The sequence below is a fragment of the Marmota monax genome, unplaced genomic scaffold (genome assembly GCF_021218885.2).
Source record: "Marmota monax isolate L192 unplaced genomic scaffold, Marmota_monax_Labrador192_F-V1.1 WCK01_AAM20220418_F8-fsc00001, whole genome shotgun sequence".
Classification (NCBI taxonomy): Eukaryota; Metazoa; Chordata; class Mammalia; order Rodentia; family Sciuridae; genus Marmota; species Marmota monax.
This window is the reverse complement of record NW_026693777.1, coordinates 51,841,227-51,913,315: the sequence shown is the minus strand read 5'-3', so window position 1 is coordinate 51,913,315 and position 72,089 is coordinate 51,841,227. Positions and strand designations below refer to the sequence as shown.

At 35.1% G+C, this 72,089-nt stretch overlaps 1 protein-coding gene across 2 annotated transcripts; it reads left to right on the top strand.

Moving 5' to 3' along the window:
* Positions 1–21,870: 21,870 nt before the first annotated feature.
* On the top strand, positions 21,871–68,001 carry Sppl2a (signal peptide peptidase like 2A). Of its 2 annotated transcripts, XM_046461007.2 has the most exons (16): positions 21,871–22,047; positions 36,473–36,592; positions 37,015–37,197; positions 37,664–37,753; positions 38,211–38,344; positions 42,249–42,400; positions 45,556–45,652; positions 46,101–46,202; positions 47,343–47,424; positions 47,967–48,041; positions 51,562–51,618; positions 51,811–51,864; positions 52,459–52,561; positions 56,899–56,976; positions 58,757–58,917; positions 65,008–68,001. In XM_046461007.2, exons 1-16 carry the CDS (start codon positions 21,982–21,984, stop codon positions 65,080–65,082), a joined length of 1,629 nt encoding a protein of 542 aa, XP_046316963.1. In that variant the 5' UTR covers positions 21,871–21,981; the 3' UTR covers positions 65,083–68,001. The 2 variants fall into 2 exon arrangements, with proteins under 2 accessions (XP_046316963.1, XP_046316964.1); XM_046461008.2 differs by lacking the exon at positions 51,811–51,864.
* Positions 68,002–72,089: the final 4,088 nt, after the last annotated feature.

The window sequence follows — 72,089 nt, the reverse complement described above, 5'->3', positions numbered from 1 at the left end:
TTTTGACCGGTAATTTACATCAACCCCATCCTTGGTTTGTACAACAACAGGTTGCATAAGCAAGGTAATAGCCAGGGACCACTCACTTTTTATGAATGTATAAGTAAACTGGAGGCTTCTCTGGAGAAGATTACAGGTTTTATGTAAAGCTACTTTCAGAAATAAGATCCTAGAATAGAAACTTACAATCTGAGCAGAAATCAGATGGTTCCAGGATTCCTGTGCCAAGGTATCCTTGTCCAAAGGTCTGCTAGGGCAAATGTACCATGCACAAAAAGATTAAGAATGAGGACCCAGCCTGTGTTAACCCCAGCAAGGTTTTCTTTCTAAAGCCTTCTGCAATGATGAAAATGTACTGTATTTGTGCTGTCCAACATGGTAGCTATTAGCCAAGTGTGGCTACTGATTACAAGCAACAGAGAAACTGAATTCTTGATTTTATTTTGCTTAATTAATTTAAATTCAAATAGTCACAACTGACTAATGGCTACCTGATTGAACAACTCAAGTCTAAATGTTAAACCAATCTAAAGAAAACAATTCAAGCCAGGCACATTGGGACACGACTGTAATCCCAGTGGCTCGGGAAGCTGAGGCAAGAAGATTGAGAGTTCAAAGCCAGCCTCAGCAACAGCTAAGCATTAAGCAACTCAGTGAGATTCTGTCTCTAAATAAAATATAAAATAGGGCTAGGGATGTGGCCCAGTGGTCAAGTGCCCCTGAGTTTAATCCTCAGTACTCCCCCCCATAAAAAAGTAAGCAATTCAGAAGTCACCTTTGAATCCAGCAAGGAATCTAACATATTTGATAACTTTATAAAAAACTAAGTTCTCTCAAACGTTCAAATTGGCCTTCTAGATCCTTCATGATCTGGTGTCCTAACCCTCCCCATCTTCAACCATTACTTATGGGATCTCTGCTCCTACCACTATACCCTCACTTAGTTCTAGTTCATTGCAGTATTTCTGCCTCAGAGCCTTTACATTTGCTGTTGTTGTTGTTGTTGTTGTTGTTATTGTTATTGTTTTGTTTTGTTTTTGCCTACACCTCTTCTTCTAGCTATTTGCATGGATTGCTCCCTCACTTTCTTCAAATTAATGCTCAAATATTATGTCTCAGTGAGGTCTTTCCTGACAACTGTATTTAGAATCATAATGCCCCCACCACCTGTACTCCTTAACTCTTTCCCCAACTTTATCTTTCTCTCTAGTTTTTATCCCTTTCTAATATACTTCTAAGAAAAGTCATTTACTTATTTTGTCTATTTCTCCCTCTAGAATGGGGCAAGGATTTTTATTTGGTTTACTTCTGTAGTCAGCAGTGTATGCATAAATATTTAACAGCCAGCTTTTTGTGGGGTGGGGAAACACTCTGATTTGTAGCATTTGCCTAATTTTATGGTATAAATATTCCTACTATGGTCAATTTCAAGCTACCAACAAGAAGTCATTGAACATAGAGTTAGGCAGTTATGTGCACAGTCAGTAGTTCAAGACAGCTCCTGCACACCCCTAGCTAAAGCACTTCTAAGAGGAACAGCATAAATATTGATTAAAAGAATGATTTCCTAAAGAATTACTCATTTAAGCAGGTCATCTGCTCATATTTTTGGCATACATGAGGAAAGTTCTAAATTTCCCTGTTTGTCCTTGGCATAATGGAAAAAAACAAGTCAAATGGCCGGTACAGGGGGCAAAAGGGATATCTGTTCATTTTGTGACTCATAGAGTGTATAGACAGCTCTTTCAAGTTTTCTTTTGTTTTGTTTTGTTTTCTCTTGAGGGCCCTAAATTTATAGTGACTTAATTGGGTTTTATTCAGGAGAAAAAAAAAAGGAGATTGGGGATAAAGGAGAGTATTCTATAAGGATAAAAATTTAGATGGTCTCAGCTCTGTTCTGGTATCAGTCCAATAGCATTACAGACTAAGTCAATCAGTAACTAAGGAGGAAATGTAGTCAAAAGGTCCCCTATCCTCTAGTTACCTGCAGATGAGCCAAGTGCTCGACCTTTGAGTATATTTCTTCACCTTTTTTTTAACCATGTCAATTTCCAAGAATAAAAAAATCCCATCAGTAACAATTGCATTTTGGAACATTGATCCTTAAAGGGAAGGAGAATTGTTTGAGAAAGTCCTTTATGTGGTTTGTATATGCTCTGATATCTTTTTTATTTTTATTTTTTTGTGCTAGGAGTTTAATTTCAGATCTTGCACTTATAAGCGCTCCATCATTGAGCTGCATCCATTCTTTGCTGTCAAAACCTAGCTGGATAACAGCTAAGGGGGTAATATGGGTTAGTAATTGGAGGGGTTCCTTGAGGATTCCGATTAAGAGGATCTTTGATGGGGACTGAAAATTTATATTTATAGCTAATACCCTAAAAGTTTCTTTCAGTCAACTCGAACCAGTCTTTTCCCACCCACCAACTAGGTTGAGTCCCTCCAAATCCAGGATTGAACCCAGGGCCTCCTGCATGCAAGGCGAGTGCTCTAACACAGCTACATCTCAGCCCTGCCACAGATAGATCTGTTTTCTCTTGCTCTTGTCATTCCCCCTGATCTCATTGAATGTTCCAATTAAACTGAATTTCTGTAGTAGAATCCAGATAGGGAAGAGCTTTGAACATTCTATTCTCTCTCCCTAGAATTCCTGTTTTCTACTACCCATTTCTTAACCTAGATAATTCCCACTCTTCCTTTAGGTCTCAATTCAGATGTTTCTTTCTCCAGTAAGCACCCACTACTACCACCAACAACCATTCCTCTGCACTCCCTGTGTACTTGTATGTGTTTTAGTTTTACTTTTTATATGTGGGCTTGATATTGAGAATTGAACCCCGAGCCTCCTGCATGCAAGGCAAATGCTCTAACACTGAGCTACACCCCCATCCCTGATGCAGATCTGTTTTTAATCTGGCTTTAAAATAGTCCCAGTTATCTAACCCAACTACATAAGGCTGCTTTTCAAGAATGATGGTTTAAAAAAAAAAAAAAGCATATTTTCTGCAATGGCTCAAACCTCTAATTCTAGCTACTTGTGAGGCTAAGGCAGGAGCATCTCTTGGACCCAGGAGTTTACAGCCAGCCTGGGCAACTTGGTTAGACACTCTCTCTCTCTCTCTCTCTCTCTCTCTCTCTCTCTCTGTACTGGGGATTGAATCCAGGGGTGCACAACCACTGAGGCACATTAACTGATATAATAATCATCCAAATGCTCATAAGCAAACAATGGACAATAAATTATAGGATATTCATAAAATGTAATACTATATGGCAATGAAAATGGCCAATATGAATGAATTTCACAAACATATAATATTGAGTGAGAAGCAAGATGAAGAGAGTAAAAACTGTACAATTCTATTAACCTGAAGTATAAGAAGAGACAAAAGTAATACATGTCGATAGAAGTCAGAAAACAGGACTTCTTGGGAGTAAATACTAGCTTGTTGTGAATACAAGAAAGACTTCTGAGGAGCTAGTTATGTAGTTTATTGTTATTTTGGCTTGGTTTGGTTTTTTTGGTACTGGAAATCGAACCCAGTCCCTCAAACACACTAAACACATGCTCTCCCACTGAGCTAACTCCAGACTCATAATGCTATTTCTTGAGCAGGTGCTGGTCACTCAGATGTGTTCATTTTTGAAAATTCATCAAAATGTACACTTACGCAGGCACACTTTCTTGTCTGTACATTATACTTCAAGAAAAAGTAAATTGAAAGAATATATTCTGCTGCTTTATCCTCATAAGTTGTAAAATACTTCTCTCATACCTCCCTACTTCCTGAGCTCCACCCTTTTGTTGTTGAATTTTAAACTCATGGCTTTAAGTCTATATCTCGTGATAGTGGGTCACCTCCCTAAATACAGTTTTATTTAAACCTATATTCCCATCTCAGCTGATCCAAGAGGCTGGAAATGACCGGCTGCACTTATTGACCAGGTCATACACTAATGCCTGAACTAGGCTGGTGATATCACGTGGCCCTATCATCAAGATCTCTGGCATGTACACCTGACACAGAATGCCAGTTGTAGGTTAATGATAAACAAAAAAAAAGGAGGGGATGGCTAATAATGGCAAGGCTTGTTAATGAGAAAATATAATTATATACTTTACATTTTCAGCAAATAACTCAGGGGGGGAGGTCACATGCTGTTGTAAATATAACATTCCTGCCAAATCAGACAGTTGACAAAATATTAGTTGAAGATATTAATTAATTTTTAAGAACTGGTATCATTATGGATCTGTTGGGGAAGGGAAGAGCCCTGTTTTATCGTCAAAATATTCTGTAACTGCTAATAGGAGCTATTATTTAAACTACACTGTTAGTCAAAAATTCTGATTCTGATTCAATTTGAGCAGGCAATAGTTCATAGAACCATAGTAGAATATAGCCAGAAAGTTCATGTGAAAATGAACTTAACAAATGGCTCCTGAGAAATCTAAAACTATCCTTGTCCATCAAAAAGTACCTGTCTGTATTTACTTGCTTTGGGTATAGACTGTTAATTTGGAGACTCCTATAATTATGCAACTTTGGTTTTAAAAGCCCAAAGTATTCTCCACATACCAATAGATAAGACTGTGGTGCTCACTCAAGAAAAATATGTCAATTTATCTGGATCCAGAGGGGGATTGGGGTAATATGTGAGTCAATCTACTATGTCTGAGAACTTTAGAAACAGACTAAGTTTTTCCTTTCTCAGCAACATCTTCAATCAACCAGTGCACACTGATTGATACAAACAATAGCACTATGTTTATGCCTCAACATCAAGAACAATATAACTCTAGTTTACAATAGGTTATCTCTTTTTCCATAACAATTCATTCATACAAAAGAATATACATGTACCTACATAAAATTTCTATAAGATTATTTAATGTAGGTATCAGGTTATATTTATTCATATCTACTATAGCAATGTTTCCTAAAGGGAAAAAAATCCAAGTTATTATCAAGGACTCACTTGGTAGCTTAAAATTGTCTCAGAAAGTTGCATAACTTTAAAATGTGTGTGTGTGTGTGTGTGTGGGTGGGTGGGTGTGTTTAATAATCTTTTTTTTTGGTGGGGGGAATACAGGGGATTGAATCCATGTGTGTTTAACCCCTAAACCACATCCCCAGCCCTTTTTATTATTATTTTGAGACAGGGTTTTGCTAAGTTGTTTAGAGCCTCACTAATTGCTGAAGCTAATCTTGAACTTTCAATCTTCCTGCCTCAGCCTCCTACATTGCTGGGATTGTAGGCACTCACAATTGTGCCCTGCTACTAATCTTTATGACCCACCCGCCCCCTGAAAAAAAAAAAAACAATTTAATGTTGAATCTGCAAATCAAGTTTCTATTTCCTCATTATCAATGAAGAGCTCTTGGATTTGTGTGTGTGTGTGTGTGTGTGTGTGTGTGGTGCTAGGGATTGAATCCAGAAATGCTCTACCACTGAGCTACACCCCCAGCCCTTTAATTAATTTACTTATTTATGTGTATATTTATTTTTTATGAAACACCACTGACCTTTTTTAAATTTTGTGATAGGCTCTCACTGAGTTCCTGAGGCTGATCTCAATCTTGAGATCCTCTGGTCTCAGCCTTGGGTATTACTGGGATTACAGGCAATTCGCCACCACACCCAACTACTTCTGTAGAATTTTAAGCAAGTTAAAATCCAAATTATGGGTGAGGAAGGAGTGTGAAAAAAATAATACAAACTGATTTTGTTTGAAAGTAGATCCTAGACTTATTTATGCTTTTAGATACTTCAAAGGTAATTTAGTCGAACTCAAAAATATTCAAAACCACAACATAAGCTTCTTAAAATTATTAATAAATTTTCTTAATTTAGTAAATATTGACTAAGTATGTACCATGATACAAATAGTAATCCAAATGACGGTTTAAATTCCTGCCCCAAATTTTGCTGGGAGATTTCATATGCATCAGTTCTTCCTCTAAATTTTCTCATCTGAAAAATAGGAGAAAAAGTCATAAAATTGGTTCAAATGAATTAAATTAGACAATGTATACAATGTATTTAACAAAGCAATGAATGCCAACTTTAAAAAAATGGGCTGGGGATGTAGCTCAGTGGTAGAGTGCTTGTCTAGCTGGCACGAAGCCCTCAGTGTGATTCCCACCACCACAAAAGAAAACAAAATGAAGAATACAATAGACACTAGTATGGCTGTATATATAAATGTGACTGTAAAACCAATGTGATCCTGCAATCTGTACACGTGGAAAAATAAGAATTCATACCCCATTTGAATCAAACGTATGATATGTCAAGATCATTGTAATGTTTTGAGCAACTAATAAAAAAATTTTTTAAAAATGAAACAAAAAAAAAAAACAGTTTATGAGACATCGTTAAAAGCTTTCATGGCTTTGCATTGAAGAAGTTCCCTTGTTAAGAGTTTATAAAGATTTTCTTTCTGAGAGAAGAAAGACCAAAACCTGAATTCTGGTCTATTAACTTGGGTTACGGGTTATCCCCTCACTTGTGAGATATGTGAAATCCTTTCTCCTAATACTACCATTTATTATAAGACCTCTCTGTGATTCAAGTTAACATTTTAATCCACCTCTTATGTAGGAAGTATCTAGGATGTTTCACTGATTGATGTAATTCCAAAGAGGAGGCACTCTGTCAAAAATAGCAATAAATATATGTGACAAGGTAAATAGAAGGTACAGTGATGAAACCACAGCCTACGGCTCACATTTCTGCTCCTAGTCACGTCTGTGAACCAGGAGGCATTTATAAGTAATTCATTCCACTCAAGGAGAAATACTTTATAAAAGGCGTCAGAGGGGAAAAGCATTTAACCAAATCCAGATAGTCTCTGAGGAAAAAATACTACCAGGAAACTCTGAGCAGCTATTTCATCTGAGGGCAAGATAATTACCAAGACTGAGATGGTAACGTTGATTATAGTCACTAAAAGAGCAATAAGCACATTGTTTCCTAGAAGTTGGGTTCAAAGATAGATAGGGATCCTTGTACCCAATTCCAACTACACAATCATTTAACTAAAACTGGGGAGATCCAGCAATCCCATTTCTGGGCATATATCAAAAGGAAATAAAGTCAATATGTCAGAAAGAGGACTATACTTCCATATTTATTGAAGCATTATACATAATAACCAAGATATGAAAACAACTAAAGTGCCCATAACAGGAGAATAGATTTTAAAATACAGTGTATACACACAATGGAATACTATTCAGCCTTTACAAAGGAGGAGATTCTGTCATTTGTGACCATATGGATGACCTTAGGGGACATTATGCTAAGTGAAATAAGCCAGATAGAGAAAGACAAATACCACATAATTTCATTTATATATAGAACATTAAAAACTCAATCTCAGGCTGAGGCTGTGGCTCAGTGGTAGAGCACTTGCCTAGCATGTGTGAGACACTGGGTTCAATCCTCAACACCACATAAAAATAAATTAATAAAATAAAGGTATTGTGTCCACCTACAATTAAAAATATTTTTTAAAAAATAAGTCAATCTCAGAATCTTAAAAGCCACAAGAGAGAGGAAGCAGATTACATTTAGGGGTAAACCAATCAGGATAACAGCTGATATTTCAACACAGACTCTGAAAGCTAGAAGATCCTGGAACAACATATTTCAAACGCTGAAAGAAAAAGGGTTCCAACCAAGAATCATGTATCCAGCAAAATTAAGCTTCAGGATTGAAGATGAAATAAAAATCTTCCACGATAAACAAAAGTTAAAAGAATTTGCAGCTAGAAAACCAGCTCTTCAAAACATCCTTGGCAAAACATTACAGGAAGAGGAAATGAAAAATAACAATGAAAACCAACAGCAGGAGGTAGTACAGTAAAGGAAAAACTAATCAAAGAGGAAAAACAAATCATGTTAAGTAACATAAATAACCAAATATGGCTGGAAGTACAAACCATATCTCAATAGTAACCCTAAATGTTAATGGCTTAAATGCACTAATCAAAAGACATAGGCTAGTAGACTGGATTTAAAAAAAAGATCCAACAATATGCTGCCTACAGGAGACTCATCTGATAGGAAAAGACATACACAGACTGAAGGTGAAAGGTTGGGAAAAATCATACTACTCATATGGACCTCGGAAGCAAGCAGGGGTGTCCATACTTGTATCAAATAAAATAGACTTCAAGCCAAAGTTAATCAAAAGGAATAAACAAGGACACTACATACTGCTCAAGGGAACAATACACCAACAAGACTTAACAATCATTAATATATATGCCTCAAACAATGGCGCAGCTACGTTCATCAAACAAACTCTTCTCAAGTTCAAGAGTCAAATAGACCACAACACAATAATCATGGGAGATTTTAACACACCTCTCTCACCACTGGACAGATCTTCCAAACAAAAGTTGAATAAATAAATCATAGAGCTCAATAATACAATTAATAACTAAGACTTAATTGACATATACAGAATATACCACCCAACATCAAGCAGATACACTTTCTTCTCAGCAGCACATGGATCCTTCTCAAAAATAGACCATATATTATGTCACAGGGCAAATCTTAGCAATTACAAAGGAGTAGAGATACTACCATGCATTTTATCTGATCATAATGGAATGAAATTGGAAATCAATAATAAAATAAGAAAGAAAAAATCCTACATCACATGAAGAATAAACAATATGCTACTGAATGAACAAAGGGTTACAGAAGACATCAAAGAGGAAATTAAAAAATTCTTAGAGGTAAATGAAAATTCAGACACAACATATCGAAATCTCTGGGACACCATGAAAGCAGTACTAAGAGGAAAATTCATTTCATGGAGTTCATTCCTTAAAAGAAGGAAAAGCCAACAAATAAATGACCTCACACTACACCTCGAAGCCTTAGAAAAAGAAAAACAAGTCAGCAGCAAATACAGTAGAAGGCAAGAAATAATTAAAATCAGAGATGAAATCGAAACAAAAGAAACAATCAAAAAAACTGACAAAACTAAAAGTTGGTTCTTTGAAAAAATAAATAAGATTGATAGACCACTAGCCACTCTAACAAAGAGAAGAAGAGAGAGAACCCAAATTACTAGCTTACGGGTTGAAAAAGGCAACATCACAACAGACACTTCAGAAATACAGAAGATAATTAGAAATTATTTTGAAACCCTATACTCTAATAAAATAGAGGATAGTGAAGGCATCGATAAATTCCTTAAGGCATATGAGCTACCCAGATTGAGTCAGGATGATATAAACAACCTAAACAGACCAATATCAAGTGAGGAAATAGAAGAAGCCATCAAAAGATTACCAACCAAGAAAAGCCCAGGACCGGATGGATATACAGCAGAGTTTTACAAGAACTTTAAAGAAGAACTAATACCAATACTCTACAATCTATTTCAGGAGATAGAAAAAGAGGGAGTACTTCCAAATTCATTCTATGAGGCCAACATCACCCTGATTCCAAAACCAGATAAAGACACTTCAAAGAAAGAAAACTTCAGACCAATATCCCTAATGAATTTAGATGCAAAAATCCTCAATAAAATTCTGGCAAATCGAATACAAAAACATATCAAAAAGATCGTGCACCATGACCAAGTGGGATTCATCCCTGGGATGCAAGGCTGGTTCAATATACGGAAATCAATAAATGTAATTCACCACATCAATAGACTTAAAGATAAGAAACATATGACCATCTCGATAGATGCTGAAAAAGCATTCGACAAAACACAGCATCCCTTTATGTTCAAAACTCTAGAAAAATTAGGGATAACAGGAAATTACCTCAACATGGTAAAAGCTATATACGCTAAGCCTCAGGCCAGCATCATTCTAAGTGGAGAAAAATTGAAGGCATTCCCTTTAAAATCTGGAACAAGACAGGGATGCCCCCTCTCACCACTTTTATTCAACATAGTTCTTGAAACACTAGCCAGAGCAATTAGACAGATGAAAGAAATAAAGGCATAAATATAGGAAAAGAAGAACTTAAATTAGCACTATTTGCCGATGACATGATCCTATACCTAGCAGACCCAAAAAATTCAACCAAGAAACTTCTAGAACTAGTAAATGAATTCAGCAAAGTGGCAGGATATAAAATCAATACCAATAAATCAAAGGCATTCCTGTATATCAGTGACAAATTCTCTGAAATGGAAATGAGGACAACTACTCCATTCACAATATCCTCAAAAAAAAATAAAATACCTGGGAATCAACTTAACAAAAGAAATGAAAACTACAGAACCCTGAAGAAAGAAATAGAAGACCTTAGAAGATGGAAGGATTTACCTTGCTCATGGATTGGTAGGATTAATATTATTAAGATGGCCATATTACCAAAAGCACTTTACAGATTCAATACAATTCCCATCAAAATCCCAATGACATTCCTTGCAGAAATAGAAAAAGCAATCATGAAATTCATCTGGAAAAATAAGAGACCCAGAATAGCTAAAGTAATTCTAAGCAGGAAGAGTGAAATTAATGGTATTGCGATTCCAGATTTTAAACTATACTATAGAGCAATAGTAAAAAAAACAGCATGGTACTGGCACCAAAACAGGCTAGTAGGCCAATGGTACAAAATAGAGGACACAGAGAAAAATCCACAAAATTACAACTACCTTATATTAGACAAAGGTGCTAAAACCATGCAATGGAGAAAGGATAGCATCTTCAACAAATGGTGCTGGGAAAACTGGAAATCCATATGTAACAAAATGAAATTGAATCCCTTTCTCTCACAATGCACAAAAGTCAACTCAAAATGGATCAAGGAGCTAGGAATCAGACCAGAGATTCTGCGTCTAATAGAAGATAAAGTTGGCCCTAATCTTCATCACGTGGGGGCAGGCCCCAAATTTCTTAATAAGACACCTATAGCACAAGAGTTAAAACCAAGAATCAACAAATGGAACAAATTCAAACTAAAAAGTTTTTTCTCAGCAAGAGAAATAATATGTGAGGTGAATAGGGAGCCTACATCCTGAGAACAAATTTTTACCCCTCAAACATCAGATAGAGCTCTAATCTCTAGAGTATACAAAGAACTCAAAAAGTTAAACAACAAAAAAGCAAATAACCCAATCAACAAATGGGCCAAGGACTTGAACAGAAACTTCTCAGAAAAGGATATACAATCAATCAACAAATACATGAAAAAATGCTCACCATCTCTAGCAGTCAGAGAAATGCAAATTAAAACTACTCTAAGATACCGTCTCACTCCAATAAGAACGGCAGACATTATGAAGTCAAACAACAATAAGTGCTGGCGAGGATGCAGGGAAAAAGGTACACTCATACATTGCTGGTGGGACTGCAAATTGGTGCAGCCAATTTGGAAAGCAGTATGGAGATTCCTTGGAAAGCTGGGAATGGAACCACCATTTGACCCAGCTATTCCCCTTCTTGGACTATACCCAAAAGACCTAAAAAGAGCATACTACAGGGACACAGCCACATCAATGTTTATAGCAGCACAATTCATAATAGCTAGAATATGGAACCAACCTAGATGCCCTTCAATGGATGAATGGATTTTTAAAAAGTGGCATTTATACCCAATGGTATATTACTCAGCACTAAAAAATAACAAGATCATGGCATTTGCAGGTGAACGATGGCATTAGAGCAGATTATGCGAAATGAAGTTAGCCAATCCCTAAAAAACAAATGCCTAATGTCTTCTCTGATATAAGGGGGGTGACTCAAAATGGGATAGGGAGGAAGAGCATGACAAGAAGACTACCACTAAATAGGGAAGAGAGGTGGGAGGTAAAAAGAGGGAGAAGGGGAGTTGCACGGAAGATGGAAGGAGAACCTCGTTGTTATACAGAATACATATATGATGTTGTGATGAGAAAAAGAAAAAAAAAGTGTGTCACATTAGATTGGATAGAGAGAAAGGATGGGAGAGGAGGGAAGGAGTAGGGAGGATAGGAAGGGCAGCAGAATAGAATAGACAATATGATTGATGTATGTACATTCCATGTATGTATTATATGTCAAAATACATTCTGCTGTCATGTATGACTAAAAAAATAAAAACAAATCGTATGGTAAAAAAAATAATAAGTCAATCTCAAACTCATAGAAGTTGAAAGAGTTCAGGGAGTAGTGGGGGAAAGGGGAGATGTTGCTCAAAGTTTCAGTTAGACAGTAAGTTAGTAAGTTCTGGTGATCTGTTGCATAGCCTAGTGACTACAGTTTAATAATAATGTATTGTATGGTGGTGCACACCTGTAATCCCAGCTACTTGGAAGGCCAGGGCAGGAGGATTGCAAGTTTAAGGGCAGCCTGAGCAACCTAGCAATACCCTGTCTTAAAATAAAAAAATAAAAAGGTCTAGAGACATAGTTTAATAGTAGGGTATCCCTGGGTTTAATCTCCAGTACTGCAAATGATGATGATGATGGTGATAATAAAAATGATAATGTATATTTCAAAATAGCTCAAAAAATAGATCTTTAAAATTCTTACCATAAAAATGATAAGTATTTAAGTTGATGGGGATATTAATTAGCCTGATTTGATTATTCCACTGTGTGTGTGTGTGTGTATGTGTGTATTATTTATTTATTTATTTATTTATGTGTGTATTGAAACATTGTATCCCATAAATATGTACAATTATTATTTGTTAATTAAAATTTTTAAAAAAGAAAAGAAGATGGGATGCTTTTTCCCACTTTGAGAGAAGAACAAAGAAATGAGATCTGATTCATTGCCTTCTTGGCTGAAAACTCCTAGAAATTCTTTGAGTTCCCAACTCTGGACGTATAGTAGTGAGCTTTTAAAATATACTGAAAGATGGGCACATTGGCATGCACCTATAGTCCCAAACACCAGGGAAACTGAGGCAAGAGGTTGGCTCAAGCCCCAATTCTTTTGAGGCCAGACTGGCTAATATAGAAAACCCCAGCTTTTAAAAAAAATTTCAAGTGTGTGTATGTGTGTGTTTCCTGGCCTTACTCCGAATCAAATTGGAAACTTTTGGTGATGAAGTCTGGGCAAAATATCATTTATTCTTTTATTGTTTTTTACAGCTTTGTTGAGGTATGATTAGCCTACAGTAAACTGCACATGCTTAAATCCTACAATTTCGTGATTTTTATGTAAGCATATATTTGTGCAAGCATCACTCTGATCAAGATAAAAATTTTTCCAAGATGTATCCCATCTTTCCTTTCATACCCATTCCTAGGGAAATACTAATATTCTGGTTACTATAGATAAGACTGCAATTTCTAGAATTTAACATAAATGAAATCACAAAGTATACACTATCTTTTTGGTTTGCTTTTGTTTACTCAGATTAATGAGATTAACTACATTGTTATATGCATCAATGATTCATTCATCTTTATTGCTGAGTAGTATTCCTTGTATGTATAGACTAAATTTTCATTCATCAGTGGTGCACTCGTAGTGATTTTGCATTACTATAATTAAATACCCAAGGTTGAGTGTCAACCTCAGTTCTGGAGGTTCAAGGGTATGGTGCTGGCATCTGCTCAGTTTTGATAAGAACCTCATGACAGATGGCATCATGGCAGGAACTCCTGTGCAAGGAAGAGATCACATCATCAACAGAAAGGCAAAGGGGCTGGGAAGTGGCCACGATTGTTCTTTTATTAAAACTTTCTAGGGAAAACTTAACTCCTGAGTCCCACAAGACCTATGTGAATCTTTTCTGAGGGCATGCCCCCAGTGACCTAAGGACCAGCCCCCCCATTAAAGTTCCTGCCACCTCAACACCACTACACTAAGGACCAAACCTCCAACACAGGAACCCTTGGAGCAAACCACACCTAAACCATAGCAGATTGTTTACAGTTTTGGATTACTAAAATAGAACAGGTTTAGATCATCATGTACAGGTCTTTATATGGACATATAATTCTATTTCATATATTCTCACTTCTTTTGAGAAAAGATCTAGAAATTAAACAGGTGGATCATATAATAGGTATCTGTTTAACTATAAGAAATTGCCAGTTTTCCAAAATAGTGATACTGTCTTACATTTCCATGAGCAGTGTATGAAAATTTTGATTCCTCCATCTCATTGTTAATACTTGGTGAAGTAAATCTCCTCATTGTAGTCATTCTTTCAGGTATATGATATCTGTGTATTTAGTTAGTGACTAATAATGTTGAACATCTTTTCATGGGCTTACATGTCCTTCATACACATTCTTTGATGAATTACATATTCAAATATTTTCTTCTTTTTTTGTCTTTTTACTGAGTTATAAGCATTCTTTATATATTCTGGATTCAAGTTTTTTGTTAAATACATGTTTTGTAAATATTTTCTCCCAGTCTAGGGGCGCTTTCATTCTCTTAACAGTATCTTCCAAAGAGCCAAAATTTTTATTTTGGTGAAGTTTAATATATTGATTTTTATTCATTCTTTTATAGTATTTTCTTTTTGTGTCCTACTAAAGAAATCTTAAGGTAACTAAGATTATTTATTCTCCTTTATTTTCCCTTAGAAAATTTTGAATGTTAGCTCTTACATTTATGTCTCTGATCTATTTTGGATTAAGTTTAGAATATGACATACAGGTGAGGATTGAGTTTCATTTTTTTGAATGAAGGTATCCAGTTGTTCCAACAGCAGTTGTTTGTTGAAAAATTATCCTTTTTCCATTGAATTTCCTTGATACCTTTCTTGAAAAAAATCAATTGGCTATATGTGTGTAAGTCTAATTATGGACTCCCTTTTCTGTTTTGGTAGTCTATATTTATACCAATACTCCTCTGTCTCTATTACTGTAGTTTTAAGAAAATATTGAAATCAGGTGATTAAATCCTCAAATTTGATTCTTTTTTTTTCCCCCAAAATTGTTTTGATTATTCTAGTTCCTTTGTATTTCTGTATAAATTTTGGAATTGGCTTGCCAGTTCCTACCAAAAAAGCTAGCAGTTGTTTTTATTGAGATTGTTATTTTGAAAAATCTATTTAGAAAGAATGATACTGAATCTCTCAATCCATAATCATAGGATACTTCCATATTTATTTAGGTCTCCTTTAATTACTCAAAGCAATGTTTTGTGGTTTTCATTGTCTTGATCTTGCACATCTTTTACCAAAATATTATTGAGTATTAGATATTTTTTTATGTACTGGTAAATATTTGGTATTTCAATTTCCTATTGTTTGTTGCTACTATATAGAAATATATACTATATATGTATATTGATCTTGTAGTATTGATATGGTGAGCTACATAACCTAATTTACAAATGTTGAACTAATCTTGAATTTTATTTATTTATTTTTTAGTTTTCAGCGGACACAACATCTTTGTTTGTATGTGGTGCTGAGGATCGAACCCGGGCCGCACGCATGCTGGGCAAGCGCGCTACCGTTTGAGCCACATCCCCAGCCCATAATCTTGAATTTTAAGGATGAACTCTAACTGGAATTGACATGTTTTTATTTTTATATTTTGCTGGGTTCAGTTTGCTAAAACTGTTAAGGATATTTGCATCTATGCTAATTAACAATTTTGGTCTGTAGTTTTTTTTTTTTATCTGGTTTTAGTATTAGGGTAATGCAGTTTTCATAAAATGATTTGGAAACATTCCTCCCTCTTAAGTTCTGAAAGTATATAGAGTTGTTGTTTTTTCTTTCCTTCCTTATATATTTGATAAAATTCATTATTGAGGTTAAATGGGCCTAGGGTCTTCATTGTGGGAAAGTTTGTTGCTGATTTCTTGTTTCTTTCTTTCTGTACTAGGTATTGAACTCAGGGGTGCTTTAAGTTGGCCTTGAACTTGGATCCTACTGCCTCAGCCTCTGGATTACCTGAGATCACAGGCATGTACCACCACAGCAGGCTTTTGTTTTTTTAAGAGATAGGGATTGCTGTTTTGCTGAAGGCTGGCCCCAAACCCCTATGATCAAGCAATCTTCCTTCCTCAGTGTCCTAGGTAGCTAGGTACAGGTGCATGCCACAGCACTTGACTACAAATTTTATTTTTTATAGATAATATATAGATAATATGACTATCACTAATATCTATTTCTTGTACATTAGTTTTTATATACCTTTATTTTATTTATCTTTATGTGGTGCTGAAGATCAAACCCGGCGCCTTACACGTACTAGGCAAGAATTCTACCTTTGAGCTACAACCCCAACCCCTAAACAATAGTTTTTGTCTTTCAAGAATATCTTCATTTCACTTAAGTCAAATTTATTGGCACAAAGTTGTTCATGATATTTGTTATTCTTTTAAAAATACCTTTAGGATCTTTAGTACTATCCCTTCTCTTGTTACTGATATTAGTAATATGTATATTATCCCTTTCTTTTCTCTGATCAGTTTGGGTAGAGTTTCTTCAATTTCATCAGTTTTCTTAAAAAGCTGGTCTTTTGGCTTCACTGATTTTTTTTCTACCTTTTTTTTCTATTTCATTTATTTCTGTTCATATATTTTTATTTACTTTTTCTGCTCATTTTGAATTCAATTTTCTCTTTTTTTACAGTTTCTTTTTTTCTTATTGTTGGTTGTTCAAAACATTACATAGTTATTGATATAGCATATTTCACATTTTGATTCAAGTGGGTTATGAACTCCCATTTTTACCCCGTATACGGATTGCAGAATCACATCGGTTACACATCCATTGATTTACATATTGCCATACTAGTGTCTGTTGTATTCTGCTGCCTTTCCTATCCTCTACTATCCCCCCTCCTCTCCCCTCCCCTCTTCTCTCTCTACCCCATCTACTATAATTCATTTCTCCCCCTTGTTTTTTCACAGTTTCTTAAGGTGAAAGTTTAGGTCATTGATTTTAAAGGTTTATATATCTATTAAAAGTGTTAAGTGCTACACATTTCTTTTTAAGCACTTTTTAACTTTAGTTGTTTCCTATAGTTTTTGATATGTCATGTTTACATTTTCTTCAAAATATTTTCTTAAATCCCTGTGATTTCTTCTTTGACCCATGGGTTATTTAGAAATGTGTGTATACTTTCTAATTAATTGAAGATTTTCCAGTTACTTTTCTGTTATTGATTTCTAATTTAATTCTGTTGTAGTTAAGAAACATATTTTGTATTATTTGAACCCTCTTAAATTAATCAAGATTTGTTTTATGGCTAAATAATTTACTTAGTAAAGGTCCTTCCTATACACACCAAACAAAACATTTTTTTTAAATAAAGGTCCTGCATACACTCAAAATTATGTGTTTTTGGGCTGGGATTGTAGCTCAGTGGTAGAGTGCTTGCCTGGCACATGTGAGGCACTAAGTTTTATCTTCAGCACCACATAAAAAGAAATAAATAAGATAAAGATATTGTGTCCATCTACAACTAAGAAGTAAAAAATAAAATAATTATGCAGTTGTTGAGTGAAATGTTTTGTAAATGCCAATTAGATCAAGTCTTCTGTATCCTTAATGATTTTCTGCCTATTTTAGAGAGATGTTGAATCCTTTAACTATAATTATATAGTTATATATATAATTATAACTATAATTATGAATTCATCTATTTTGACTTCCAGTTTCATTAATGTTGGAGCATAGGGTTTGTTTTTATCTTAATTTTTCAGATTATTCTAATATGTAGCCAGACTTATAGGGAAATGCTGTAAACCAAAGGTTCTCAAATTTTAGGGCACATTAAAATTACTTAGGGCTTGTTAAAACAGATTGCTAGGCTCTAATCCCAGTGATCTGGGAGTCTGGGATCCAGCCCAAGAATTTGTGTTTCTTATAGTTCCCAGGTGATGTTGACACCATTATCAGGGACCTGGTCCAGAGGTCATACTTTAAAAATTCTTGGCTAAAAGACGGTTTCTCTTAGAATGTTGCGTGTTAGAATGATCAAAGAAAGCTTTGAAATAATCCTGATGTATAGGCCACATCCAGACCAATTAAATTCAGGATCTGAATCTGGGGGTGGGAGGTGGGTAGCAGGACTAAACCTGAGTATCAGTATCCTTTTAAGTTCCCTATATGATTCTAATAAGTAGCCAAGATTGAGAATCACTGTTCTATACTAAAGTAATTATCCATTTGCCCAGGAAATTATTTGGGGCTTACTACCACTCTTCTTTAGTGTTCCTTGTGTAAAAAACACTATTCGGGGACTGGGGCTGCAGCTCAGTGGCAGAATACTTGCTTAGTGCATGAGAGGCACTGGGTTTAATCCCTAACACCACATAAAAATAATATAATAAAGGCATGCTGTCCATCTACAACTACAAAAAAATTTAAAAATACAACACTGTTCAGTGCTAGCAAACAACAGTTTGTATGAATGATCTAGTGTGAAGAGCAGGGTACTAGGTTTCAGCTCCTTCTCCTTGGCTGTCAACCTGGCAGTTTCCTCTTTTGTAAAATGAAGCCAATATTTCTTATTCATTTCCTAGAAAATAGAAATTTTCTGACAACAAATAACATCCTTTTTTATCATTGGAAAAAGAAATTCTATTAACTAAGTATATTTAAAAATCAAACTAATTTTTTGTGGGGCTGAGGTTGTGGCTCAGTGGCCGATTCGATCCTCAGCACCACATAAAAATAAATAAATAAAATGAAGATATTGTGTCCATCCACTACTAAAAAAAAGGGGGGGGGCTAGGGATATGGCTCAGTGGTTAGGCTCCCCCTGGGTTCAATCCCCAATACCAAAAATTAAAAAAAAAAAAAACTAATTTTTGTTTTTTGGAGGTACTGGGGATTGAACCCAGGGGTGCTCTATCACTGAGCTACATCGTTACCCTTTTTTTTTAAGAGGAAATCATTTTTATTTATTTATTTTTAGTTGTACACAATACCTTTATTTTGTTTATTTATTTTTTATGTGGTGCTGAGGATCGAACCCAGGGACTTGCAAGTGCTAGGCGAGCGCTCTACAGCTGAGCCACAACCCCAGCCCACCCTTTTCATTTATTTATTTTTGAGACAATGTCTTACTAAATTGCTGAGGCTGGCCTCAAACTTGTGATCTACCTACCTCAGCCTCCTGAGTAGCTGGGATTACAGGTGTACACCACCATGTTGGCTCAAAATGATCTTTAATCTAATGATATTATTTTACTCTATAGTTTCTGAAGAGAAGAAAAATATTTACTAGAAAAATCCAGTTACTCTTCATCCTCTCTAATATTTGCAGGGAAATTGATGTGTAACAGATGTGTACTACAAAGAAACCTTAGTAGCCTTTCCAGAAGTTAAATCATTGAATGAGGACATTTTAGTGTTCCATTAACTCTTTCATTCTTCACTTCATCCTTCACAGGGACTTTGACCAAGGAGAAAGCATTCTGATAACAAGAATTATGACAACAGTGCTAACACTTTTGAGCACAGCCTTCTATTTTTCTTCTCCTTCTCTATCTCATTCCTCCTTTTTCTTTTAATTTTCAGAGTAACTTTATTCACATTTTATAATTCATGAATTTTTTTACTTATTTATTTATTCATACTGGGGATTGAACTCAGGGATGCATAGCCATTGGGCTACATCCCCAGCTCTTTTTAATTTTATTATTTATTTCTATTTTGAGACAGGGTCTTGCTGAGTGGCTGGGATTATAAGCATGCACCACTCACTGTGCCTGGCATCATGACATTTTTACAACTAATGAGGTAGGTAGGACAGATATTGGTGTCAACATTTTTCAAATGAAAAAACCTATGTAAAGAGAGACTGCACATGGAACTAGCCTGTAACACAGGCAAGTTCAAAATTTTTACTAATAAAGGTGAAGGAAAATGTAAGCAGAAAAACCAGAAATCTTCAGATAGCTCCAGGAGTCATGTTAGAGACTTACTAAGCAATGGGCTACAAGAATAAACATTTCAAGGGAATATTTAGAGGTGAAGTCATCCAGTTCATCAAAACCATTTTATAAAAGGGGAATTTGGTTTTACATTGGAAGTCAGAACATATGAAGAGTCCAGATTGACAGGCAGGATTCCCAAGTTCTTGGCTTTACCATGACACTAAGATTCAAACCAACCCAAGTAGCCATCAACCTACATACATTTGCACTTCAATATTACACAAGTATTTCAAACTCACATCCAGAAGTATTTTGCCTCCTTCAGCTATTCCCTCCCTTTTTGTGCCAATCCATCTCAATAGATAGCCCAGGGAAGAATCCTGGGAATCATCCCTCTTTCTTATCCCACCTCCTCTCAGTTACCAAAATCTGCTCCAGATCTTTCAGATCCATCTTCTCCTCCCCATTTCTTCTGCCATACTCTTGTATCAGATCCTCACTCTGTGCTGCCTTGGTTAAGTTTCTACAGTTGTCTAACAGGTCTCCCAGCTTCTACTTCTTGCCTTGTTTTAATCCATTTGCCACCCTGACAATCACAGAGAGCTTCCAAAACAGAAATTGTGTGTCATTGCTCTATTTACTATTCATTTTCTCTCTACCACTCATAGGATGAATCCTAAGGTCCCAAGCAGTCCCAGTCTACTGTGATTTGGCTTTTGCCCTCTTCTCACATTTCATCTTTCATCTGTCACAGCTTCAGCCAAGCTTAAATTTTGTAGTTCCTCCAATGCCACTTTTGGCTTTAACCCTAGCGCTTCACTGTTCCTGGAAGTGCCCCCCTTCCTCTACCCTTTGCTTTGCTAAAATTATCTCGCCCTTCTAGACTCAGCTCAGGCTGGAATCTTTCCTGGCACCCCATTTATACCTCCTTTTAATACTTCTTAGCACCTTGTGCAAACAAAAGAGTCACTATGAAGTGTGTTGGCTCACACATCTGTGTCCTTCATGCTGGGAGATGGCAGTGTTTGGTATGAAATAGTCATCCAACAAATATTTGAGGATATACTATTTGCCAGATTTTGTAGGTGTAAGGCATACAGCAGCAAAGTAAGGACACTCGTTGCTATCAAGTGGTGTGCAACATAATAAATAAATACATGGATGGATAAACAAAGATATGTAAGAGAATGAAAAGTACTATGCAGAGAATTAAAATAAATCATGATATGAACGCAACTAAAGGCTTCTTTAGATTGGGTATGTCAGGAAGTTTCCTCTGGGGAAGTGACATTTAAGCTAAGTGAATACCAACAAGTCATACATTGTGAGTTTTAGAGAGAAGGGCATTCTAGCAGAAAGGACTACTAGCGATAGGGCCAGAAGGATCAAGGAAGGAAGGAAAGACCAAAGAAGGACCATGCTTCTTAATGCACAGGAAAATAGTGAAGATGGTAACGGAGAGGAAGGCCAGGGCCAAATTATTTAGACTTTCTAGGCTTCTTCTTCTTTTTTTTTTTTTTTTTTTTTTTTGAGATGAGGACTCACTATGTTGTGGGCTCAAGTGATCCTCCTCCCTCAATCTTTTGAATAGCTGGGAGATTAGTATGTATGGACTGCAGGTGCAAGCCACCATGCCCAAACTAGAGTTTGTATTTTATGCAAGCTGATGAAGAATGACATGATCTGATTTATATTTTTAAAAAGATCACTCTGGGACCACGGGGTAAGGAGCTGTCTGGAGGCTGGCTGAGACCAGTTTGGAAAAAGACAAACGTTGGTGGCTTGGATAAGGTGGTCGCAACATTTGGGAGTGAGTGAACGTTTGGGAGGTATGTGTGTGAGTTAGAATGGCCAGAAACTACTGATGGGCTAATGAATTAAGGATGACCCGTAGATTTGTGGCTCCAGGACCTGGGCAGTTACTTCCAGGAGAAAGGGCTTGAGAAGGTCCCTTGGCCTGCCCGGGGTCTGGCGGGAGTGATGGTCAGACAGCTGGACACTGGCACGCCCAGACCCGCAGAGCGAGGCCGGCCGGCGCTGGGACTCAGAGCCCCACGCGGGGCTTTCCGCGTCTCCCGGGCGGGGCCGGAAGAGGAAGTCCGCGCTGCTGTAGCGGCCCCGGCACCAGCCGCGGTCCGGGCAGAACACTGCCACTGAGGCACCCGCAGAGCGACGCGGAGGCTGCGCGCCCACCAGTACGATGGGCCCGCAGTGGAGATTGCCCGCTTCCGCCGCCGCCTTGATGTGGGGCTTCCTGCTGCCGCTGGTAAGTGGGGCGGGCGGGCGGGCGGGCGTCCGGCCTCACCGGGGCGGGGCGGGGCCCGGAGGGCAGGGGCGCCTTCCCAGCCCCCTCCGCCCGCCCCACGGCCCCGCCGGGCCTCGCTCCGCGCGTCGCGGCCTGCTTTCATTCTTGGCTCCCCTCACCTGCTGCCGCTCACTCCGTCCTTTCAGCCTCCTTTTTATCCCTGTTTCTTCCATCACCCTGTTCCCTCCCGACCCATCAAAGATATCCGCGCAATCCCTTACACGACGTTGACCTGGGTGCCTCTTTAATTTTTCATTGTGTAGGCATTTTTTTTTTTCAATTGGCATGTGGGTTGTATTGTCCGGCCCATTTTACCTCCTATTAACCTCTTTCCCCTGTGAATAAAGGCCCCTGAGTGTTTAGCGGTTCAAGGACTGCGCTTTTAATTTAATTGCACTAATTCAGCTTATTTGGTTATTATTATTATTATTTTAGTTTTTCCTTACCCCTCTTAGTTCCTTCTTCGTCTTTGGGGGCCTATGTGATTCCTTTGTCAGGGTTTGTTTAGTTTTGTGTTGTAATAGTAATGATTTAAAATAACAAAGTAATGCCTTTAGTGGTTTTTCAGTTGTCTGTTTTAAAGGCGTGAAATATCAGCTAAGAGAAGGAAAAAACACACAATAAGTGCTCCCGAGTTTGTTTTCATAATTACAGAAAATAATGTTTTAAAATTAATTATCAAGTAATATGAGGTTCAGTGGGTGATTAGGAGGTCATTGTTCAGTGTTTCAGTTTTTGTGCCTATTGGCTTTCACTTAGGGAGTTTCAGGTTGAGAACATTTAAAGGTTATTTATATAAGATCTATATGCTGTATGTCTTTCTTTTCCATTAGAATGTGTAACTTCTCTGAGAGTATATTTTGTCTACTCTCCAGTTTAAAAGGATAATAATTAGTGAATATATTAAAAATGAAAGTGCTTTAACGTTTATTAAGAAAATCTAAGCCACAAAGTGTTAAATGTCTTTGATGTATTCATAATTTTGCTAGGTAACATTAGAAACCCGAATGAACTTATAAAAATTGTCTTGAGGGGGTGCGAAAATACATTATAAAATGAATATCAAAGTAGCAGCCTTAGTCTGGGTTTTTGAGGTGTTTGCTGTGTAATCAGACAGGTCATATCTATCCAAAGGATAGTAATTTCAGAGAGTATGTAAATGTACACAAACTTATAACCTACATATAAAACTTAGCAAAGTGTGTTTGCACTAATTTTTATTTGAATTGTTTAAGCTGATTATATCTATATGTAGATATTGATATAATCTCATATTCCCACTATATTTAGCCTAATAATACATCAATCCCTCATAAACTCACATTGAAATTCTTACCAAAAGCTCTGAACATCTCACCAGAAAAATATAAGGAGAATATTCACAATTTTATGGGCTTCACAAACCTAAAGGTTATCCCTGTTCTAAATTGTAACTAGCTTGTGTCTCCCACACTCTAGATTTTAGGATATTTAAGATTGTACCTCTGTGTGATATCTTACCATATTAATCTTGGGTTCTGTACTCTTCAGTCCCAAGATTGTTGTGGGAATTAAGTAACATTGTTTTTTACCCCACAAGTATTTGGTGTTCATTTATTATATGGTAGGTACTGTTAATGACTGTGAATAAGTCGACAAAATCTTTAAATTGTGAAGGTCTTTTTCAATTCCAGCTATTATTTTAAATTCTTTCTTGTTTGTTTGCCTTTGAATTTATTTTCTTCCTGAAGCTTCCTTCCTTCAATCCCCTAAAATGGTCTCTTTTCATTCCTTTTCTTTTTCTCAGCAGAAGCTCTCCTTCCTTCTTAATGAGTAGCTAGTTTTTTCCTCCAGCACTATTTGAAGTCTTTTACCGTTTTCTCCCTGAAGCCCTTGTTTTTTTCTTTTTCCTAACTATAGTTGTAGGTGGCCTAAGTTCATTTGAATTAATGATGCCAACTCAGTCATTTCATTTCTTCTTTCTAGGCTTTTGAAGCTGGTACTTCTTTCCCTTAGTCAGGGCCAACATCTTCATCTAGAACAGCACATAATTTTCAGAAACCACTTCCACTTTTTTGAAGAAGAGGCAGAGGATTTAGTATTGGAAAGGCCATTAAAGATCATTTAACCTGCCCTCCTCATCTTGTTTTCTTCCTATCAGAGTGACCTCACTGTATATTTTGAACTTAAGCTATAGCATATTTAGCTTTTTTAATTTTTTTATTTGGTTTGTTTGGTGGTCCTAGGGATTGAACCCAGGGCCTTGCACATGTTAGGCAAGTGCTCTATCATTAAACTAGATCCCTGCCTTTTTTTTATTATATTGAAATAGGATCTAGCTGAGTTCTCCATACTTGCGTCAAACTTTCTATCCTCCTGCCTCAGTGTCCTATGATTACAGGCATTTCCAGGGATTACGGGCATGAGCTACCACACCTGACTTTTATTCTGATCATCTTAGAACATGTTAAACATTTAGGTCTAGAAATAAAAAGAGTTCCTAGTGGGTGGTTAATTCTGTCTTGACCTTGCCATAATTCTGTTTCATGCTTTTCCTTCCCCAGTCCCAATTATTAGATCTTTATCTCACAGTGTGGACCCAGTCATAGGTTATTTTTTCAGAGAGAACAAGTGATGTTTAATCTGGATGTTTTTTAAAATTACTTCAAAGTTCTCTGAAGGTTCTTCAGTATTTCTCATAGTGTTTTTCATCAAAATTTTCTCCATTTTTTCTTTACTTCAAAGGTTTTGAAGTATTACATAGCTGTTTGAACTACTTAAATGAGGTGATAATTAGGAACCCAGGAAGAAAAATCTCTCTGAAAATTTACATTCTTGGGCTGGGGATGTGGCTCAAGCGGTAACGCGCTTGCCTGGCATGCGTGCGGTGCTGGGTTTGATCCTCAGCACCACATAAAAATAAAATAAAGATGTTGTGTCCACCAAAAACTGAAAAATAAATATTAAAAATTTCTCTCTTTTAAAAAAATTTACATTCTTTTTGTACACTATCCCAACTCAAATAATTTTAATTAATTCTTTCTTTTCTGTCCTCTTCTCCCAACCTCCAGGGGAAAGATGTTATTCAAGCAGTCAAGTTACTCAAGACATGCTAAGCTTCTGTGCTATATAATGAATATGGCCCCTCCCAAATTCATATGCTGAAGCCCTAACCCCCAGTATGAGGGTCCCCAGGGTGGAACCTTCATGATAGAATTAGTGCCCTTCTAAGAAGAAGCTCTGAGCATATTGTTCTCTCTCCTTACCATGTTAAAACACAGTGTGAAGGTGGCTATCTCCAAGCCAGGAGGAGAGCCCACCCTAGAAACTAATCCTTCTGGCACTTTTATCTTATACTTCCAGCCTCCAAAACTGTGGAGAAAAAATAATTTCTGTTGTTTATGTAACCACTCTGTGGTATTGTGTTGTGGCTGGGTGAGCCAAGACACCTTTTAGTGCCAAGAATGAGTACTAAAAGGTACTATTATAACAAATATCTAAACACATAAAAGTAACTTTTGAAGTAGATAATGAGTAAGCACTGGAAGAATTTTGAGGTGCGTGTAGAAATATGAACAAAAAAGTCCATTCTGATGAGGTCTGAAGTGGAAATGAGGATCATGTTATTGGACTGTAGATAAAAAGCAGCCTTTGACAAAAAGAGCGAAGAACCTAGCTGAGATATGTTCTAGTGTTTTGTGGAAGATAGAACTTAGCGAGTGAAAAAATTGAACATTTTTTAAAATTTTTATTTCTTACATGACAATAGAGGAATACATTACAATCATAATTATCCATTCACAGCACAATTTTTCGTATCTCTGTATATAAAGTATGTTCATGCCAAATTATGTCATTATACATGGGCTGTCTTATTTTTTTTTTGCATTACAATTCTTAATACACTTTTATACCACAATTTATCATATCTCTGTTTGTATTATAAGGTATGTTGATAAAAATTGAACATTTATGTGAGATTTCTTATTAAAGTAATGAAGAAATAGGTTGCTTAATCTTGATTTCTTATAGTAAAATATGAAAGTAGAAGTGAATTGAAGAAGGAATTATTAGCCGGGCATGGTCGCACATGCCTATAATCCCAGCAACTCAGGAGGCCAAGGCAGGATGATTGCAAATTCAGAGCCAGCCTCAGCCACAGCCAAGCACTAAGCAATTCAGTAAGAACGTTTCTAAATAAAGTACAAAATAGAGTTGGGGATGTAGCTCAGTGGTTGAGTGCCCTGAGTTCAATCCCAAGTACCCTCTCCAAAAAAAGAAGGAATTTTTAAGCAAAATGGAACTAGAACTTGAAGATTTGGAAAATATTTAGCCTATCCATATTTAAAAGTGAGAAATATATTTCTGAAAAAAACACACTGTAGTTGAACAACCATTTGATGAAGAGTTATAGGATTATATAAGCAGAAATACTGCTGGTTTGAACTGAAGGGGATGGAGACAGAGATGAGAAATGAAGAAAGACTGTCACACATTTTGTATTTGACAAGACAATGCAATAGAGCTATTTGGCTATGAATGTGCTATTTTACCAGAAAAGGGAAAAGTGAAAGTGAAGGCTATTTAGAGATCATTAGGTCTGTCACCTTGGTTTCAATAGGTCAGATGTCTTCTACGCAGAGTCTTTGGGGTGCATAACAGCCAGTGAGTCATGAGGTACCTGCCTTAAGTTGTGAGGCAATTCCCTGCAGAACTAAAGAGTTAGGGTCATCCTAGAGAGCCATGGCCTGGAAGGTGGGATATCAAGCCCATGGATTATTCTTGAATCTCAAGACTTAATAGAACTTGCCTTACTCAGTTTGGGACTTTGTCAATACCTATCACCACTTCTTTCCTTCTAGTTCTTTCCTTTTGGAATGAGAATGTCAATTTTATGCTGGTACCATCTTTATAGTTTAGAAACAATTTTTTTTTTTTTTTTTTGGTTTCACAGGTTTAAAACTAGAGCATAATTTTACCTTGGGATGTATCATACCTTGATTCTTACCCATATCTGATTTAGATTTAAATAAGACTTCAGACTATAGGCTTTAGAGTTGTGTTGGAATATGTTAAGATTTGGGGGGGCTATGGAGATGGAATGAACGTTTTTTGTCTGTAAGAGGACAAGAATTTGGTAGAGTTAGAGGTGAGCTGCTGTTAACTGAATTGTGTCCCCCCAAATTTGTATGTTGAAATCCTGACCTCCAATGTTACAGTATTTAGGTGTGTGGCCTTTGGGAGATAATTTTGGTTTAGATGAGGGTAGAACCTGAGCCCTCGTGACAGGATTAATGCCCTCTTAAGAAGAAATACAGATAGTTTAGTCAATTTCTCTCCTCACTATGAGGACCCTGTGAGAAGATTGCTGTCTCCTAGGTAGGAGAAAAGCCTTCACCAGAAGCTGACTCTGCTGGAACTTTGATCTTAGAATTCCATCCTTCAGAACCATGAAAAAACAAATTTCTGTTGTTTAAGCCACCCAGTCTACAGTTATAGCAGCCTGAGCTGTCTGGTTTTGTCACATTCCTCCTTTTACTTTCATGTTCTTCATGATTTTTTTCTTACCTTCTTGCATCTGAGATGTCTGAATTTCCTCATCCTATTGTCTGCATTCTAATTCACTTGTGGCTGTGTATCAGTAGTGTAATAGCTACATGTAAATCTCCTTTGAAATGCAAAATAATTCTGAAAAGGCTCATGAAAATTCTGGCTTGTCCCAGATCATAGAAATTCCCCCAAAATGGGACTAGACTCAAGTCTTTCAACATGTTTTCCACTGAATTATGCAGTTATAATTTTTTTCTGAGTCTAAAATAGAACACAAGATTGATACGATAAATTATGAATCTTATTTATAAGAAAAAATTTAAAGCTAGGAAAAGTTATGTTTAAGTTTGATTTTTTTTTTTCTTAAAAAACCACCAGAAGGATTAGGGATGTAGCTTAGTGGGGGATAGCTTTCCTGGCATGCAGAAAGCCCTAGGTTTGATTGCTGATACTATAAAAAACAAATAAATAAAAACACCTGAATTGGATCTGTTTATCAAAAGTTAGGCCAGAAAGTCTCCAGGTATAGTCTCTTCCCTTCTCCTACAACGAAAGGAAGGGAGGGAGGGAGAGAGGGAGGAAGAATTTTATTACCTTTAACCATTACATATACCCATTACAGTAATGCTTACTTGACATTCTCTACTGCCTCCTGTATACCTCATAAACTGCAGGGTCTTGAATGAATGAATGACTACCTTGTCTATTCCCCACACCCTAGTACCTCTTAGCCTTTGCATTACATGTTTCAGATTCTCCAAATGCAAGAAATGATCCTGGCCCTGCTTTTCCCATGGCCCACAGACTATTCTGATTCCCTGTAAATCTCTATTTGATGCCTTAGCTCCCACTCAGCCTCTATTTAAGTAATTAAGATTATGCTTAATAATCTGTGTGTCTGGGTCTGGTCACTTTCAGTGCATCATTTTTATAATCCTTGAATACTAGAAAAAAGACTGGAAACAATGTAAGAATATAAGTTGGCTAGATTACATAAGTTATTAGAGAGGAAAGAGTGATCAGAAAGTTATTTAGGCCTGATTTTAGAATATGTGTGATTCAGACATAACTGTCCCAACTCTACTTTTTCTCTGAGTCCCCTTTCAATTCTTTTTTTGTTGCTATTGATTTAAAATGAATGTCTTTGTAAAGGAGAAAAATGTTTGTAAAGAAGAGGATACTTCCCATATTTAAAGAGTAATGGGTATATAACTGTTCCTCCTCTGCATTTACCAGTAATTATATTGCCACTTTATATATTCTTGTTTAGAAAATAGATTTTATTTGACATGAACTGGGTATCATTTGAGATTGTGAGAGTAGTAGATAACTACCCTAGAGTGGTACACCAGGACCCAGTGGTATGTACTGAGTAGTTTTAAATGAACACAGAAGAAATGGAACTGGAGGTTGGAGTATAGCTCAGTGGTAGAGCACATGCTTACCATGCACAAAGTCCTGGGTTCAACCCCAGCATAAAAAGAAAAGAAAGTAATGGGGGAACTGTTTGCCAAAATACAAACTTTGGTTGTATCAGCTAACTGCAGATGTAGTGTCTCTCATCTTTTGAAAAAATTCTTAAGAGCACTCTTGTACTGTCTAGAAGACTAATGTCTTTCATTGTTATTCATGATAAACTCTTTAATCATATACTTTAGACCAACATCAGAGCATCACCTGGAAGCTTGTTAGAAATGCATAATCATGCTAGAAGGAAGCATGATTAAGACCCACTGGATCAGAATGTACACTTTAATAAGAACATTAAAGTTCAGCAAGCATTGATCTGTATACTAAAAAGAAGGAAATGGTTACACAAATTGCTAAGTATAATATTCAAGAAAAAAAGAAAACCATATATAACTAATCTGGCAGGGCTTTTGAGGAAATTAAATATTTACAGGGGTAAAGGTTAATAGCTTAATATGTATCAGGTGAAAATTGAAAAACATGTAGAGTCCCGGAAGAGCTAAAAGATGGCATGGATAATGGAGTAGGGGGTATTATGTTAAATATAACTAGAGAATTGTTTTTAATCTTTACAATAAGAGTATAATTTCTTGACTTGTATTTCCTTTTGTAGCAGCTTTACTGAGATATAACCCACATACTTTACACTTCACCCATATAAAGTATATAATTCAGTGTTAGTATATTCACAGATATTTATAACTATAACCATAGCCAATTTTAAAACATTTCATCACTTCAAAAAAGACACCCAGTAGGTAGAGTACAGAGGCTGTTTAGAGCAGTTAAACAGTTCAGCATAATACTATAATGGTGGGTATGTGTCATTATATTTGTCCAAACCCATAGAATGGATGTGTAGCTTTCAATCACTGTAACAAAATAACTGAGAAAAATCATCTTGTAAGGAGGAAAGATTTATTTTGGCCATAGTTTTATAGGTTTTAGTTCATGGTCCTTTGGCTCTGTTACCTTTGAGCCTTGACAAGGAAATATATCTTGGCACAGACTACACGACAGAAGAAATTGCTCATCTCATGGTGGTCAAGAAGCAGAAAAAGAAGAAGGGGCCAGTATCCATATATCCCCTTTAAGGTCATGCTCCCAGTGACCTAATGTTCTTCCACTAGACTCCTTTTCCTAATAATGCCACAAGTTGGCAACCAAGCCTGCAGCATATATGGATCTTTGGGGGACATTTAAGATTTAAACCACCCAGCAGCTCAGGAGACTGAGGCAGGAGGATTGGAAGTTCAAAGTCAGCCTCGGCAATTTAGCAAGGCCCTAAGCAACTTAGTGAGACCCTGTCTTAAAATAAGTAAAAAGAGCTAGGGATGTGGCTTGGTGGTTAAGTGCGCCTGGGTTCCAGCCCTTGTACCTCCCCCCCAAAAAATTCCAAATCATCACATTCTGCTTCTGGCCTCCAAAGGTTCATGTCCCTCTCAACACAAAATATATTCAGTCCATCTCCAAGAGTCCCCAGTCTTAAATATTCCAGCACTGCTGAAAATTTCAAATCCAAAATCTCCTCTGAGACTCAAGGCAAACTCAACTGTGAACCACATACAGAAATTAGAAAGGTACATATTTCCAAGATACAGTGGCAGAGGATAAACAGTCCCATTCTACAGGGAAGAATAGGGGCATAGAAAGAAAGGGTCCCATCAGGGAAAATATTAAATCCTCTAGGTCTAATTTCAGAATCTGGGCACACAGTAGCATGACATGAGCTCTAAAGGACTTGGATAGCCCAGCCCCTGTGACTTTGCTCCCTGCAACACAAATATTCTCTTGGGCTAGCTCCGCTCTCAGCCTGCAGTTTCCTTAGCAGGCATTCCACATTCTTGGCCTTTCTTACTTCGTAGAGTCTCCATCTCAATCTTCAGCTGCTCTCTCACAACTTTATGCATTACCCTGTCAGGCTGCTTGCAGAGACCCTGACTTCACTACACACTACCTAGCCTCCCAGCCTTTCCTTTGAAATTTCAGTGGAAGATTCTGTGACCCCGTTACTCTTGCATTTCTCAATGCTAGCAAAACCAGCACCATTTGGGCAATGCCAAGGTCTGCTGCCAGTGGGAGCCATACCTAGATTGTCTTGAATCATGGCTGTAGCATGTCCTGACTGCTGAACTGTCAAAGGTCTTGAATACAAAATGAATCCTGAGGAGACAGTCCCTAGTGGCCCTGTGCAAATGGGGTACTCCAATGCTCACTTCTCAGGTTAAAGGTTTACACTTTTACACCTTTGAGCCTGTGATGGTTTAGTTCCTGCTGATTTCTGAGATGCCCTCCAGGCATCTTTGCTATGTAAATTATTTGGCTGCTTTTTAATGATACTAAATCTCCACGCAGTTTTAAACACACTTTTCTGGCCAAACTTCAGGTTTTTCAAATCTTTCTGCTCTATCTTCTACTCCCAATTCTAAATATGTATTTGGCTAAAAGCAGCCAGTAATACCCATGGCACAGCCTGCAGTGCTGTGCTGCTTTGAAACTTCTGCCAGATTAATTAGTCCATAACCTTTAAACTGGGTCTTCTACAAAGTCTCAGGGCACGGACAACATATAGACCAGTTCTTTATCAAAATGTAACATAAATGACCTTTTAGTCCAATTCGCAGTACAGTCCTCATTTCCATCTGAAACCTGTGAACCTGGCCTTCACTGTCTACCTTTCTGTCGGCATTATGGTCTTATGAGCATTCACCAGAATTACCAGTTAAGCTCAGCTTACAGCATTTTAAGCTTTCTGTTTCCTGCTTCTCCAGACTTTCTAGACTCCTCTGCAGACCAATTCCAAAGGCTTCTGAACCACATAATCAGGTATAGTTAACACCAATGACCCCACTTCTCAGTACCAATTTTCTGTGTTAGCTTTGACTGTGACAGAAATACCTGAAAAATATCAATTTATGAGAATAAAAGATTTATTTTGGCTCACAGTTTCATAGTTTTCAGTACATGATCATTTCGTCCTGTTGCCCGTGGCAAGACAGCACACCATGGCAAATGAATCTGCTCACCTCATGGTGGTAAGGAAGCAAAGAGGGAGAGGAATGGACTGTGGTTCCAGTATCTTCTTCAAGACCATACTCCTTCTGACCTAGCTTCTTTCCATCTCCTAAAAGTTTTCTACCTCGTAATAGCATGATAGGTTGGTAACCAAACCTATATAGCAATATGGGTCTTTGGGAGTCCTTTAAGATCCAAATTATAACAATGAAAAACAGCACGAGTGAACCCTAATGCAAAGTGTGGACTTTGGGTGATGATGTGTCAATGAAGATTTATATCTTGTAACAAATGTACCACTCTGATGGGAGGGATGTTGATAGTAGGGGAGGCTGTGTTTGTGTCAGATAAGGGTATATATGGGAACTCTGTACTTTATGTTTAGTTTTGCTGTGAGCCTAAAACTGCTATAAAAATAACCTTATTTAAAAAGTAAGAAGCTCCATACCCTTTAGCTGTCAGTCTCCACCTTTACATTTCATCAAGCCCTAAGTAACCATTAATCTTCCAACCATTAATCTTTTGTATTTCTTTTGCATCATACAAGTACTTGGCAAGGTGGTAGAGTATTATTAGTAATAATTACCATTTACTAAGAACTTTATGTCTGCAAATAATTGCATAATATATCTTAATCCTTATGACAACTTTATGAAGTCCAGGTGTTTATTGTCATCTCAAAGCTGAGGATATTGAAACTTAAGGTAAGTTAAATGACTTATAACATAGCTAGTAAATCGTGAAACGGGCATTTTATCCTAGGACTCTAATTTCAAACCTCAAGAGTTTTTATTTTTATATTAAAAAATAACATTTTATCTATAATGTTATATATTCTATAACATTACCTATCATATTATAACATAATATCTATTCTAGCAAACTGAATTTTTAGAGCCATGCAATATGTATGAGAAATTTTACCAAGATATTTAAAGATGTAGTGGAAATGCTCAAGTTGTATAGGCCTACTGATGCTCCACATTCAGTATTAACCATTTTAAAATTATATGTGTTTATGCTTTCATATTTTATATTAGTCTTCTACTAAAATTTGTTTTACCTTAGTAATTTATACATCAATGAGATTTGCTTTTATCATTGACAAATTTTGTACACTTACTTATAGAAAAGATAATAATCCCTCTATAGCAGTAAATCATACTCAGTTTGAACATCTTTGTTCTTCCTTGGACACTTAAAAGATTTTTAAAAAATCCTTTAGAGTTTTGTATGTATAAAAAAAACAAAATATTATAGTTATATAACAAGAGGTAGTATGGAAAACCCAATACATTAAATTTTAGAAAAGCTACAGAGCAGTATGTATAGCATGACCCTAATTTGTAAACAAATATATATTTATCTTAAATGTTTATGTATAGTTTTGGAAAGATACAAAAGAAACCCCTAAGAATGAGTGTGAGGATGAGAGGAAGAAACTTTGTGTGTACCCAACTATTTTGCCTGAATATTATTCCTTTTATTAATTTTTCTTCCAGTCATTAGGGTTTTTTGTTTTGTTTTATTCTTTTGTGGTGCTGGGGATGAACCCAGGTCCTTGCATAAGCTAAGCAAGTACTCACTACCCCAGCCTTCTCCCTTGCCTTTGCCTTTATTTTCCTCTCACTTTTTCTTTTGATATGTGTGTGTCTCCTCCACACAGATTCATATGTACAGATATATATATGCATATATATTTATATTTATATATATATGCATATATATTTATATTTATATACACACACATACATATAAAGGGGCTTTTAGAGAAGTCATTATTTACATAAAAATAGGATTGCACTATAAATGCCTCTATGGAACTTGCTTTTCTTACTATGGACATTATCTGTTTCTAGAGATAGATCTAGGTGTTTCCCTTAATAACTGCATTCTATAGATACTGTTATGTAATCATTCCCTTGCTGGTCGAAGTTGTTGATTTACTTTTTGCTAAAGTGAATAACATTGTAGTCAATAACCTTATACATTAATCTAATCTATAGGATATGACTCAGGATTCTATATATTTTTTAATGAATACTAATTATAAAAAGATTATACCATTTCAGCAACAGTGTGCACAGTTAAAATCCAGATCCTGATCTAAATATCTTTCCTCTCTAAAAGGAACTAGTGGAATGGCTTTAGCAGATAAAGGACAAAGTCAGCCCAGGATATCTTATGCCAAATAAGCAAGAAATCCTGAAAAACAAATGAGGTCTTCTAAAGAGGATATAAAGACTTAACTAAAAGAGTTAGCTCACTAAATTTGGGGAAATTTGAACATCAAACAAATAATTTTAATTATACTGCATTGAGTTGTTTTTAAAAAATGACTCTGGTGATACTGAACAAAGGTGATAGAGGGGAACAATAAAGCCCTTTTAAAAATATTAAGGCTAAGCAAATTGTCACCTGTCTGTAATCCCAGCTATTTGGGAGGCTGAGGCAGGAGGATTACAAGTTTGAGACCAACTTTGGCAGCTTAGTGAGACACCCTGTCTCCAAAAAATAGCTGGAGGTGTTAGTTCAGTAGCAGAGCAATTGCCTAGCATATGTGAGGCTCTGGATTTGGTTTCCTGCACTGTTAAAAAAGAAAAGGAAAAACAGAAGAATACTAGCTCATGAATAACAATATTAAAAAGACATCATTTGCCATTTGCCGTTCCTAGTATAATATATAAAAATTTTCAGGTAAAGCCTATCATGAATGCCAAAACCCTGGAGAGATGATGTTGGACTGTTCACATGGGGCACAGATTGGTCACTTACCAATCACAAAGGGAAAAAAATACTTTTGCATTTTAGAAATTCTGCAGTTACTGCCTGAACCTGATGATCAAACTCAGAATCACTAGTGGTGGGAAATCCTAATGTTATGTGCCATTTATTTTTGGATGCAGTTAAGAAGTGCCCAATTCAATTATAAAGTATTCTTCCCCAAAATGTTTAACCTAAATCTAATCAACTCTCATGTATATCTGCAGATATAGATAGACTCATAGATAATTCTACTATATGACCTTAGGTAGGTTATATTAGTATCTTCTTTAGTGTCAGAACCCTCACTTGTGAATCAATGGCATTGAATCAGATAAATGTAGCATGCAGTAAAAATAACATTGGTTCAGCTCATAACATTCATGGCTACCAAGTATATAGCTGAATAAAAACTCTTTTCAACATCTAATTACTCTTGTGTAGTTTGATGATATGTCTCAGAAATTCCCTGTATTTACTTAGAACTAACAGCAAATGAAGCCCTAAGAATGCCAAAAAGTCCTCTAATCGAAAATGTTCAAGCAGCATTTCAGGTAGGAGAGCATAGATTAGAACATCTCTATACTCATTTAGAATAATTTGAAATGGTTTGACTTGTTTGAAATTCCCAAGATCAAAAATGGTCAAACATCAGTAATTTCATATGATTCAACCTATTTGTGCTTTAATGGCAGAGGCTTGATATATCATCTTTATTTGTCAAGCACTCTCTTTTCTTCCTTATTGTTTTAGAGAAACATTTACAGAAGGAAAGAGGAAGAACCTGTACTGATCCAAGTTTGAAAGAATTGGTGATGTGGACTGATATTCTAAACATTTTAGGGTATTTCTTCATTTCATAATCTCTCTCGCCCCTCATCCCTATGTACTATAGTTATTCTTTTCAATCACTTTTAGCCTTTTCTTTCCCTTACTTTGAACTTTGGATTGGTCTTTTTGGATAGGGAGCTGCAGAATTTTGAAGACTTGAATAAAAATAATTTACATCAAATTTGAGCTGGTTCTCTTCTCAAGAGTACTTATAATAATGTAACTTTTTAAAGGCCAGTTAGCAGTAGAATGCAGAAGGTAAGATAGGTTGAGGGATTTTTAGTGTATTTAAAACTTTTTCTTCTGGGCTGGGGTTGTGGCTCAGTGATAGGACGCTTGCCTCGCATGCATGAGGTTCTGGGTTCGATCTTCAGCACTGCATAAAAACAAATAAATAAAAAATAAAGATATTATGTCCATCTACAACTAAAAAAAAGTTGTTTTTTCTTCTATACAACATGAACAATTAAATGATAACTCATAGGAGATTGGAGAGGAAAGTTTCAGGCTGTGAGGCAGGATTGAAGTTAGTTATTACCTGATAGCAAGAATCCTCCCTGGAATATGACTGGTATAACCTGTCTTCCTCAAAGAATGAGTTCTGGGCAAATGTGGATAGTTTCAATATTCCCAACCTGTCTTTTTATTCTTTAAACCAAGAAGAAATAAATTCATTGGAAGACTTAGCCTCTTAAGGAAATGTGGTGAAACCTGTATGTAAATAGCTTTATTAAAAGCCCAATTATTGCCAGTGTGAAAATTATTATTTGTGTCTTAGACAGCTGCCCAGGAAGCAGTCCTGCATGCATCTGGAAATGGCACACATTTACCGTCTAAGGACTACTGCATTCTATATAACCCTCATTGGACAGTGCTTCCAAGTACCCTAGAAAATGCAGTAAGTAAATCAGAGTTACTTTTTATTCATAAAAATAAAACTATTGAAAAGTGAAAATGAGTGGTAATTACGTTTTAGCGTGTGAACTAATTTAGATACAGGGTCATTATTAATAATTATTATTTTATTGCCTTTGCTCAGTGTTTTTCTCTGTATGAGAGAAGTAAGTTGTGTAATTTTAAAATACCTCCAAACCTCATTGTTTGTCATAAAATATTTCTAATTAAAAAGAGCACTTTTTTGTTCTTAGTGCTGAGGATGGAATTTAGGACCTCATGCATACTGAGAATATGATCTACATCACTGAGCTATACCCCCAGCGCCTAAAAGAACACTGAATTAAATTGATACTGGTGTTTATCACTGAATGCCTGTAGGTAATATGTGATATTTGTCATGTTAAAGACATTTCTTATTTTCAGACTTCCATTAGTTTGCTGAATCTGACTACTACACCACTGTGTAGCCTTTCTGATATTCCACCTGGTGGCCTAAAGAACAAAGCAGTTGTGGTACAATGGGGAACCTGCTATATACTTGAAAAAGCCAGAATTGCACAAAAAGGAGGTGCCGAAGCATTGTTGGTTGCCAATAACAGTGTCTTAGTAAGTTTTAAAACTGTGGCTTCTTTGGAGCTCATGACATGAAATTTTATGGGAATTAAGTAACTTTTCTTATGTGTGGTTTAGGGACTGAGATAAATAATCTGATGGTAGGATTCTTTGTCAGTAAACTTTTGGGATCTGATAGGCATTTATTTGAAAAGTTTTGTAGTTTTCTATTCTTAGAAAAAACTGTGTTAGGAATGTGTATATACAAACACACATATACATGTGTATGTGAATATGGACCATATACAGATATCATATATAGTATATATTAGCTTAAGTTCACATTAAAAAGATTCATTCTATTTTGAGAACTCATAATATTAAGACAGAATTCCCCAAACTTTGTTTTATAGCTAAAGAAAGATATAATGTTTACTCTTAATAGAATAGTTTGTATCACTTTTATTCTGTAATTATATTAGTAGTTAATAAGTTTTCATAATATGTATTTTTCTTTTAGTTTCCTCCCTCAGGGAACAGGTCTGAATTTGATGACGTGAAAATATTGATTGCCTTTATAAGTAAAAAAGACTTTAAAGATATGAAACAGGTACATTAGTAATTATAAAGTAGCTGAAATTTATAAATGGTATAACTCTTTAATCTCTGATACTTAGTTTTGATGATTATCTATGGTGCATTTGCTAACAAGAAGCTTAAAAGCCTATGAAGTCTTTATTTGGGAAGTACTTGCCTCTCATTTGACACAAAGTGTCTCAAAAGCTGGCTTCACAAAAAAATTGTTTATTTGAGTTCTATTAAAATCTCTTTGTGTCATTTTTTTGTATCTTAATTTTAAATCCCTGAACAAAATGATTATATGAAACATTGCACTTTTGAGATTTTATAAACCAAAGTATATGCTCATATTTTTTGCTAGAAAATATATTATGTTGTCTAGTCTTCTTGACTGATGTACAGTGTCCATTCCAAAATGACATGTGGAATATTGCTGCCATATTCCATAATAGAATTTCTGTGTTTTAAATGTCATTTTTGCCTTTCAGACTTTTGGAAGTGACATTACAGTAAAAATGTACTCTCCATTGTCACCTAACTTTGACTATACTATAGGGGTTATTTTTGTAATTGCTGTGTTCACTGTGGCATTAGGAGGATACTGGAGTGGACTAATTGAATTGTAAGTTTAATTAAACTTTTATGTTTTGTGATAAATGGTTTAAAATAGTGTAATCATTTTATTTTAACCATATAATGACATTTAAAATCTTTCCCTGACTTCAGAACATAGTGACAATAATACCAGATTTTTGTTTGTCCTTATTTAAGTCATATAAAGTTTTCACTGAGAAGAAGAGAGTCATAGTTTCCTCTAACTCTTCTGTTGAAAGGGAAACATTAAAGTCACATAAAAAACCCTCTTTTGGGGACTGGGGTTGTGGCTCAGTGGTAGTACGCTCACCTAGCACATGTGAGGCACTGGATTCAATTCTCTGTACAACATAAAAATAAATAAATAAAGGTATTGTGTCCAACTACAACTAAAAAGAAATGTTTTTAAAACCCTTTAGGAAAGTACTTACCTCTCATTTGGCACAAAATATCTCAATTCAACATTCATAAAGGATATTCATTTGTTTTGAATTCTGGTAAAACCTTGGGTCTTGTCTTCTATCATGTCTTATTTGTTTTTTGCTTTTAGTTTTGGGGGGTATTGGGTGGGTACCAGGGATTGTATTTAGGGGCATCAACCACTGAGCCACATCCTCAGCCTTATTTTGTATTTTATTTAGAGATAGGGTCTCTCTGAGTTGTTTATTTAGCACCCCACTTTTGCTGAGGCTGGCTTTGAACTTGAAATCCTCCTGCCTCAGCCTCCTGATCTGCTGGGATTATAGGCATGCACCACGACACCCAGCTTATATATTTAATTGTCTCTCTCAGGAAAGGTAAAAATACTTAATATTCCTAATGTGCCTATTTATTTACACTGGAAGAAAATAAGCAGAGAAGAAAGGAAGTTTTTCAGTTATTCTGCCTGAGTCATCAACAGTGGGGCTTCATCATTGTACTTAATGATTTAGGAATTCTAAGGATATTAGGCACATAAAAATTCCAAATGTACATAAAATTTGGATTTTCCTATTTATTAGTAACCTAAACACAATCTTCATACAGTTTTTGTAACTTTGGCTCTAGGTTAAAACAGGCAATACAGTAAAGAAGGATCAGTTCATATTTGTAACTCTGAATGAAAACCTATGCTAAGAGCATATTATTTTATGTATAAAGGATAATATATTAGTTTTTGAATTGGTCTATATAGGTTTTATTAAAAAGGGCTTATTTGTAATTACATGAAGCTGAGCTTATTTGCAATTTCTTAAATACTAAAATTTGATTAACTTATATTTAGAGGGAAATCTTAAGAGTTTAACATGTATAGATTGATTTTATATATTTGGAAAGCTTTTCAACGTATATCACATTTTTAATGTGAATAAGCATGGTTTTTTCATAATTTTCTTCATAAAGTACAGTATGTAATATTTCTAAGCTCTCTAAAATCATCTTCCATATTATTTGATGAAGCTTTATAATTTTCCAAAAGCTACTGATTGATCAAACATGTTTTACTATTTTATATAGATTCTCACTGTACTTCCATTACTATGTAAATTTTTTCTTTTCTAGAGTAGTATTTCTCAAACTGTAGCAGGCATGCTGACTATTGGATATCTTGTTAAAATCCAAATTCCAATTTAGTATGTTTGGGATGGGCTATAATTCTACATTTTTAACAAGTCTCCAGTGATTTTTGCTTGCCTATGGACCATACTTGGAGTTAGCAAGTTGTGTTAGTTAGCTTTGCAACTGTATGACAAAATATCTGAGATAGACAGTTTAAATGGAGGAAAGATTTATTTTTGGCTCATGGTTTCAGAGGTTTTAGTCCATGGTGATTTGGTACTATTGCTTTGGGCCTGTGGCAAAGCAAAATTTTATGGTGGGACATACATGGTATAGAGGCCCAGAAGTAAAGAGAGAGAAAAAGAGAAAGAAGTGGCCAGTCCCAATATTACCCAAAAGGACACTCTTGATGACCTAACTTCTTTCCGTTAGGCCTACCTTCTAAAGGAACTACACCTCCCAAAAGCACCACAGGCTGGTGACCAGGCCTTCATACATGGCATTTGGGGGGTACTTAAGATAGAAACAATCTGACTTACATAGGTGTCAGTATAGACTCCTTCTCAAGAAAACTGGAGATTGAAGAGGAGTATATATCAGCTTCTGTATTCATGAAACATGACTGTGGGTAGAAACAAAGGACTTGTTGCATTGAGTAGCCAGTTTGGGATAGGAGATGTACCATACCTGCAGGATTATGAATTTTAAAATCAAGGGGGCTGATTCTAAGAACAAAACAAAGCTAGAAAGAAGTAAGTGTATGAGGGGGCTGGCCATAAGGAATAAGGGAATCTGAATCAAGGAAAAAGTTCTATAACAAGAATTTTTAAAAACATACAGACTACCATTTATCAAGTAAAGACAGAATAAGGCTTAGGGAAGGGAAAATTTACCAGAAGAGGACCACATAACCCAAAATTACTCTGCCAAATGAAAGATGTACCTTATGCAAAAAGGAAAGATGTCTTAGTTCCATAGAAAAACTTTTACAAACCAAGCACTGTGGTGCACATCTGTAGTCTTAGCTACTTAGAAGTCAGAGGCAGGAGGATCACAAGTTCAAGGCCAACCAGAGCAACTTAGAAACTGCCCCTCCCCCTATAAATAAAAGGAGGGTCTGGGAGTGTAGCTCAGTGGTAGAGCACTTGCCTAGTCTTGGGTTCTAACACCAACACACACACACCAAAAAAAAAGAAAGAAAGAAAGAAGAGAAAAAGAAAGACTTTTAGCAAAGAGTTAAAATCTTATTACAATGAGATTGTGGTACTCAAGTTTTATAACCTCAGTATGACACAGAAGAAAGGTTATCTTCAATTATTGCATGTGGCCCTGAAGCTGATTGAGTACAATGTTTTTTTAAAAGTGAATTGTAATATTTTAATGTGATATAAATCTAGTATAAGCTTTGCTCCAAGAAAAGCTTTTTAATACACTGAATATGAATGTATAAATCATTATTATGATATATATGTGTTCTATGATAAAAATGTCTTTACATTTGTTTACAATGACAGATACCAAAGGTTAGCAATACATACCACATTATTGAAATTTGTGTTAATGCCCTGTCATTCAATTCTACAATTCCAAGATAGGTACTGTTGTGTCTTGGTACCAACTCTCTCTTTGCCCATTTCCCTGGCACCCTCCCTGGAGTCACAGGGTGGCCATCCCAGTGAATAGTTTTCTAATAAGAAAGTGGTATGCTGGTAGATAAATAGTTGCAAATGTGCGGTTTGATAAAATAAACTTTAATTTTTTTTTAACCTAAAGTTTGTATTGAATCCAGACTTAAGAGCAGGACCAGGACACATCCAAGGGGAATTAGAGTTTAATAGAACAGTGTTGAGGGGACTAGAGCTGGGAAAGTATATGGTAAGTTCCATGTAACTGGGAAGAGACAATGAAGTTGATTCAACAAATGATATTTGACAAATGACACTTAACTGCTCAGCAAATGATATACCTCCTTTCTCTATCTCAGTTCCCTTCCTCTACTGTATCCCCAAATATTAATATATTTATCTAATAAATTATCATCTATTTAACAGTTTTGCCTGGGAGAGGGCTGCTTTTTCAAAAGTTAGTGGTTAGGAATAGATCATCTCTGGAGGATAGAATTATGTTGGGGTTTTTATAGTTAGAATCAAAACTAAATTGGCGTTAGATCTTGAAAATAACTGTACTTCTGTGGGGAAGGAGGGGGGGCCTGGGGTTGTGGCTCAGCAGTAGAGCGCTGACCTGGCATGTGCGAGGCGCTAGGTTCGATCTTCAGCACCACATAAAAATAAATAAATAAAATAAAGGTGTTTAACTACAGCTAAACAAATTTTTTTTTTTAAATAACTGTGCTTGGTAGAACGTTGCCAAAGTTCCTGTGTTTGTTTATGCAGGGAAAACTTGAAGGCAGTGACAAACACTGAAGATAAAGAAATGAGGAAAAAGAGGGAAGAATATTTAACTATCAATCCTCTTACAGTTGTAATATTTGTGGTCATCTGCTGTGTTATGATGGTCTTGCTTTATTTTTTCTACAAATGGTTGGGTAAGAAATTATATTTTATGTTTGCTACTTTTGGTATATATTATTTTCATTTACTTTGCCTGATTTATCTATTTGTTTAAAGCATTCTATCTGAAAAACTTTAGTCAACAATTTGGATATTTTGCCAAAAGTGCTCCATTTCTATTACTCTGAGATAAGAATACGTGTTCATAGATGACTTGAAAGAATGGCTCTGATTCCTGAATTTCCCTTTCTGCAGATTAGAGATGATAGCCCATTATCTAAGTTGCAGACTAAGGATTTCATGTTGGCTATGTTTAGCTACATGGAATAAAAGATTATTAAAATTACTGATTTGTTGCCTCTGCTTACTCCCAAGGTGTAGTTTATCCTTTTTTCAATTTGCAAATCAAGATGCTGTATTGCTTAGATTTTGTTTTACTTACACAAGCAGTTAGGATCATACCATATATGAAGACACAGAGGTACTTGCCTACATGGTCTAGAATGTAACTGGTACTCTTTTTCCTTTAAGAAGGCAGGTGTAAGAACTGAATGAAATAGCTTGCTCTTTCCCTAGACAAATCATATTAGTGGTCTGACAGGGTGAAAATTTGCAATTTCTGGCCAGTATACTGTACAAATAGGAGGAAGACCAGGAAAAAGGGGAGTGTTCCTGATGAAAACTAGCAAAAACCCTTGTAAAAACCACTAAATGCTTATTTGGAGATGATTAGCATAAATTTCTGGACCAGAAAACTGAGGCCCTACTATTGATTTCACTTTATTGTTCAGTTACAACTGAGTTGTGGCAGCAATTTAAAAAGTAGGCAGGACGGATATGGTGGGATACCTGTAATTCCAGTGACTCCAGAGGCTGAGATAGGAGGATCATAAATTTGAGGCCAGTCTCAGCAAGTTAGTGGTACCCTGTCTAAAATTAAAAAATTAAAAGGGCTGGGGCTGGGATTGTGGCTCAGTGGTAGAGTACTTTTCTAGCAAATGTAAGGTATTGGGTTCGATTCTAAGCATCACATAAAAGTAAATTAAATAAAGGTCCGTCGGGGCTGGGGATGTGGCTCAAGCTGTAGCGCGCTCGCCTGGCATGCATGCGGCCCAGGTTCAATCCTCAGCACCACATACAAACAAAGATGTTGTGTCCGCCGAAAACTAAAAAATAAATATTAAAAAAATAAAAAATAAAGGTCCATCAACAACTAAAAAAATTTTTTTTTAAAAAAGGACTGGGGTTGTGATTCAATAGGCTTAATTCCCAATTAAAAACAACAATAAAAAACTAGCCTGGTAGCGTTCCATGATTAATTAATTCCAATGATTAAAAAATAATCATTAATAAGCATTAATTCCAAAGACTAAAAAATAATCATTGTGAGTATTACTCATTTCAATCTGTTGCTGAGAGATTGAGTACTAAAATTATTTTTATATTATGTTGAGATTGAGCAGCTGAGTTTAGTAATCTTATACCTGGCCTTCAATTTTTAATCTTTGTCTGACCCTCAGTTGATATATCAATGGTTTTTGGACAGGAAAAATATTCTCTACACTATCTTAAAGCACATTTTAATTTTTGGTAAGAAATTTTCTTAAACTCACTGCTATTTAAAAAGTTGATTCTGTTTATAAATGTAATTTCTGATATAGGAAGATCATTCAACTTTATAGTTACTCTAGGACACAGGATTTAATTATGACTCTTGCAATACCTTGTGTCACGATGTTGCAAGTTTTTGTTTTCTCAGAATTGTTCCTATGGCCAAAATTGCTGCCATTTCTTAATATACTAACTAACGGAGTTGTACTAAATTGCTGAGGCTGCCCTTGCCATTTTATATTAAAAACATTGTTTTAACAAAGCGCTCAAAGATGAGTTATGGTAACCAAACTCTTCCTCATACTTAATCATTTTCTAAGATATAGTACAATATTGAATGAAGCACTCACTCAAATTCATCAAGAAGCATGATTTCCACCAGTGTGTTAAAATTTGGGATTAGGCAATTTTGATAGACGGCTTACCAAAATCAGCTTGGCAGTCTATCTTCCTACTCACATTACCACACATAACCAATAATAAAAATAATAACATAAAATTTATTTATGTGCTAGATAATATTCTAAGCACTTCATATATATTAGTTATCTAATACAATAATCCCAAAATAGGTATTATTATATTTTACATTTCAGACATGAGAATCAAGGGACTAAAAAAGTGATTTATCCAGCATCACCAGTCAGAAAGTGGCTATTCCTAAATTGCGGTGTCTAGACTAGTCTCTCTTTTTCTCTTACAGAATAAAGCTATAGTTTTGTGAAATAAAGTAGAATTCAAAAAAATCAGGTACAATTTTTGTTTGTATTATGAGATTTTTGAGGAGGATCAGCAAAGTTTATATATATATATATATATATATACATAATTTTTTTTTTTTTTACCAGAGATTGAGAGCCACATTCCCACCCCATTTTATTTTTTATTCCTGAAACAGGGTGTCACTAAGTTGCTGAGGCTGGCTTTAAACTCAATCCTCCTGCCTTGGCCTCCCAGGTCACTGGGATTACAGATGTGTGCCATCATGCCCAGCAAATATCTTTAATTTTAAATAATTCTCAAATAAGTATGAATAATATAGTAAAACACTCATCAATCTTAACTACCTGAGTATCATATTGTAGCAAAGAATTTTGTTTAAATCTATTTGGTTTTACCACAGGTCAAGTTATTATAGATGAATTTTCCATAGGAACATGTAGATAACATGGTTTGTGTCTATGGCAAGTGTTCATTTCCATCTCTAAGTTGCATTTAAAAAAATGTTTCTTAGTGGCTTATTAACTCTTCTATTCCTTACATTTAATTAAATATTCATAAATATCTATACCTCACTTCATAGAAACCTTTAACAAACATGTCACTTTAATTATTAAATTATAAAAAATGCAGGGCCACCTTCAGCCCCTTAAGCAGTCCTATCCATGTATAAAGGAATGTAAAAACACATAAAATACCCAATCTTAAAATTCAAGAACTAAATATATTCAGTTTAGTAACTAATTCAGATACTAATATATTCACTGGATTGAAAGTATCATAATTTAGTAAAGAAGCAAAAGAATTAATATTGCTTATATATTTTCTTCTCACATTACCTTCTCTTGTTTTTTTCTAGTTTATGTTATGATAGCAATTTTCTGCATAGCATCAGCAATGAGTCTGTACAACTGTCTTGCTGCATTAATTCATAATATACCATGTGGACAATGCACGTATGTATCTCTCATGCCAAATGTTGTTATATTATTATTTGTAATTTAATATTATACATAGAAAAGTAAGAGTGTTATTTTAAAACCTGTGTAGTCCAATATGTGTTGGATCTATGCTGTTTATGTTTAAATTAAATTAATTAAAGTTATAAATAAAAACGTTATATTAATTAAATTTTAATGTTATATTTTTTAAAACTTAAGATTTGGTTCCCCAGTCTCATACATTTCAAGGATTCAGTAGCCACATGTGGACAATCACCACCACAGTAGCCACATCACCACAGAAAGTTCTTTTTCACCGACTATTATGTCTCATTTGTTTGAAGGCTTCTGAATTGTTATTTCAGTCATCTTGGGATTGGTTAATATTTGGTAACTTTTTATACCAAGTGAACATTGTATGTCATTGGTAGCATAAACTAAAATATTTTAATCTGTGTTTTAGGATTACTTGTCATGGCAAAAGCATTGAAGTGAGACTTATTTTTCTCTCGGGACTGTGCATAGCAGTAGCTGTTGTTTGGGCTGTGTTTCGAAATGAAGATAGGTATGAATACTCAATGTATTTGATTTTAGATTTAAGGATGGATTATTTTGTAACTTGCCATAATACTTATTCATTATGATTATTATAGAATTTGTTTTCTTTTACATTCATGTGGTGAACCTAGGGGCACTTAACCACTGAGCCACATCCCCAGCCTTTTTTTAATATTTTATTAGAGACAGGGTCTCGCTGATTGCTTGGGGGCCTTGCTAAGTTACTGAGGCTAGCTTTGAACTTGCAATCCTCCTGCCTCAGCCTCCTGAGCCAATGGGAACAAGCTACTTTTTAATGAGCAGATCTTATGCTAATGATTTGAGTTTATATAGAGAAGGAAATGTGAATTATGATCAAGTACCTCAACTTCAAATATGTACTTAATTGTGATATAGCTACACAATGGGGTATAATATGATTCTAAAGAATGAAGATCTCTGTGAATTGATATACAGTGATTTCAGGATATATTTTTAAGAGAAAAGAGCAAAGTACAAAATAATATGTATGGTTTGGTACCTTTGATGTTAGATAACATGAATAGGATGTACAAGATACCTGTCCCTTTGCAGAAAGAAGAGGGTGTAGAAGGCATCTGTCCTTTGCAGGAAGAAAATCCAGAAAAATATATATATATACTTAGGTTAATTTAATGACATACTAAGAAAAGTAATGATGACCTAAAAGATTTAATGTTTTAAAATTCAGAAAACAATGTTCATACAAGTTTTAGGTAGCTTCATATGATTACCAATTGATAATTTTATATGTCAATTTCTGATAAAGTTGCATAGCTCTCACTTCCTTTATGTTCAAGCTGTTTGAATGTATACTAACACTAGTGTCCTTAGTAAACAGCTGTCTTTCAGAAAGAAATGTATGTGTAAGCTCAAAGATTTATATACATTCCCCTGAAGTAGCCTTTCAACTTTTTCTTAGTATAATGGTATTCTTTATTCTGCTAGAACAGTGAATTACTAAATGGAGAGGATAAGCGGGGTTTTTGTTACTGTCATACTAGGTGTTTAATAATCAAGCAGTCAAACCGTAGCCATTGAGTAATATTACTTTAGTGATCTGTTTCTTTGAAAAGTTTCATCTAAACATAGCAGGATAAAACAATAAGGCAATATCTTTTGATTCTAGGTGGGCTTGGATTTTACAGGATATTTTGGGGATTGCTTTCTGTCTGAATTTAATTAAAACACTGAAGTTACCCAACTTCAAGGTAAAGTGTATTACTTTGCTAGTTAAAATATTTTTACTTTTAAAAAAACAACTTTATTAAGATATTATTTTCAAACAGTAAATACACCCATCTTTAGTATACTGTTTGTTGAAATTTTACAAATGTATAACTTTATAATCACCATCCCAGTAAAGTTATAGAACATTTCTCTTTTCTCTTCAAAAATCTCTATCATGCCCTTTTGAAATTAATCCTAATCCCCAGGAAAAGGCAACCACTGATTTGCTAGCTAAAATATTCATGCATCTAATGTGCCCAGTTCATAAAATCCTTATCAGACTAAATGTCACAGGGAAACATTTCTTTGATTCAGTGATTTTTTTTAAACAAATGGGATAAAGAAGAAAAGTATTCTAATGTGGACTGTAGAACAAAAGTACACATATTAGTAACTAAAATAGACCTTTAAAAACAGCATTCAAAGGTGTTTCATGTGCTTATTTATATTTGCAAAATAATTTGATCTCTTAATGTAGACATGGGAAATTTGATCTTTAAATTTTAATTTCTTTCCTCAACAGTCATGTGTGATACTTCTAGGCCTTCTCCTCTTCTATGATGTATTTTTTGTTTTCATAACACCATTCATCACAAAGGTATGATCATTTTTTAATCCATGAAGAAGCGTGTTAAAACATGAGAATCTTAAATCTGCTTATAGATTATTGACTTTACAGATGTTTTCCGCTGAGTGCCAGTTCTTTTTTAGAGAATTGTCACTGAAATACCCTCTTTTAGTAGAGGGTATTTTAATAGAGGGTATTAATTTTCAAACCTTTAATTCTTTATGTTAGATTTTTTAAAAGTCTTCTGATGTAATAATGAGAATGTTTGTATTTTTTCTTTCTTTTGAAAGTAATTTTTCTTACATAAGTTAGTAAATATCTACTGTAGGGAGTATAGTCAATAAGGAGGGAGGGAAGAAGAGAGAAAAAGAGGGAGGGAGAGGAAAATGGATAAAAGAAGGGAGTGAGGGAAGGAAGGGAGAGAAGGAAGAAGGCAGTGGGGAAGTATGGAAAGAAATGTGTCATTGCTAGTTTAATTTCCCAAGTCCTAGCTCTAAGAAAGAGCAGTGCACTGGAAGTCTGAAAGCCTAGAGTTTAACTCTGTAACTTTGTAACCCTGGGTAAGTGACTTGGTCCTTTCTGCCTCCGTTTCCTAATTCGTTATGTGAGGAAGTCTTGCTAGCTTTCCACCACACCATCTTTTGGTTGCAACTGACAGAACCCAACCTAAGCCTAAAAAGGTCCCAGGTGTGTGTTTAGAAGCCAGGATAGTGTTGACTTCAGGAGAAAATAAACCCATTGCCACAAGCATCCTTTTAGCCTCTGTCCATTTGTCCATTCTCTTAGACTGGCTGCCATAACTGGCAGCTCATAGGTCATATATTCTTAGCTTTGCAACTAGCTCCTCAGTAAAATAAGAAGTATTGGGTATATATAGTTGTCCATTATTTTTCCAGTTTTTTTACTTCGACCCTTTTCCTGTCTCATGAATATGTTATTATTTATTATTTAGTTTTCCACAATTTCTCTGATTTTATTTTCTACATCATCTCTTCCTCCTTTGTCACTCTTTCATATTTTGAATTTGATGTGTACTTCTTTTCTTCCCCTCAGGTGGTGGTGGTTGGTTATTATTGTTGTTCTCATTCGCAATGCGGGGGATGCAGCCCAGGTTGCACATACTAGGCAAGCACTCTACCATTGAGCTACACTCCCCAGCCCCTGCTGGTTCTTAGTCATTTTTTTTTTTAATATTCTGCCATCTATGAAATCACTATAAAAATCTGCACTTCTAATATTTGCTTTGATGGCATAAGGACAAATATGTGCCCTGTGGGAAGCTAAAATTTCAGCTAGGTTACAAATAATAGTTAACTGTCTTAAATTATCACTTCCCACACTGTTTTACTAGCACATTTCCATGCCTTATTGATGAGCCATTTGATGATTCATTGACTTCATTGAGCAGTAATAATCTAAAAAAAAAGCATAGAACTGGTATTAAGGATGATATGTAAAATTGGTGATTTGTTGAAACACTTCTTCAGGTATTTCTAAAGCTGTCCTGATTTGTGTAAATTTATTTGGTTAAGGGATGCTGCATCAGAAATATTATAATGAAATTGTAGCATTCTCTCTACAAAGCCTATAAATCAGCAGATAGTCCATAGTTATAGGACCCACAGTATATTACACAGTGGATATTGTTAGAAACTGTAAGTAAACTTTTTAAAAATAATTTTCCAATTTAACTTTAATATCACTTTATGAATGCCAAACATGTCTTCTAACGAGTGATTTCAGTTCCCTATGTATACAAGGTTTCAGAAATGTGAAGGTGTAGTATAATAATAAAGGTGTCTTTAAGCCTTCTCTCTTATGTGCTTAAGAAAATTTTCATGTTCTTTTTTCATCTCAGTTCCTACTGACTAGGAATGTGATTTCTAGCAATTTGATACAGTGGAAAAAAAGCTGAAGTGATCTTTGGAATTCGCTATTGTAGATTTATATTAACTCTTCTCAGTCTGATTTTTTTTAATTAAAGCTATAGACAGGGAGTTCAAAATGAAAATCAGATAATTATTTGCTTGTTTTTGTAATATTCACTGTAAATTTGAAGGATTAAATATTCAGTATTCTAAACATGTTCTTGACCCATGTATTACTAGACTTTCTAGTGAGTTGGCAGGACAGCTGCCTGTAGGTGTATAGTCATAAGAGCCTGTCTTTTTGTAAAATTAATTAATTTATTTTAATTAGGTATATATGATAGCAGAATGCATTTTGATTCATTATACACATTTGCAACACAACTTTTCATTTCTCTGGTTGTACATGATGTAGCATCACACCATATGTGCAATCATACATGTATCTAGGGTAATGATGTTCGTCTCATTCCACTACCTCTCCTGTCCCCATGCCTCCTTCCCTCCCCTTTCTCCCCAAGAGCCTGTCTTACTTATTGTTTCTTCATCCACCAGCATATACCCTATAGTATCTCTCATATAGTATTTCCTCATATCTTTGAATGTATGGAGGATGTCCATGATGATCTTCAACTAAATGTCTTAAATAGCAACTAAATAATGAACCAAAGTAAACCTAGCTAGGGATTTTATCTTTCTACTTGGTTCAGGTTATTAGTGAGGTCTTTGAAAACACTCCAGTGATTTCTCATTTGCACCCCACCCACATGGAAAATATTATAGTTAATCAATCACATTTTCCTAAAATTCAACATTTATCTTCCATCTACCAGTTTAGCTGATATATTTATCGTACTGTGAAACAGAAAGTGAGAATTTTATGCATCTAACCTACTCCAAAATGTTTCCCCTCTTCACAATAGACCTGACTATCAGAAGAAAACTTTTAAATGAACTCCTCACACAGAACACATAAAAAGACTTTAGCCAGATACAGGGAGGGAAATTCATCTAAGGTAAATGTTTTGATTGGAACATAGCATGCAGCACTGAAATTGGACAGCATCAGGCTGGAGAAACTCCTCAGGTTCTGTGGGGTTGGGTCTTTTCACATTTGGCTTCATTGTTTTGTTGTTGTGAATAGTCAGAAGGTAAAATATCTATTTATTCAAATAAAGTGGTCTATGTTTGTTACAAAGCTAAAATTAAGAGATCTTAGTATGGCCCTCTTTACTGATATTGCTGAAAATGAGTAAGAACATAGTATATAATATAAATACTATGTATATAATGTAAATACATAGCATATAATATAAATACTAATCTTTTATATAATAAAAGATTAAAATACTTGAAATTTATAACCCATTACAAATGTTAGATATTAATATGTCAGTGCAATCCAGAGCTCATGGTAGTTTTGAATAATCTGTGCCTGCCTTTTTTGTTGTTTTTGTTTCTCCAGTTTCTGGTAATTATTGAGTTTAATAAAGTGTAATAGTGTGATTTTTGTTTGTGATTAGTTCAATTTTTGCTGTTTGCACACAGAGACTATTTTGAAAAAAGCAGTCTATAGCCATTTTCAATTACTTTACTTTAAGCCATATACCATAATGTGTAAGTCATTCGTAAATAGTGACAAATTGTTCTTTTTAAACTTCTTTAATCTTCCTTCTCTTTAGAATGGTGAGAGTATCATGGTTGAACTTGCAGCTGGACCTTTTGGAAATACTGAAAAGGTAGAAATGGCAACTAAATAGAAATTCCTGTCCAGTGAATGTATGTGTATTCAGTTAACTTTTGCCTTCCTGTGTAATTCATTGGTCATGTAGTGCATGTTAAGGTATTATAAACTTATTTCTCACAAAATGTAGCCCTTTTCTTAGTTATTCTAGATTATTAAATACCTATTGACTTGGGTTTCATCCTAGAATGTTGGAAACTTTGAGGAAGCCACTGCTCAACCCTCAGCTCCCCATGAGAAAGTAAGGACTGAATTTCAGATATGTTCATTGGACTTTAAATCATACCCTCTGAGACAAGACTCTTTTTTGGGGGAAAAAATCCAGATTTGCCCAAAAAAAAAAAATTATTTCAAATTCTGAGTCCTATTCTTGGTAAAAACAAAAAAAAAGTTAGATGTGGGTATAGTGGACTAATATGCTTAATCCTACAAGTATTGGATTTCATTTTCCCAAAACTATAAGTTTATATTTTTCAATTTTTCTTTACATGTAGCGTTTGTTACACATATATGTATGCATACACACACACATATATATGCATATATCTACTCGTACATGTTTTATATATATATATATACATATACACACACACATACACATATATGTGCCTGGTTTATGTCCTCTGATTTCATTTTTTTTTTTTTCAATGTCAGTTTGAAAATGTTCTTCATTCTAATGTCTTTCCTTTCTGAAAGAAAGATTGGGAAGAGGTTTATTGGTGGTTTTCCTTCCTGTCTTCCTTCCTTCTTGTTTTCCCTTTCTCCCTCCCTTCCCTCCTTTCCTCCCTTCCTTTCTTTCTTCCTTCCTTCCTTCTTTCTTTTTTTTTTTCAACAGTTACCAGTAGTCATCAAGATACCAAAGCTGATTTATTTCTCAATAATGCATGTGTGCCTTCTGCCTGTTTCATTATTGGGTTTTGGAGACATTATTGTACCAGGTAAGTGATTATAACAATTTTAGTAAAAAATACTGATGGTTAAAAAAAATCATCACATGTACAGTATCGGTTAAAAGTTACCTATTTCATATTAAGTATTTTTGGCTGTTTACTGTAGCTACACTCAGTAACAAGGTAGGAAAAAACATTTTGAGGGATATAAGATAAAGCCCAAATAGTAAAAATCAAGTAAGATCTTCCATGGCTCAAAAGTATCTTAAAGCAAGCATCTAGGATTAGTTTAACCTTCCCCAATAAAGTATATTTTGTGACCCATTTTAGCAGTTGGATATAACAGTGCCAAACATTCACTTTCTATTACTTTTAGTTTTTAATAATAGTTACGTTTTGGGAAATAGTTTAATTACACTACACAAAGTCATGTTCGAGAGGAGAAACAATAGAACACCATTTTTTATGGCTTTCTAACATAAAAAGAAAGTTTTTAGGGAACTCACTCACCTTATCCTTACAGATATTGGAAATGTGCCTTATTGTCCTTATTGGATTACTTATTGAATTAACTTAATCCCAGACAAGTTATGATACAGTTTAGCTTTCTGTGCCAATAGCTGCTCTTGCAAATATGGTGAATGTCCCTAAAACTTGCTGGACTTATATAAGAACTATGACAAGCAACAGTTCCACTAAGTAATACAGTACAAAAAAGGCAAAAATTCTCTGCCAAGGTACAACAGTATTAGGACTGGAAGCAGAGTGGCCAATTTTCTGAAGGCTAAAACTACCAAGATTGTGATGAGGCATGAGTATGTTGAGCCCATCTGTGGGTCTAAGAGAATGCTGGCTATTAAGAGATTGTGAACTGGGAAAGGGCCAGTGATCCAGGTCTAAGATTCATATCTTGTTTATTATGAATAAAATCTTGAGATTATATTCATAAAAATAATATAGCTTAGAAGTAATTAATAGTATTTATCTATCAGTTGGAAGTTCATCCTTTTTTACTATTCTTCCAGTCTTCTTATGCACTAACTACCTGTGAATGAGTGAAAAATACTGGCTTTCTTTTGCAAAAGCCCTTCTGTTTACCTACTAAAACTATGCATATGTGTATGTATGGGTTGTGGGTACAGACAGGAGAGAAAAACTAGCAATAATACCTTATGAGTTGACATGACGAAATCCAGTATAGCAACTTAGTTCAGTGAGTTTTCATTCATATTATCCATAAGGAAGGGAATGCATTCTATTGAGTAACCTTATAGTTTCTTGAATATCTTTAAACTTGATATTTAGATATATCATTTTGACTTAGTGTCATACTAAGTGATATAAGATTTTATGTATAATTTTTGGCATAGAATTGGTAAAAATATTATATAAATATCACATTCTTTCAGTAAATCTCAAACAGAAATATGTCCCCAAGAACAGAGTTATTGACAGTGATTCAATCTTAATAGCTAAATTCTAATATAAGAGGAGGGTTGTGATTTTTTTTTTAACACATAGAGATGTGTAAACAGCAAATGTAGTAAAAAATAACAGAAAACTTGTTTTATTAGTTATGTGACAGACCAAAGCTAATTAATTCAAGCAACCAGTAAAGATAGTCCAATTAATCTATGGTTTTTAAGTGGTTGAATGTCATTCTGTTGTTTTATGAAGTATTTACTTAATGAATACAGTATGAGATTTCTTCTTTAGAGAGGTTCAATAAATTTCTTATAAGAAATGGGTTCGGAATAAATCATGTCTGCATATTTTCATGTTTACAAATGAAAGCTTGTATTTCATTGTTGAATTTTTCATATTAAAACTCCAAATCATTTTATGGTACCAGGAAGGAGACTTTTTTATTTTTATTTATTTTTTATTTATTTATTTATTTTAATATTTATTTTTTAGTTTTCGGTGGACACAACATCTTTGTTTGTATGTGGTGCTGAGAACTGAACCCGGGCCGCACGCATGCCAGGCGAGCACACTACCACTTGAGCCACATCCCCAGCCCTATTTTTTTTTTTTTTTTGGTGGTTGTGCTGGGCACTGAACCAAGGGCCTTGTACATACTAGACAAGCATTCTACCAACTGAACTATATCTTTAGCCCAAGGAAACTTTTTTGATCCCAGTTAAATTGCCTTCCTTGATGCCTTTTAAGTATATTTTTAAACATACTTACATATATATTATTTAAGTTGACAAAATGTGTATGTATTTATTGTGTTTATGTTTTGAAATACATATGCATTATGGAATGGCTTAATCAAGCTAATAAACATATACATTACTTCACATACTGGTTTTTTTAATTACTACTAGTTTTATTTTGTCTACTTTCTTTAATTCATACACCATCACATACTAATTTTTTTGTGATAAGAACACTTAAAGTCTACTTCTAGCAGTTTTCAAGAATATAACACAGGGCTCGTAACTGTCATTACCATGTTGTACAATAAACCTTAGCTTTATTCCTCCAATTTAAGTGAAATTTTTAACCTTTGAGCAATATCTCACCCCAGCCCCTGATAACTCCCATTTTACTCTCTACTTGTATGAATTCAAGATTTTGGTGGGGGGGGGGGATTTTTTGTTTTGGGGAAATTTTAGAGGGGGGGTGTGAATACCAGGGATTGAATCTGGGGGCACTTAACCACTGAACCACATCCCTAGCCCTTTTTATTTTTTAGTTTGAGACAGAGTTTTGCTAAGTTGTTTAGTGTCTCGCTAGATCTCTGAGTCTGGCTTTGAACTTGTGATCCTTCTGCCTCAAGCTTCCTGAGCCACTGGGATTATAGGCATGTGCTACCACACCCAACTAAACTCAACTATTTTAGATTCAACTTGCAAGTGAGATCATGCAGTATCTGTCCTGTGCCTGGCTTATTTTGCCTAACATAACATCTTCCAGTTTGATTTATGTTGTCACAAATGACAGAATTTATTTCTCTTTAAAGGATTTATAATATCTCATTTTTTCTATATAGCACATTTTTTTATCTGTTCATTCATTAATGCACATTTAGATTGATTTTAGATCTTGGGTATGGTAAATAATGCTGCAGTGAATATGGGAGTACACATGTGTCTTCACGTGCTGATTTCACTTTCTTTATTATACACCCAGTAGTGGAATTGCTAAATCATATGATAGTTCTGTTTTCTATTATTTGAGGAACATCAAATAATCATTTTTTATAATGGCTATACTCATTTGTATTCCCTCCAATAGTGTGCAATTCCCTTTTCTCCACATCTTCTCCAACACTTATCTTTTCAGTTTTTTATGTAAGCCATTTTAACAGTTCTGCAGTAATATCTCATTGTGGTTTTGATTTGCATTTCTCTAATGATCTGTGATTTTGGACATTTTTTCATCTACCTATTGACCATGTATATCTTATTTTGAGAAATGTCTATTTAAATCCTTTGTCCTTTGTTTTGTTTTGTTTTTTGAGACAATCTCTCTATGTTTCTTAGGTTGGCTTCAAACTTCTGGGCTCAAGTGATCATACTGCTTTATACCCTCCCAAGTAGCTGGAACTATAGGCACATGCCACCACATCGGCTTCCTTTGTCCATTTTATTTTTTTAAAAATATTTGTTATTTTTTAGAGTTTATTGGACACAGTACCTTTATTTTATTTATTTATTTTTATGTGGTGCTGAGGATCTAACCTAGGACCTCACACGTGTAAAGCCAGCACTCTACTGCTGAGCCACAACCCCAGCCCCTCCTTTGTCCATTTTAAAATTGGGTTATGTTTTCTGATCATTGAGTTTTGGGAGTACCACATGTATTTTGGATCAACCTCTTATCCCTATGATTTTCAGTATTCCTATTCCATAGGTTATATTTTCACTCTTGATCATTTCTGTGGCTATGCAGAAGCTTTTTCGTTTTATGTAATCTCACTTGTCTATTCAATATACTTTGTAGTGAAACATTTAAAAACTTTTTTCCATAACATGAAAGAACAAGTAATAAAAATCATGTTTTTAAACACTGTTTGATGGTTTAGAGAATCTTTTTTTAACTTTTTTTTTAGTTATAGATGGACACAATATCTTTATTTTTTATTTTTATGTGGTACAGAGGATTGAACCCAGTGTCTCACGCATGGTAGGCAAGCACTCTACTTCTGAGCCACAACCCCAGCCCCTACGGAATCTTTTTGAAATATAGCATTAAATTTTGGAAATCAGTATATCAAACTTTTCCAGAATTTGAGGTACTTTAATGATCTCGAAATGCAAAAAGGAAGGTGAAATATAGAACAATATATATTGTTCCCCTTAGTTAATAATTGAATTTGTATTACTGGTGTTGTTTTAAAGAAATAATGTGGAATTTTTATTTTTGTTTTTTAGGCCTGTTGGTTGCATACTGTAGAAGATTTGATGTTCAGACTGGTTCTTCTTCTATATACTATATTTCTTCTATAATTGGTAAATTTTGTTTCTTCTTTTTTTATATATATTGAATTGGGATGCCTGAAGAAAAGACAAAGATCTAAAACTAGGAGTCCCAAATTCTAATTATTTGCCATAAATTATTAATATATATTTTTCTATCAAAAGGGGTAATTATACTTTACAATTTATATCACAAGGTTTTGGTGTCTTAAAAAGAAAACTAGATGTATAATGCTTATTAAAATACCTGGCACACAAATAGTCAGTAAATTGATTATTACTAGATTTTTTTAAAAAGGTATGCAAAGTTTGTATTTTAATTTATTACACAATAGTATCTCACCTGGAACAGCAAAGGTAATTGTCAATTAAACCTCTACTTTTATTAATGAGAACAGAGTTAATAAAAGAAAGTAAGCCAAAATATATCCTACTATTTCTTAACATATCAAATGGATATCTTAAAGTTCACACACCAAAGCGCTTTATACTTAAGTAAATGATCTGCACCAGAGCCAGTTAGATGCTGTTCTAGCAAAGTTTTCAAGTCTACAGTGGAATTAAATCCAGTAAACTAAAAATGTATATTAATATAGTGGGCTGGGGCTGTAGCTCAGTGATAGAGCACTTGCCTCACATGTGCGAGGTACTGGGTTCGATCCTCAGCACCACATTAAAAATAAATAAATGAATAATAAAGATTCTACTCTCCCCTCCAAAATACTTTATCATTTATTTTTTTAAAAATATATATTAGTACTAGACAAGGATGTTGCTAAGAATTAGTATCCTGACAACAAGAAAGAACACCTAAGTTAGAGATAAAGAAAAGAATATACACGAATAAGAAAGCTGGTCTGCAGTCATTAATTATGGTACTCTTTTTTTTTTTTTTTTTTTGAAAGAGAGAGAGAGAGAATTCCAATATTTATTCTTTAGTTTTTGGCAGACACAACATCTTTGTTTTGTATGTGGTGCTGAGGATGGAACCCGGGCCGCATGCATGCCAGGCGAGCGCTACCGCTTGAGCCACATCCCCAGCCCCTAATTATGGTACTCTTAAAGACATTAATGGGTTAGATTTCAGTACTAATGACCATGACAGGCTAAAGAACACATTGAGACAGATTATAGGAGACTTTATCAATTCTTTTTTTAAAATTATTTTTTAGTTGTAATTGGATACAAAACTTTATTTTATTTATTTTTATGCGGTGCTGAGGATCAAACCCAGGGCCTCGCATGTGCTAGGCAAGCACTCTACCCCTTAGCCCAGCCCCGAGGCTTTATCAATTCTGCCGTAAATCTGAGCAACCTGCACCACTTCCCTGATCCTCCATTTCCTCATTTTTAAAATGAGTAACTAAACTGTCTGCAAAGGTCCTTCCAGCTCTAATAGTCCGAGAACTATGTTCATAAGGAAACCATGAATCGTTATGAAAATTTCACATAATGTTTGGTTTGTGCTTATTAAAGAAGCCTAGGAAATATGTATTTAGTATTAGGAAGATTTTTTTCAAAGCAACCCTTGCTTCCTATAGGTACAGATTGAGTTATTTAAAATGTAAACAACTCAACATTCTTAATAACAAGAAACAATTGGTACTTTTTCTTAAGTTATTATATTTTTCCAATTTTAAATTTTTCAAAAGTTCTATAGACTGTCTCTGCTCATTACTATCTAGGAAAACAGTGAAATTATGATAAGAAGTCATTACAAAAGTGTCCTCAAAAATATTTGAAGAACTATAATGGAGGAAATCTACCTTTGGTAGCATGTAGAAATATCTAATGCTTGATATTCTTCTTGCAGCCTATGCTGTTGGTATGATACTTACATTTGTTGTTCTGACACTGATGAAAAGGGGGCAACCTGCTCTTCTCTATTTAGTACCTTGCACACTTATTACTGCCTCAATTGTTGCTTGGAGACGTAAGGAAATGAAAAAATTCTGGAAAGGTAGCAGCTACCAGGTATGTGCTTATACTTAACAATTCACTGAGTTTGGCTGGAAGAATATATATGTCTACCTGCTGCAACATCAGTTCTTACCTCTCATTGCAATCTAATGCCAAAAACCTGGTGGGTGACTCGAGACAAAACTACCATCAAACCGTGGGAGGCATCAAAGAAAACAAGATGGCCAGTGATGAAAATAACAAGAAACATACATAATTCTATAAGATAGTAAATGTTGCTCTCACTAACAGCCCCAAGTTCAAATTCTAAATTGAACAAAGATTTTGTGTCAACCCTAATCAAAATATCCCCATATTGTCTTCCTTGTCTTGTTTTACCTCACAGTTAATCAGTAGTGCCCCTAATGGCAGAAACTTCTTGGTCACAGTTCTTGAGTGTTTTCCTCTCCCTCTCTATTCTCACTCACTCACTGTGAATGCCAATGACATTGTCACATTTCTGTCTGCATCCAGGTCTGTCTCCTGCCCATCAGACCCATTTATTCAACTGTTATTTCTTTCTTTCTTTCTGGTGAGTCTATAAGTACTCTGAAATGTCCAACACTGAATTCACGTCCAGCACTTAACATGTCCAATATTGAATTCATCATCTTCTTCCCCAAATCTGTTCTGTCGTCCATTCTTTCAACTCTACTTCCTATGCCTCTCCTCATACTGAATCTATCACCAGACACCAATAATTTTGCCTCCAAATTTCTCTTGACATTGTTGACTTTACTTTATTGTGGGTTACAAGACTCTACAGACTCTCACCCTTGCTTCCTTCTCCAGATGTCACCTACTGTAGCTCCCCTAACCTCCCTCAACATTATAGCCATCCTGAACTTTAGTTCCTAGCATGTGCCATACTCTCTCCCCTCCAAGCCTTTGAAGATTTGGTTCCTTCAAGTTGAACACATGACTCAGCCTTAAAATTTCAACATAAATTTAACATTCTTTAGAAAACCTTCCCCAAATTGCCTGTGGCCCTGTCCTGAATTCACAAGCACTAGATTCCATGGCACCTACTGTTCCCAATAAATTTATCACATTTTATTGTTAGTGACTACTGCATTCCCTACTAGACTTTGATTTTATTCCTTTCTTTCTTTTTTTTTTTTCTTTTTCTTTTTGGTACCAGGGATTGAATCCAGGGGTGCTTAACCACTGAGCGACATCCTCGCCCTTTGTATTTTTTTATTTTGAGAGAGTCTCGCTAAGTTGCTGAGGCTGGTTTTTGAATTTATGATCCTCCTACCTTAGCCTCCAGAGCTGCTGGGGTTACAAGCATGTGCCACCATGCCAGGCAAGATTTTGATTTTCAAGGCGCCATGAGAATAGGCTTTAAATAACTTATTCCTATCTCATAGATATGCTCAATAAACATTTATTAAATAAATAAATATAAAACTACTTATAGTATTCTATAGCTAGGCTGGATGCAGTAACACCTATAATTCCAGGGACTCAGGAGGCTGAGGCAGGAAGATTGCAAGATTGAGGCCAGCCTGAGCAACTTAGGGAGACTCTGTCTTAAAGTAAAAAATAGAAAGGGTTGGCGATTGTAGCTGAGTAGTAAAGTGCCCTGGCTTCAATCCCAGACACTGCTAATGATTTTTCTGTCAATACCAATGATTCTTTTTTACCAGGGAAAAGGAAAAAATAGAGCAGGGTATTCTCATGCACACCAGCAGTTCCAGCTACTCAAGAGGCTGAAGCAGGAAGATCACTTGAGCCCAGTTCAAGGCCAGCTTGGGCAGCACAGTGAGATCCTGTCATAAATAAATAAATAAACAAATAAATAAATAAATAAAGGCTAAGAGGTTCTTTGGGGGGATGTGGCATTCAAAGATTAGTAGTAGAATATGTATTGCAGGATATACTTTTATTTTTTCTTTTTAAATCTTTAAAAAAATAAAAAATCTGTTCTTGCATAGTATGTGTGAGTTACTGGATTTAATCCTTAGCACACACTCAAAAAAAACTGTGTGGGTGTCATCTTCATGGAAAAATTAAAAGTTATTTTACTAGCTTAGTCAAGAACCTTGTGGCCATAAACATATTCTAAGTAGTTTAATATAAATTGAGACAACAGCACTGTGAGGTAAGCAACACAGGTATTATTTATCCAAATCTCAAAAGAAATTACAAGATTTAACCAGAAGAATTCTAAACCAGTGCTTTTTCCAATTATAATAGCCTGTGTTAACTATCTCTTGTTAAATAACAGTACAAATGACACTATAGACCAACCACCAGATGGACATGAACTTTGAACTGTTTCTTTATTGATAGAATTTCAGCCACTCACTCAGAATTTCTCTCATTTTGTTCATGAGACCACTGATACACAGGCATAAGGATGGATGGAGGAGGGAAGTTTTCTGTGATAGGGCAAAGCAGAGGTAACTGCTCCACTAAGTGCCTTCACTAAGGGTTCAGTGCGATGGTCCTGACCTCAGTAGATAAGAGTTTCTCAACACTTCTTAATTTCAATGCAAACAGACTTTACTGGAATATCAGGAACTTCCATAAAGAAAAAACCTTAAACATAACATTGTGGTGTCAAGATTTTGTTCTAGGAATTTTAAAGAAAGGCCAATCTTGACCCATTTAAACCTGAAATGAGTGCTCTATCAATGTTATTTAGGCATATCTGCATGTTAGAATATTTTTTATGTGAAAAACCTTAGGACTCTTAACTATGAATGGCTCATGTCAGTCTCAAAATTCATTTCTCATTTTAAACGAAGTTTACTTCATAATGAGTTGGGACAACACATCCAGTATTGTCAGGACAGGGCCACAGGCAATTTGGGGAAAGTTTTCTAAAGAATGTTAAATTTATGTTGAAATTTTAAGGCTGAGTCATGTGTTCAGCTTGAAGGAACCAAATCTTCAAAGGCTTGGAGGGGAGAGAGTATGGCACATGCTAGGAACTAATAAAGTTCAGGATGGCTATAATGTTGAGGGAGGTTAGGGGAGCTACAGTAGGTGACATCTGGAGAAGGAAGCAAGGGTGAGTCTGTAGAGTCTTGTAACCCACATTAAAGTAAAGTCAACAATGTCAAGAGAAATTTGGAGGCAAAATTGTTGGTGTCTGGTGATAGATTCAGTATGAGGAGAGGCATAGGAAGTAGAATTGAAAGAATGGACGGCAGAACAGATTTGGGGAAGAAGATGATGAATTCAATATTGGACATGTTAAGTGCTGGACGTGAATTCAGTGTTGGACATTTCAGAGTACTTATAGACTCACCAGAAAGAAAGAAAGAAATAACAGTCAGTTGAATAAATGGGTCTGATGGGCAGGAGACAGACCTGGATGCAGACAGAAATGTGGCAATGTCATTGGCATTCACAGAGAGTGAGAATAGAGAGGGAGAGGAAAACAGGACAGTCAGCCTTTTCTGTGAATTTCTCACATCAGAAGAAGTAATGTTTCTATAGGGTTATCATTAAAATAATGCTGATTTGGAAATATTAACTATTTTTTTCTACAGCCCAAAGCTAGTTATACTATATTTCTTTTGACCCTTTTCTGAGGTGGTTCAAGAACTACAGGACTCAGTTCCATTGGTTCAATTTTACTCTAAGCCTTAGTTCTAATTAATGTAAATAAATATATTTTTCTCTAAAGAGAAAAAATGAAGCAGAGTCATAATTATTTTGATATATGTAGAACAATTCAAAGGAACCATCTTAGGGGATTTTTGTTTCTTTATTTCTAATATTAAATCAGTGAAGTTAGATTTATATAACTTCCGGTGGGCTATTCTACTCTGGGTAGATAGTAAGTTTTCAGTTTGTTGATGTCTAAGAAATAGTTTGTCTCTGTAAAATGTCATTAGTACTTTACTTATTTTTAGAAGTCACAAGCTGTAACTGAAAAGTCAGAGTACAGAGATACTTAGAATGACTCTGCTTGAGGATCAACAACTCCAGTTACCTACTTCAGTGAGTTTTGTTAGACTGTTTCTGGAGATTGGTTCAATTCTAAGTAAGTAGAGCTATCAGAAAGTGCCAGGTTAACTGACACAATTTCAAGGGACACCTTTCCAAACTACAAATTGCCTATTTATAAATATTATGAAAATTTATACCATTTTTGTCAACTTTATTATCTATGTTGATATGTTACTAAAAGCTTACTTTAAGTTTGTATTTAAAAATTCAATAAAGAAAAGTGAATAGGGGATAGGTATGCTTACTTCTCAAGAAATTGACTTTGAAAAGTGTTTTACTTCATGTTTCTATATTTAGTGATAAGATTTTAATGCTGGTGAGGTACCTGGGGATTAGGAAAGAAGAGGCATTTTATAACATAGAATATGGAAGCCCTTATTTCTTTAGGGATGGTTGTGAAAGTAAGCAGGTCTTGTGGAAGAAAGACTTTTACCACCATTCATACTTTCAATGTTTCTCCTTTCCTTTCCTCATTTAAATTGTGACTAAAATGAACTGTTCATGGGCTGGGGTCAAAGCTTGCATAGCATGTGTGAGGCACTGGGTTCGGATCTCAGCAGTGCATATAAATAAATAAAATAAAGGTCTATTGACAATGAAAAAATTTTAAAAAATATTAACTGTTCAGCAGTTTCATCTTATATTTCAAATAGTGAAGTGCTTAATACGTGTTACCTGTCTTAATTTGGCTTTTATTTATTTATTTTTAAACACCACAAACCTGGAAATATGTAAGAGAATAAATATCTCTGAACTACGGTATTATAATTCCAAACTTTTCATTGTATTTAATTTTTTGTTTGTTTTTGTGATACTGGGAATAGAAAACAGGACTTCATGCATAATGGGCAAGTGCTTTCCTACTGAGCTACATCCCAATTTCTTTATTCCCCCTTATTCCCTATAATTCCTGTGAACATGTAACTAAATTAATCTGGGGGTGCGGGGGGCATCTTTGACAAATAAGGACCACAGAACTGACTGGGGACTTGATATGAGCCAGAGAATTGACAGGTCTGGGCTTTTTAAGTTTTCTCCATTGGTTGAGACATTGTCACTGAAAGCCTCAGCTCATGTTGTATTCTGTTTATTTGGCAAATCCAAAACCCCCATTTAGAAAACCCCCATTTCTTACTTTTCAAAAAAAACTTAGTGTTCTAAAGCTTTTAGAACCAGTTTACAAAAATAGTGTATCATATTACTAAAATTTAATCACTAGCCTAAAAGTCTTCGAGGATCTTCACGAAAAACAAAGATTTTTTTTTTTTTTAATGTTGATGGTGGTGGGGGGTCAAATCCAGGCCATTATGCATGCTAGGAAAATGCTCTACTATTGAGTTTCATCTCCAGCCCAAAGACAATAAATACTTTTTTTCTATTTTTAAGTAGTTTTATCTTAAGAACAGGGTAAAAATTGCTGAAAATGTTAAGCAATTTCTTCTCCTTTATTCCCAAATATAAAACGATTTTTATGGGAATATGGGCAGAGCTGAAAAGACCAACTGAGAAAAGCTTAAAGGTAATACTTTTAAAATAGTCTATATAGCAAACATATTCTTGGTTTTGTTTACAAGTATCATTTGACCTTTAAGTGCCTGCAAGTTTGAAATTTTTGTTATATAATGTTTCAAAAATTCCATGTATCATTCTTAAATTATCTTAAGATCAGTTCAAGGTGTCAATAAGATTACACTGTCCCAGAGCCAGTAGGTATTCTCACAGTGACATCTGGATCCAGTTTTAGATTTTCCACTTATATGGGTAGATAAAGTGGAATTATGTCCTAGAATAAGCATCAGAAATATCTTCCTTTTGTGGTGGAATTTTCATTGCCATGAAGGGCAGTATTCACATTGCAAAATGAAAGTAATGGAAGGTCCAAAGAAAACAGTTATCAAATTGGCACTGAGTCACATGTTTAGGCTTCCTGAAAAATTTGTTATTACCCTAACCATCTCCTTATGAGCATGGATATTGAACCAGAACAGTATTACAAAAGGAATGTTAGTTCCATGGAGCCCTCTGTGTATGCCCACTGTGTCTTTTATAGAAACTAGGAATCCTTTTGTTGAATTATTGAATATAGGAAGCAAGTTAAAAGTTTTCATTTTCTGACAGCTTTTATTTATTCATGCCTAGATGATGGACCATCTGGACTGTTCAACAAATGAAGAAAACTCAGTGACTACCGATGAACAGATTGCCCAACAATAATATTATATGGACCTGCAATAATGTTATTGATTTTCTACAAATAAGAGTTTGACTTTTTAATTCAGTTCCTGAATTGACAATTCAAAAGCATTTTCAATGATGTGTTTGCAAATATATATTTTTATGAGCTGATACAGACAATTATTTCATAGATAATTAAAATGCATTTACTTTTAATTATGTTAAAGTTGTGCCTTCGAATTAAATAAAAGTATATGGTCTGTGTAATTTCTAAGATGTATTATATACAGTATATTTTTCTAAAAAAATCTTGATTAATCCCTGTATTTTCCTTACTGAAATATATTTCTTTCAACTCTAATGATAGATCCCAGTGTAACTATCAAAGCAAGATTTTTTGTTAAAGGATTAGATATATTTTATCTCCTCTATAAAATGAAGTATTTAAGACCATGCAAGAAGGCAGATAACAGTGAAAATTTGGACCTCATATCATACCAAGTTTAGAAATATATTATTTGGGAATAAATATAAACATTTTTATACTTTTTTTTAAAAATTACAACTCTTTTTTTAAACTTGAGAAACTAAATTACTTCAGACTGCAATGTGTGTTAGAATATTTTTCCAGATATAGAGAAACATAGAAGTTATTTAAAGGACACAAAAACTGAAGTCTGGTTTGTAGTGGTACACCATTGTTTGAAGATGTAGCTAGTATTTCTGATCTTTGAAATTTGGTTTTGCTGCTGTTAACGTTTGATCTTTAAAAAAAAAATTCGGATCCAATTATATATTAATATATGTGGCTCACTATGTGTAACATCCTTTCCCCTCCCTGTTACCTTTTTTCTAATTTTCACTTTTTCCCCATAAATAACAACTATTAACCTTGGAAGCATACAAGTACAAGTGTACTTTTGTATCTCAGTTTTTCCACCTACAAAATGAGTGGGTTGAACCAGTTATTCACTCTGTAACTTCCAACTTGGAAAAATCTTTTTTCTCATTCTTTGTAAAATCTCAGGTGGGGCTTTGAACATTTTCCTGGAAATGCACATTGTTTTTCCATTTTCTTTTATTTTCTCTAAGAAATTTCTAAATGACAAGTGATTGCAAAAGCAACAGGATTTGCATTTCTGTGAAATAATACACAAAATATGTGAACAGAAGCCAGGCATGATGGCACACACCTGTAGTCCTAGATGCTCAGGAGACTGGGGAAAGGAGTATTTGAGACCAGCCTGGACAGCATAGCAAAATCCTTTCACATTAAAAAAAAAGTGAAGAAATCTACTCTCTCATTCTAAGACCAATTTAACTTATTAAAAGATAAAATTAATGTCTTTCAAAATGGATCAGACCTTTGATGTTTGCATTAAATTTAGCATTAGATGCTTTTATTTGTTAACTTTTGCTTAGTAAATTGAAAATAGAGAAACTCCATTTATAGTCAACTCTTCTTTCTACTTAATACAGTTATGAGTCCTCTTATTTATGACAATTTATCTTATAAGTAAGAGTTGATCTTAATTTTGCCTTTGTTTTATATCAAGTTTGGATTTTTTCAAAGGAATCTAATTTATTTGGCACATTTGATAAAGAGAAGAACAAATTAAGTGGCATTTTAAAACTCCCACTATATTTTCATTTATAATGTCAATAAAATATTTACCAAAATACAGCTTTTTAAGCAAAATTATCCAAACTTTATGATATTCAAAGGCTTCAACTATATACTATGAAAAAAAAAGCTTTTTAAAAAAAACTACATTGAGGTAAGACAATTGCTTGAAATAATTTGATTTCATTAACTAGTAACTAATATTTTGATTTCTTAATCTAATTTTACTCCAGGAAAACATTAACTGAAATATGAAATCTGACTTATTGGATACAAATTCTAACTTACGTAATCATTATTTATTAAGGAAGTAAAATCTTGTTCTAGTTACCTATTAAAAGCTTATTTATATTTTCGGTAATGCACATATTAACTTTTAAAAAATAAAAGCTTTTTAAACAACAACAAAAAAGCTTATTTATGAGCATGGTAGAGCACTGGCCTAACATATACAAAGTCGTCCACTCCAGTACTACAACCAAAAGGAAGAAGTCTTACTAAATAGAAATAAGGAAAAAAGTCAATGCAGATGCCTGTAATCCCAGCTGTTCGAGAGGATGAGGCAAGGAGGATTGCAGTTTTGAAGCCAACCTGGGCAACTTAATAAGACCCTTTCTCAAAATAAAAAATTAAAAGGGCTGGGGATGTAAAGGTAGAGGACCCCTGGATTCAGTTTCCACTAACAAAAATAAAAAGAGAAAAGTAAAATTTTGGGAGTCTCTCCACCCTCAATGTCAACTTTTTATTGAACTTAAACTGTCTCCCTGGCAAACTAGTTCAAAATAGTTATTTAGACAACATATAGGAATATTTTATTTTGGGAATCAAAATGAACAAAGCATAGGGAAGATGAAAATTTGGCTTTAAAAAGTTCTATCATTTCTTCTTGTGTTCTCCTACCACCAATAACTTTTAAGAGGAAGAGATGCTGGGTTTTTCCAAATGTGTCTAAACAACAAGATATGTTATACTTATTAATGTTTACTGTAAAAAAATTTACTGCTAGAAAGTCCCTATGAACATTTTTGTGACTTATCAAATAGAACTCAAGTTATCTCAGATTGTGAGACTGATTATTTTTCTATCAGTTTAAGTCAGCAAAAATAAATAGGCTTATGAGGAAAGACCTTATTGGTATACTAATATATTTTATTTCCTTCTAGCTTGTAGATTTTTTTTTTTTACATCAACAATTCCTTGTAAGAGACTGCAGTTTATTACCCTTTTGATAGAATTTGGGCCCCTTTGCTATTGTCATTTGTATATTTGAGTTACATGTCTCTAGAGATTTTGGTGAATGATACATTTATAATAAATACAAACGAATTTTCCAATTTTCTTCATTCTTTCAATTTCTGCATTCAATATAACCGAAAAGTATTTTTATATTTAACTAAAAAATATTTGAACTAATTTATTAAGTTTGGGCTCCAATTTTAGCCTGATAGCCAAATGAAATTTCAGAAACATAAGAATTATATTTCAGACTAGTGGGAGGTAGTGGTTTAAAGAGGCTTAAAAGTTGAATTTATTCAAGATGATGATAAATGATCAATTTTACAGTTCAAAAAATTCATTTTCAGTGCCCTGTTTACCTTAGAAGATAATTCTAAAGGGGGTTATATGAAGGTAATGCAAATAAAAAGCTGACTATAAATCACTTTATGCTTCCTGGAAGAAAAATACTCTGTGAATTTCAAAAGATCTGAGTCAAATTATTCAACCTTTGGAATATGATTATTGTGTTTGATCACTGAATTTTTAAGGTAAAAAAAATTGACAGTAATATATAGGCCTTAATATAGCAAAGACTGGAAATATAAATTGTTTAGTGTTTCTATACTTAGGACAGCCTTTATATATGAAAATGTTCATTGGGGGGGTAAATTATTTTAGTTGTACCTTAGTGGCAAATAAGGTACAACTAAAATAAAGCAGAATATTTAATGTCATCATGTGGTACTTTGATTAAACAAAAAGTATTGTAAACAGCTTTTCTATTCCTTTGAAATATACTTATTTTTAAAATATCTGTAGTTCATCCACTTACATTGCAATATTTCCCAGTAAGGCAGACAAGTCAATGTAAATTAGTTGGCTTTTGCCTATTGTTTAACCTTCTGTTATATTTTGCTGAAACGAAAACCTTATGAAAAAGTAATGTGGTTTGCTATTATATACTTTATTAAGCACTCAAAATTTTTTTACACTTTGATATGTAAGTATCAATACTTTTATAACACTACTAGGCTTTATTTTCTAATGGAACATGATTTCAAGTTTAAGATTTTTTGAAGTGTTAATTTACCAGTACCTTAAAATTATTCATCATGTGCCAATACTGACAAGAAAAACATTTTTAATGTATGGAATTCACTATAGTATTTAATAAATTCTATTTTAAAATAAAAACTGAATTTGTTTTATTTTATGTAGTGAAAAATAATTGAAAATGAACCAAAAGTTTACTAGATCGTGTTTATCACAAAAAAAAAGGTAACAACTCTTACAAAATAGTGTGTTTACTTAGGTCTAACAAACTACCCTTAAAATCCAGAATCTGTGGGTGGTGGGAATTTATATTGTTACATATTAGCACTTAATAAATATTTACTAATATATGTATAGACTTTTTTCTTTATTTTAAAGAAAGTATTAATCAATTGTGAGGAATATTCCTGGTGTTTGCAGCTTTGCAAATGTGTTCCCACAAATTACCAAATTCCTTATTGCCATTGTATTGCCTTTTTTTTTTTTTTAACCTTGGTATCAAATCCAGGGCCTCACCCATGCCAGGCAAGCATTCTACCTACCACTGAGCTATATCCCTAGATGAGATTGGCCTAAATATGTGTCTATGGTTTATCTTGATGGCATGATGAGAAAGTCCTTTATTTCCCTGCATGCCCTGATGCAAAGGAACCTTATTTCATCCCACAGACCCATCTATCTGCAAAGATACAGAGGAACTGTATCTAGGGAGTGAAATTATAAGATGGCTGGGCACAGGGATGAGAAGGAGACTTCTTTCTCCTGTATAATCTTGTATCTTCTGCATTTGCTATTACATACTTTATTAAGCATTCAAAATACAAATGATTATACAAAATATTAATCATTCTACTTTTAATTGGTGTTCATGCTATCTGCTGGATTATTCATATTATCACAAAGTTGTGTTGTGCTTTTGGCTCTTGTGTCTTCATGAGATTTCAAGGGAGACCTGAGGTGTAGTGAAGGTGTAGGAAAGTTTAGTAGAAGAGAGAAGAAGGGCAGGGGCACTCTCAAGGGAGAAATGGATCATCCGAAAGAATCAACAACTCACTTCTTTGTGAACTCAGTTATTTTAGAGTAGGAGAGGAAATTTCCAGAGGGTCCCACTTGAGTACCACCTCCTAGCTCTTGATTGACAGTTGGATTATATCAGATTTCTAAATCCTTATTGCATATGTCATACTTCTGTGGGTCTAAGTGAAACACAGAGGTGTGAAAATTTATAATTACAATAAGATTAAATAATGTGCCAACAATCTGAAGGCAACTTTGATCATCTTGGATTGCACAGACTGATTTTATCTGGAACTTTCTTTTGCAGACCTTGAGGCTATTGAGCATTCCAGCCTCCAGTAAGGGCAATCTGTCTTCTTATCAAAGGAGGAGTTTAGGCAAACACTCCTCAACCCTGTGAGTAATGTGTTATGGGACTATTAAGTGAGAGCAGGACAGAATGACTGTAAGTTGTTTCTTTAAAAACATGTTGACAGCACATAGGCTCAGTCTTTAGAATTAACCCCTCATTTTCCATGTTCCCACTGCCCATCTCTACCTGTTCATTATCAATATTTTCTTTTTTAAAAAAAAATTTTCTAGTTGTAGATGGACATAATGCCTTTATTTTATTTGTTTATTTTTGTGTGGTGCTAAGTATCAAGCCCAGTGCTTCACACATGCTAGGCAAGTGCTCTGCCTCTGAGCTACAGCATCAGCCCTGATACCATTTTCTATACAGTGAGCCTTGTAAATAACCTAATGTGTATGGTAGGTGTAAAGAGAGAAATATTTAACCAACCGTCAAAATTTTTTGTAAAATTAAATAAAATTAATTTGTCTAAAGTTACATTTATTGCCTTGAAATTCATTTTTTGCTAGAAAATAATTGTAAGGTTTTTGCTTAGCATCTGGACAGCCATCTTCAGTGACAGTTTCCATTTTAAGAAAAATTTGCTTTCCCACCCAAGGGCATTTCTGAGAAAGTCTCACCACTCCCTCATACCAATCCAACCCTTCACCACTCACATTAGGACCTGCCTGGCTCTAATCCCGGAGCCTGCCCATAAAAGTCCCAAACTCCAAGCCTGTTTTGCCTCTCTCTGTCTATGAAGAGATGTGCCTTTATTTGTCAGCTCTGACAAATAAACTCTCCTCTTGTGTATCTCTCTGCCTGGTCTCCATTTTTCATTTCTCTCTCACCTGTCTCCCAATTCTTTGCTTTCCTTTCATTGGTGCTGAAACCCAGGATCAGGTTCCCGGGTGTGCCCGCGCCCCACTTCAAGGGTCACTGAGTGTCCCCAGGCCCCAATCCAGATTCCATCATGGAACCAGGCCCTCCATTCTGCTAAATGCCCTCTCTGCACCCACCACTGGACATTTCAGGTAAGACACCTGTGTTCCATCAACCTAAACAACCTATGGGTCCTGGGAAGTGACCATCAATTGTCTGGCACTCCCGTGGTTGCCATGTGGTCAGGGGCACCCCCAGCCACAGCTTTCACAGCTGTGGCTGATCCCAACTGTCGACTGGGTCTATAGGTGGTCTTTTATTTGACTCCTGGGTTTTGAGAAAAACCACTGTGGGTGATTGGGAGTTGTGCCTGGTGAGATCTCTAGGCCTTAGATTAACCTCTATGGCTTCTGCCCCCACGTAGTCCTGGCCAGGTGCCCAAGCACCTTTACGGGCCCTGCCCCCGACACTTACCCAGCGGTGGTAATGACTCACTGAACATAACCATCCTCTTGACTGGGTGATACTAGAGACTGGGGAACGCCCCTCCTCTAAATTCACCTCCTACTATGGGCAGCTCATCATCCATTCCCACCCATAGCCCTCTAGGCTGTCTCCTGGTAACCTAAGTTCTCTCTCCCTTAACCCAGACCTAAACCCCCGCAAAAAAAAATTTATCTGTGCAATCAGATCTGGCCTAACTCTAAATTGCGGCTTAACGGCACTCTAGATTCCAATATTATCTGGGATCTTTTCAACTATTGTGAGCATTAGGGAAAATGAAAAGAGATATCATACATTCAGGCTTTCTCCTCTACATTCTAAGCCCCCTCTCTGCAACTCTTGCTCTCCCACATAAGTCCTCTTAGCTCTCACATCCCCTATGCCTGTTTCCAAAGGGACAGAAGATCCTACCCAGGA

Coding starts and splice junctions, on each gene's coding strand:
- Sppl2a (XM_046461007.2), top strand. CDS start 21,982: ATGGGCCCGCAGTGGAGATTGCCCGCTTCCGCCGCCGCCTTGATGTGG. Junction 38,345..42,248: donor TGGAGTGGACTAATTGAATT/GTAAGTTTAATT, acceptor TTGTTTATGCAG/GGAAAACTTGAAGGCAGTGA. Junction 56,977..58,756: donor CTATATTTCTTCTATAATTG/GTAAATTTTGTT, acceptor TTCTTCTTGCAG/CCTATGCTGTTGGTATGATA.